The following is a 66,483-nucleotide window of genomic DNA, read 5'->3' on the forward strand; positions in this document are numbered from 1 at the left end:
CTGTAGTGTCATGAGTACATCCACACAGAATGCAAATATTACATGGTGATGATCAAGCAATGTCATTAGTTTCCGAAACAACTAAGCAATTAAGTAGCCTACGATATGTTTCATCAAAAATAAAAGCATCAATGTGCAGTATGAATGAGGCATCACCCAATTAATGTTTTATTCACGACACATTGTCACTTCTTCTTGACACTTCCGGTTCAGACAACACAATTGTAGCCGTGGTTTTACTCGCGCAATTCGCAACCGTGAGTTCCGATCACATGATAGGCCACTTGTTAATGCGTCGCTGTTCCAGCAGAGATATCTAGCATGCAAGATATCTGCAGTGGACCTGCCAGTCACTTCCAAATCATGTAGGAAATGTGTTGTGACAACTAGAGAGAGCAGAGACCTGCTACAGCACTGGATCCCTAACACTGGGCCGGGTGCCCATTTTTGTGGGTCGCGGACACATTTGTATGGGTCCCTTCATTGTTTTGTTTCCTACATTTAGTTTTTAATTATTATTTGAAAGATTTTTCTTTCGCTCGTCTATATTGCTCTGTCGGCAAATCAGGCTAATTTATTGTTTTATACGGTCATGGAGAGGTTGTCTGGTTATTACTAGCCTCGATACCCAGGCTTTCATTTCGTCTGCGCGAAAAATTAAAGCCTGGATTTACTCATGGGCTGCACTGGTCTAAAAGTGGGAGTCAACCCTTCCGCGTAGGCGTCGCTCCAAATTACGTGACGTCAGGGCTCTGAGCGGTGTGCACACCTCAAAATAACACCGTGAGGAAATCATTACCAGTGGAACTTCAAACGAGGCTATGTGAGGAAAATGAGGAGAATGGCTGAATAACCCACCACACCGTCTAAGATAAAAACCAACGTGTGCCAACTCTGTGGAAATAACTTTGACAGTCCGTTAGAGTGGTATACTCCAGCAACCAGTGGTTTCTGCTTCTGGTCGACACAATACCAGTGCTGCACTGGGGGGGGGGGGAGGAGAGACCGGGGCTGACGGACAGATCGGTGAACCAATCAGGGTGCGCGTTTTTCTGAGGCGTTTTTCTGAGGCCCTCCCATCTAGGCCAGAAATGTCTAGCGTTAGCTCAGGCTAGGTTATTACTGCTTTCGTTTTTTTCACCGTCTTTTATTGTTTTTATTTTACTTTTTACTTTTTCATTGTGCTACGTGCTGCTGTGAAATATGTGCTTCTTGAAGATGACCTCTAAAAAAAACAAATCTGCACTTTGTTTTCTGTTCCACTCTCGAGTCTGTAGCAAAGGTGCTTGAATAGCAGAACCACGATGATAACTATAGTCAGCTTTAATTCTATAATGCAGCATTTTTCTAAATGTCGTCCTTAAATGGCAATGCAGTAAAAATGTGAAAACATACACACGTGAGGGGGGATTGAGAGAGAGAGTGGGGGGGGGGGGGGGGGGGGGGAGTAATGCTTAATTTACACAATAATTGTGACATTCCTACAAGCTGCAGGTGAGACTAAAATAAGCAAGCAGAACATTTCCTTCCATTTTTGCAAACATCTATTTTACAACAACAAATACAAATACCTCAGCTAACCAGCTGCAGTTTACACACGCACACACACACACACACACACACACACACACACTGTACACACACAGCAGATCTACAGGCTCACAGCGCGGCACAAACTACATTTCTTTCTTAATTTGACTTATTCGTGAAATTACTTTTTCTTTTTAAATAATAATATTCAAAACTAGATGTAGGAAACAAAAAATAAAGGGACCCATATAAATGTGTCCATGAAAATGTGTCCTTGATCTGCTATTTTCGGCTAATCTTCCTCAGAATAGGCATGTTAGGGTTCAACTGGTTAAATGGGGGAAACATTTTCTTACCAGAAAACTATTTAGCAGCTCCCCTAGTAACACTGAGGACCCCCTAGGAGTCCTTGACACCCTGTTGAAGACCCTTACTCTATAGTACGATGGTGTTGCTTGCGGACAAAGCGTTTCTGTTTATGTGGCTGACGCGGCAAGTTGCAGGGTGGGTGGAGCTTCATTTCCATACACCAGCTGTCTAAAAACCAGGAAGAGACTCCTGCCGTTCGCAGCATTTTGACGCCCCCCTTGTGTATACTGTATCTGGGTGTACTGTAACCGTGCATTACATGGAATCTTCTCTAGGATGTACAGTAAAGTTGAAGTACTGTTACTCCCTCTAACATTTCCTCGTATTTCTAGTTTGTGCATATTTTTCAAGTGCACACTGCATAGCCTACTGCAGCCTGCAGGCCTTGTTGACTATAGATTTAGAAGACATTTTGAAGCTTTTGCTACTGAAATAATCGATTATTTATTTGGTGAATCATTTAACATGCATCTTAATGCCAAAGCTTGCCAGACCTTGGTCTGGCAGTGGTGGAGTGGGTGGGACTTAGCAAAAGGTTGATAGAAAATGAGTAACTTTTTTGTTAACTTTAAGGTTAACGGGAGAATGAGAAAATAAGTGAACCGATCTGTCTTCCGTCTCCTCCTCCTGTCAGAAATCTACCGCATCGTATCGCAGAAGCAGATCGCCGAGCGGTCCGCCCACGACGAATCCCCAGGAAACAACGTGGTTGACATCAACGTTCCCCCCACCACCGACGGACAGAGAGGCAACAAACTGGCATGCTGCCAGAACCTGTAACACATGGCAACCTACCCACCCCCCCCCCCCCCCCTTACACACACACCTGGCTCGAATATTCATTGCAATTCCTTTTCAGTTGCACAGAGCGTTTCTTTTCTGTCAGAAAAGGTGATAACTCAACAGACTCAACAGACCGACCGCTAAACACTTTCCATGGTATTTTGTTTGTCTTTATATAGGCAAAAAGGTTCAGAACATATCAAAAGCAAATGGTATCAACGACATGTTGTGATGCAACGTGTTGTGAGCTTCTACCCAGGGCCAGGGGTCATTGTATGCTGGCTTTGGTGGACATGCTAACGCCATGCACTAGCTCTGGTCCATAGCTCTAATGCCTTCATTAGAGCTATGGGACTGTTCTCTTCCTATGCTCGCATAGATGAAGTAAATATCTGCAATATCGGTAGAGGGTGCAGTGGAGTAACTAAACGTATTGGGAAAACAATCCCTTTCTGGCCAAAAAGTACCTTTTATACATGTGGTGGGGGGCTCAGAGTGTGTCCACTAAGGAAAGTAGCTTTCTAATTACACATTAAGCCGCCTTTGTATTGTTGAGTATAGGTAAAACGTTTTGAATATTTCCGCTACAGGGGAGAGGCTAGTCTGCATTTCATGCGAGGGAAACAAAGAGTGGCAGAGTCTTAATGCAATGGCAGCAAAGGATAGCATTAGGGCTATGGACCAGAGCTATAGCCATGGACATACAAACACAGAAAACACAAAGAGCTAGCCCTGAATGACCATAGGTCTATAAGGGTCCATTTGGTACACTTAGTTAATAATGGGGTCCTTGCAAATAAAACGTTTGAGAACCACTAGTAGGCCTACTAGTTGGACTCCTATATTCACTATTATTTACTATTGTCATATAAGTTTCATACATATTCTGAAGAAAACCTGGAGAGTTGACATTCAGTAATTGTGAATTATGATCAAAATAAGAGCAGTTTAATGGTGTGTAAAACAGAAAGTTATTGATGACCCCTGCTTCTACGTTCTACATATGTCACCTCTTGTTTTTTTTATGGAAAACACATGGTTTACAGGTGTGAAAAAAAAGGTGAATGTTAGTTTTTTTATTTTTTTGCTGTTCCACAGAAAACTGGTCTGTCATCAATGCCGTTAGAGGGCACTATCCCACTGCATCACAGTTTAAAATCCCATAGACTCTATGGGATTTTCAATTTAAAAAATACATAACCGTGATGCCTATAACTCTATGCCTAAGTCATCCTAGATTTACTCACATGGATATGAGGCATCAACTGACGGTGAAAAGGTACTAATTTGTCCAAAGAGTAAAAAAAAAAAAAAAGAGATATACCTGACTGAATCGCCCGGCTGATTTGTTTATCTTTGGAACACAGTTTGCTTACTTCATTTTGTGTAAAATATATTCTGTTTTTCTTTTCTTTTTTTGATAGCTTGTCTTGCTCACTTACTTTATATATTAATGCCATAAAATTACATTTTCCAATATTACGTTACTGAATCGACACGTGTTTGTATAGCGTTTGTAACGTGTGTGTGTGTGTGTGTGTGTGTGTGTGTGTGTGTGTGTGTGTGTGTGTGTGTGTGTGTGTGTGTGTGGTGTCATAAATTATTTGATCTGCTGTGTATCAACTCAAACTGCCCTAATCTCAAAAGACAGATTCTGGTCAGCACTACTGCCCCAAACATGTTGTTAGTAGGAATAAACGCATCAGAAGCCTCCGGGAGGAAGTGGACTAAGAAAGGAAGCATCTTCCAAAAACCCTAATGGTCTCGGATATTTCATAAAAGCAAAGGTTTAAGCCTCAAATCTGCGATTTCTTCAACTGGAATGTAGAACAGAGGTTTAGAACAATGTGATCAATATGATCAAAACATCATAATTCTACATATTGCGCTAAAGGTTTCACAAATCACAGCTTGGGCCAATTGGGACTTGGCCTAACAAACGTTTTCAGTCATAATATTTTATTTTACTTTAGACCATATCCCTGGCACAAAATATTCTCAGATGGGGAGTCCAGCAGTCCGCGACCAAATACTTATTATTTAGGGGTCCTTTACTTTTGAGAATCACAAAAAATATATATTTTGAATATATTTTTTATCCCACGATTTTGTAACCCATTTTTCACCCCTGTGTCAATCATCTAATGTGATCCTGGGCTCTACACATCCTCCGCCAACCTGGGGAGAGCAACGGACTTAACTCATGCTTCCTTCATGCTTGAGTGTCCACTGTGCCTGACAGGGGGGAGTTTCCCTGGTTGGACGTAGCGCGTGGAAGGAACTCGTTATTCCAACGAGTTCCTTTTCCCCTCCATCAGGCGCCCCGGCTGGCCAGGGGGAGGCAGTTTAGAGACCTGGATTACTGCATGTTTTTGTGAGGGTACCTACCCTAGGGGACACGGGGAGAACATGCAAACTCCACACAGAAAGGCCCTTTCGCCAACCCCGCCTTCGGGTATGGGCACTGATGACGCGGAGGAGGAAACACGCCGCCAGCACCCACAGCGCCCCGAGCGGGAATCGAACACAGGACATTCTAGCTGTGAGGCGACAGCACTACCAACTGTGCCACCGTGCCCCTAAATCACAAATTTTGCATCAATGACATACAAAATGGTAGCTGATGTAAATGTCTGTCTGCAACACAGATGTGGAAATGTTCATTTTCCTCCATAATATAATTTGAGAAGTGAAACTTTCACATTCTAGACTGTAGAGGCATAAAGTGAAATGTTTCACACCATGATTTTGTTTTAATCTTGATGATTATAGCATACAGGCCTACATGAAAATCCATATTTCAAAATAGTTGAATATGACATGACTTACGAGACTTGATAAGACACTGGACTTAAAACTATAGCCCATTCGCACCCGCTTTGCGGTGAGATCAAAGCGTGTCGCCAGACTCGCCACTAATACTAGATTACTCTGGGTACGGTAGCCTACGGTACGGTGGTGCCGACGGCCCATCGTGCTTTCCAGTTCTTGGGCCTCACAACCCAGCCTGAAACCATCTCACTGCACAGTAAGACAAGATAATAGTGCAATTTAATGGAGCATCTGTATCTGTAGTGGACCCAGCTGGCCAGTAAGGTTTGACTGATGATGTTTAACCAATGTTTTCTCATAGTACCGGTACTCAAATTAGAACTAGGACAGAGAAAAACATAAGATGCATCATAATTCAGACAATAAACATCTTAAAATGTGAGCATAGGCCTACAAACTGTTCCCTTAAACCACAATTATGCTCAACTGGCCCAATAATGTCAATGTCAACAGAAAGGCAATCAATGGTGCATTCACTGCAGACAACCTAGGACTGTCAGAACACACACCCTGTGAAACAGCTACAAGAGCAGTATCACCATCTCAGTGATAATGTAGGTGTGTTCAACGTAGGTTCAGGTGTAGAGACCACCATCTGCTTATCATGGCCACTCCCCGTTCTCAATCGCTTCCCTATCTATAGTGAATTGCTGTCTATTGATCATGTATGCCCTCTTTTCTTGGCTCAAATTATGCCCATCTCATTACAGCCACAGGGCTAGTTCTAATAGCCCCCCCCCCCCCCCTGGTGGTGGCCCATATTGGCCTTACACACCAGGCTAGGATGGGCTCAGGGTCAGCCATTTAATCCAAACCCATCATCAAAACCCTCCTGGAATCAAGGCCCTCCATTCCTCTTGATGAATACTGGCTGCTGGCCAGCTAATCAGCTGTGCTTGCAGGAACAGAACCCGTGGAGGAACTAAGGAAATCAATGTTCTGTGGCACAGTGAAACCGCCCTGATCTGAATAAGTACAGCAGCTGGGATGATCTCATGGAGGAAACAAACAATATGCTTCATGGGGCGGCACATCACAACTCAAACTCGGAAAACTATCTCAGAAAAAATGTCCTTCTGTGTTATTCTAGGAAACAAACAAACAGTATACACACAGTACTGATTGAAGTGGACAAGGTACTGTATTCTGAACTCAAAACCCCTTGCACACATTTCCTGACCAGAAGAGCCATCTACCAGGAGATTTTACAGCACAGCACTGTGTGCTTTATGGAGATTTCCTTTTCCAGCAGCACTTGGCACCTGCCCACAGTGCCAAGACTACTAGTAATTACTATGCCTAACTGACCAGCCAAATGGCCAGACCTGGCTGAACCCCACAGATAATCTAGTTTGTATTGTCAAGAGGATGATGGGGAGGGGGACACAATACTCAACCCCATGCCACCCACCATTGATTAAGTAATGTGTAAACAAACAAAAAACGTAGCCCAGACCAAAGTATTGAGTCCATGAATTAAGATACTTTTCAGATAGTTGACATTCCTGTATACAATTTTTTTTTTTTTGCAATATTCTAATATTTGCAGATGCATTTTCATGGCATAGTTTTAAAATGCATGTTTGAAATATTTCACCATATACAATCTAGAATATAAAGTTTCACTTTTCAAATACACAGATGACATTAACTCTAAAGGAAAGGACAACACTCATTTTCTAATGTTTTCTGTTGTCTTTTATTCTGCTAATGTCTTTAGAAGGCTTATGGGTTAACTTATTATGCTTTTAGCCTTATACTGACTGGCTGCAATGATTTTAGACCATTGAACTCAAGTTCTAAACATAAAACAGATCGAGAAATCCAGGAGTCCCTTATCGCCACTGCCACCATGTCCAAAACAGATGCTATTCAGGGAGGAAGAAATAAAGCACCTGTATCCCGATGGATTGTGTAGTTATTTAGTCACAAGCTCTTAATTAATCATTTTAATTAGTTAAATAATTTATAAAAACCCACAAACACACCACTTCAACTTTCAAAAGGTAAAATAATTTAGCCCATCTACAAGCTTGTAGATTGGCTATTTGCGCTATTGAGTGACAGTGTTGTATGCAAAGTAGGGCATTAATTTACAGAGAGAAATATCAAACAAAATGATGTTTTATTGCACAATGACCTAACTCTCACTGGAGTGCAACCAGAAGATTCAAATTCCACCCAATAATAATTGATCTTCATCAGGTCATGTGGATGTCATGTAGATCGAAAAATGTCAGAATTCTCATTAAAGAACGTCTTTCTTATACCTGTGGCGTGCGGGCTCCATCCAATATCTACTGAAGTTTCTTTAGCCCAGCAACCAGCCTGTCGATGTGCGTATTCTACGTCCGCTCATATTTAACTTTAAAAAAAAAAAATTGGGTCATTTTATCGTCTACTACGCAAGCTTTTGTGAGCACCCCAGACAGTATTTAACTTTTTTATTCAGTATTTCGATATTTGATATTAATGTTATTAGACAAGCCCCCTTCCTATACAAAGTAACCCCTGTAACTTAAAACTCCATTTTAACTATGTTAGCCTGAGTAAATTAAATATCCCTTTAAGCCCCCTCAATTCATCCACGGGTAAACACAACAGTGCATTACACGCCTTCTTTTGCAGTGGTGGAAAAAGTATATGGCCTACTTAAATTAGTACACTTACTTTTAACCGATCTACAAGCTCACGTTTCGATGGGCTATTTCCACTATATCCGCAGAACTGTGTTTGATGTATTGTGTTGCTATTAGCAGTTGCTATGAAGATCTGTTTTCCATGGTACACACCGTGGCTGTCAGGTAGAACCTCATAATTATGTCCAAAACTGTTACTTGTCAGGAAATGTAAGTAAGTAAGGAATCAGTGCTATAGCATTTGGAGATTGTGGAATAATTGTCTGGCGACGTGAGCCTACTGTATATACGCACGAGTGCGTATATACGCACACAGTTGTTGTGAGCTTGTAGATCTATTTAGAAACATTTATAACATTTTAGCAACAGAAATCAACAAATATTCTACTTTCAGATGGGGGTCCATGTTCAAATACATTACTTTTGGAGGTCCTTGACATGAAAAAGTTTTACAACCACTGATATACATGATTAGTGAATCATTGTTTAACTGTTTACAACAGCAATGAGAAAATGTTACCTAAGGAGTTCTCATTTGGTAATTGGGTTGAGGTTATACTATGTATATATATTATATATAAGAGACCATGGGTCTTTACTTGTCAGGAGAGGATAAAAACTGACTAGTTTTACTTTTCGTACTTCTCATTTCATCGTGATGCTAGTTGTTCAAAAACAACAGACAGAGTTTGGAGGCTGTGTGCGTGTGAGAGTGTGCGTGTGTTTGTATTACTATACTTGTGAGATGTCATGTATTCCCAGTTCAAATCTGCTGCCGAGCTAATCAAAATGAAGCCATGGGAAAATGAACCGGAACAGAAAATGTCCTATGACACATTTTCCTGGAAGGGACTACTGTCAAAGACACTTCAATTATTTTAGTCCTTGAAATTAAAACGTTATAGAACCATCCAATGTAGAGGTTACTGTAGGTTTAGGGGTTAGGGTTGGAGTTACGCCTTATTCATACCACGTACAATTCAGACTTAAGGTTTATGGTCAAGAATGGAAAGGTAAAAATGCATCAAATTGGTCTCGTAAAGTGTTGACGTCCTCACAAGTATAGCAAACATGTTTGTGTGTGTGTGTGTGTGTGTGTGTGGGGGGGGGGGGGGGGGGGGGGGTTAGTGAATAATTCAGATAGTGTAGTAGCATGCTTGAATCCATTATATTCAACTACATTACATCGGTGGCATACTGTCACACATGTACTGTACTGTCACGAGTCCCATGTCCCAGCAGCTGGCAGTCTAGTCAGGTGTCACAACGCCAGTGCATGCAGTATCAGTCTGGAATGAGTTCCTCCCAAAAACAAAAAAGCACGTTGAGGGTCCTTGTCCATGGCTTTCCCAGTTAAGGTAGTTCACATCAGGTGCCTCAGTCAGGACGGGAACCCCTTTTGGGGTTCTTGTTGCTATTTACAGTATATAGCAACATTCGGCCTCAGTCCTAAATGGGTTAAAAGGGGTAGTTCACCCCTAAAATACCCCTTTTCAATTAATCACACGACAAGGCCTTGAATTCATGGAGATTTTCTTTTTTTCCCCTTTTTGGCTGCAATCCTGGTCAAATATTGCAATATTTGTTGTTAACTGTGGAGGAAGGATCGTGCAGCCTTCTCCAGGACAACCAAAAAAGTCTAAATTAATCACACAAGATGGACCACCAGCTGCCCCTGAGGGAGTACAACCGAAAAGGTCTAAATTCAAGATGCACAATCGGCAGCACCTGAGCATCACAAATAAAACCTTGCTCAAGAAACTTGTCCAGTTTCCAGTTAACTAAAATGGCACAAAGCTGCTACTTTTGAATTTGAATCCTCAAAAGTAATATTTTTGGACATAGGTTTCCACCAGGCAAAGCCGATATATAGTTAAAATCTAAAAGGACGGATGCTTTCGCAGTTTTAATGAGTTAATTAGGTAATGTAATGTATGGGGAACAATTCTAGATTATATTTAAGTGACTTATTATTAATATATGTTTTATACATTTTGACTAAATTGTTAATGATCAATTTTAAATATAGCGTTGCTCTCGTTAACCTTGACCTCTTATGTATTGACTTCAATTCAACAACGGAATATTGGCTCAGGAATGCGAAAAAAGGAAAAAAAAACTAAGAATCTCCATGAAGCCAAGGCTTCACACGGTGAGTTGATAGGGAGGGAAACAGAAACCTAAACAGAGGGAGAGAAAAAATCCACTCTCCCCCTCTATGAAATGCAAAAGTCTTATTTTCTTCATAATATAATACACGGTGGATTTTCAGAGAGCGCTCTGGGTGTCTTTTAGGCTGTGGGGAGGGGGGCTACGCTCATACGATGGTCTCGTCAGTCATTTTCTTGGAGGACTTGGTGGGCGTGGCGTCGCGCTGTGCAGAGTGCGGCCCTTTAAGGTCGGGCATGAGCAGCCGTACCTTCTGATTGGTCCTCCTCCACTCCGAGTACAGCTGACAGTGATAGCGGAACGACACCTAAGAAAGAGAGAGGGAGAGAGACATCAAAACAAACCTGATGTTGAGATATTTGATAGTGAGGTGCATATCTGTCGGGCAGAAACTTTGTTCCTCCACATTTCTATATACAGTATATATTATATATATAGTTTTTATTTATTTATCTCTATCACTTGCAGTGTTACAGAAAACCAGTGATGTGAATGTTTCAGAACCACAGCTCTAGGAGGAAAAGTGGAGACAGCTATCTTTGGCAGGCAGATAAGTGTAAGACACCATCACGGCCCACCAAAAATACATTTCAGTCGACTAAATCAACTGTAGTCGACTAATGTCTTATGATATTTAGTCAACTAAAACCAAAAGATTTCAAAAGGACTAAAATATGACTAAATGGAATTGTATTCAAAAGACTGTGACAAAAACTAACATAAGAATGTGTTCTGTCAAGATTAACTGGGTCGAGGTGTAGAAATAACATGGAGCGTGTACTCGCCAGCGTCCAGAGGATGTATATGGTGAACAGGGCGATGGTCAGGGCGATGAGGCCCACCGCCTCCAGGCGGCTCTTCAGCTGCAGGTGGTCCTGAGCCCCGCGCAGACACAGCCAGCCGGAGATGGCCGCCAGCGGCGTGATGAGCAGGAAGCACGCCATGTCGCACAGCAACGTGCGCTTCTCGCTGCGCGGCCCCGGGTCCTTCAGCCACTGAGAACGATGATGATGACAACATTTATTATAAGGAGTAGTTCACCCCAAAACATTACTTATTTTCTATCAATTACACACACTGATGAAGGCTGGCTAGCCGAAACGTCTGTCTCTCAGTTATGTAGTAAATAAATAGAATTGAAAATGTACTCTTGCTACTGTGTGCTTTCCTATCAATTTCACATCTTGAATTCATGGAGATTTATTTTTGTTATGTCGCATTCCTAAATAATTTAATGTCTCCAGTAGGAGACACTGCAAGTCTCTCCTAACGGTCATCAAATTATTGCCTTAGGAATATGCCAAAAACAAACAATTTAGGTATTTATTTAGCAGACATTCATATCCAGAGCGACTTACAATAAGCAAGGTAACAATTCTAATCTGCATCAAATGCAGAGCGACAGTGTAGTGCCTCAGTAAACTAGGATCATAGGTAAACCAAGAACCTAGCATCAATTAATTAAATAAAATGAATTAAATACAAGTCAGTCTTCCATCTGGAGAGGGAAGGCTGAATTTAGCTTAGGGTTAGGGACAGGGTTAGTCCTGCTGGAACTGTTGCCACCGTGATCCGACTTTGGATAAGCGGTTAAAGATGGATTGATGGATGGATGGTAATAAATGTAACAGGCCTTAAACATTATCTCTAACCTGTGTGAGGGGCTGCGGCCGCCGTTCGATGGTGAACTGCGTGTGGCAGAGCTCACAGTAGCTGGTGTTGGAGGAGGACAGCCACCTCTCCAGGCAGCTGCGGTGCACCTGGCCCAGGGTGCCCGTGCACCCGCAGGGTGAGAGCAGGCTCTCCCCGCCGCCGCTCCCCTCATGGCAGATCCGACACATGCCCACATCACTATAGGACAAAACACAGAAGCAAAGAAATATTACACAGGTTACATTTGTCAAAGGAAAAACTCAACAGAATGTACAGTATCCAAATGTGAATCCAGCCTGCAACAGATGTGGCCAGTCACCGGCCACTCTAGCTCATATGTTCTGGCATTGCACTAAACTAACATCATATTGGCAAAGTATATTTAAATCACTGTCAGACATTGTTGAAAGACCTTTTGACCCGGATCCACTGACAGCAGTTATGGGAGTCAGTGGGCCCGGGGTCAAACTGTCTACTTTCCAATATAACATGGTAAAATATGTGACTCTACTGGCTCGCAGACTGATACTGTTGAATTGGAAACAAGCACAGGTTCCGACTCACACTTCGCTTATGAGAGATGTTATGCACTACTTACAATTGGAAAAGATTAAGTTTGAATTGAGAGTGAGTGAAGATAGATTCTACCAGACATGGCAACCCTTCATTGAATATTTCAATAGGTGCACGCTAACCCCTCCTACACAATAGATAGCACAATAGGAAAAGGAGAAAAAAAAGGGAACAGAGTGTTTTTTCTTTATTTTATTTTTTCTCATTTAAAAAAGAATGTCTGTAATTCACTTAATTTACAACAACATGTTGGAAAAAGTTTGAGAGCAAGAGTGTCTGTCCTGTTTTGTTTTGTTTGTCTGTTCACACTTTTGTTTAACTGTTTTTTCATGTTTATCACATTTATATGTCTTTTTTATTATGTATTGTATGTGGAACATTTACATTGCCTGTTATTTTTTTCATTTTTATAACTGAACTACTCATTATCATTGTCGATAATATTCCGATGTCATACAAAAAATGCCTAATAAAAACAGTATTAAAAAAAAAAAACACAGAAGCAAAACGTCACAATGAATCTGTTGATTGGACCAGTCGTTTGGGCTCGAGACCAAAAGAGAAAGTGTGTCTCTCCTCGTGACGCAAACTGGTGAATATCTATCATTTAAATGTCATATACTGTAGATAACATAGTCCGGAAAATCTACTTCAGTACTGGTGTTCTATACCGTAATAGAAACTGTTTTACTTTTACAGTAAGAAAGAAACTAGTTCAACAACTCATAAATAAACTTAAAATATATAAAATATAAAAACAAATTGAACAAATCAATGTTCGTTCTCACCTGTGTAAGCTCACGGCTTTGACGATGGTGGACAGCGGTCGGCCATCTTTGGCCGTCACCTTGGCCGTCACGTAGTGTGTGGAGGTGTTGGAGTGGGGGTCAGAGTGCTTGGAGGACAGCTGGCTCTCTGTGTCACCAGAGTAGTCACACAGAGAGCCAGGCAGGTGACAACAGCCTGATGTCGACATCACCACCGCTGTAGGGTGACAAGAAACAAGGGCTGTGTCACGGTAATGACATTTCACTTGACCAGTGTCAATTTTGTCGACTAAAACTATGGTGAAAGACGTTAAACGTTCATCCACCACCTTTTTTCACTGAAGACTAAATAAAAGCTAAGCTATGATCGACGACTGACGGCGAGCCGGTCATTGTTGAGAAATAAACGCTGACAGGATGATTAGATACCGAAGCGATACCTGAAGGGATTTTATGGCACACACAGACAAATATAAAACAGGCATCAAGGCCCCAAAGCAACGATGGAGGGCTCGTCCGAAGACGATCTAGAGAGACGGCCTGCCAACATACATTTTAAATTGACTAAATCAACTGTAAATTGACTAAATCAACTGTAGATTTAGTCAACTAAAATCTTAAAATATTTAGTCAACTAAAACTTAGCCTGGGGTCCTTTGCTTTCTATGGCATAGGCATCTCCGGCAGGATCTCCGGCAGGATCCGCCGGGAGAATCTAGACAAAGCTGCGCGACTAATTAATTAGAGCGAAAGAGAGGGAGAGGAGTGTGTGTGTGTACGTGTGTGCGTCAATTTAACAAAGGTGCAGACTAACAGAAATCAGCAGAGAGTGATCGACGTTTGCGCTACTCTATGCCGAATTGAAGTGGACTCGGTCTCGGTCCCACACTTTTTTTCCCCCCTGGAAATAAAATAGTCTGGGTTTCCGAGGCTAACTAAAACTAGACTAAAATGAATACATCAGTCAGTAATACATACACAAATTGCAAAACCTGATGACAATGAATGACTATCAAAATAGTTGTACAACAAACTATTGTACAACAAAGTAGAATACAGGGTTAAGTAGTTATTCAGGCCAATCGATAAATTCAATTCTAAAATTAGAATGTTGTGTGTAGACTGTAGATTTCTTGATATGCAATAAATAAAACAAAATATTATTAAATTAAATTAGATTGGCTATGTATGCTCATTTTCCAACAGATTAATTAATACAGACAAATGGAAACAACGATTATGCAAATAATGGAGATTATCTGAAATAATTGACATTAGTCGATTATTTGATAATTGTGTAAGGCGTACACAGGTGATGAGACTGAGATCACCGGCCAAGAGGGGTGGGGGAAGTCCGCTCACTGAGGGTCCGCTTGAAACCCTGGTCTGTTGATCTTCCTCTGTTCTCTCTGCGCCTTTCTCCCCTGTCTTCTTACTGGACTGTGTCTGGTGACACGCACACGCACACGCACACACACACACACACACACACACACACACACACACACACACACACACACACACACACACACACACACACACACACACACACGACAATATTTATTTACTAAATACTAAATAAATAAGTATAATGGCATGATGTCATGGTTGCAAGAAGATTAAAAGAGGCTTCCTATGTCACATTCATTATGTGATAATACATTAATATGACACACGCAGGCACACACAGGCCGCTGAAGAAGTTCCACGCAGCCCACCTGGGAACACTAGTGAGCCCTTGAGCAAGGCAATCCTCTGTGAAATTCAGGACAGTTTGTCAGATGCACACTAAATGTAAATGAGTAAAGGCTTCTTACTGAGTAACTGGAATTTAACTCACACACACCAACATAACTTAAAATCTAACATAAATAACATACTTTCATAATTAATACATTATTAAGAAAAGCAAACATGTACAGTACATAGAATTCAGAGAGACAGTGTAGTGCCTCAGTAAACTGGAATCACAGGAAAACCAAGGATAAAAGTCAGAGTGGGCACCTATATTTTGTTAATGATTTTATTTTTATTTTTTTCAGATTCAGATTCAGGTCACACAATTGGCAGGTGCCTTGCGATAGGTGCTGCCGTGCTGGGTAATTAATCACACCACCTGCCAATTGTGTGACCCAAACTTTTGTGTTTCCCTGGTCAATTGGTGATGACGTCGGCGGTAAACAGGACGTATTCAGTCCAGCGATTATTCCGGCCCCCCTCGGAGAGAAAGACGTCCGTGTGCATCTCGTGAAAAAGTGGAGATAATTGACTAAATACACGTTTTGTGCCAGAACTTTCACATGGATATAAAACCAGAGGACCATATTTCACTCCACATCATTGGAATTATTTAATGGGTGAGTACAAACGGAGCATTTATCACATTAAGGCCGCCAATTTACAACCCGAAAAGAATTTAAGCAGACTGTTCTATGGCTCTGTATGTGAAATACTGTACATACTGTAACAACAAGAGCCATTCTAGGGCTACTACGGACGGCTGCAATTCGAAACTGGCCCCCGTAAAATCTGACCCCCCCCCCCCACACACACACACACACACACACCCCTTTCCCCCCCTCACTGTATATGTTTCTTTTCCCTTTATACCTCATTTATGATGAATTCCCGTTCTGTTCTTTGGCTTTATAGAAGTGTATATTTGTACGTCTCTAAATGTTTTGATGAATTGATGAATCTTGTAAACAAGTGTAATGCTTTGTTGGGTCGTCCACTCACAGTTAACAGTCTTTGTATTGAGTTGTGCTTGAATTGTACTGTAATTCTGCAAACTGTTAATACATATTTCAATCAATGCAACACTGTGCAGACTCACCGGGAGATCAGTCCTCTTGGCCGGCCGGGAGGAGCTCCTCTCCTCCCCGTTCTCCTCTCCGCGTTAGCCCGCTATAGCATCAGCTATCCCGTTAGCATGACATTGAACATGGTCTTCAACCCCAAATCCATCCCGAGATCACTGATTCCAATGCAGTGCACGCGATCTAGCGCACGGCCCCCGGTACCGAGCCTGCCGTCTCCATGACAACCAGATGTTTGATTGTTTGTTTACACCGATGGGTTTGTTTTGAGGCTTGATGGAGTTGATGGTTTGAACACAACAACAGCTGATGTTGTTGTGATGGTTGGTGCTGATCTGTGTCTGTGACTGTGACCAAGCTAGTTGTGTTAGCAATGTCCTGTCAGCTGATCACGGCATGGTCACGTGACCAGATCCCCACTTTGCCTAGAAAGCGCCGATCTACAAGCTGATGCAGTTCATTATTATTATTGATGTTATATGTATATATTATAATAATAATAATAATAATAATAATAATTATTATTATTAGTAGTAGTAGGCCTATATCATTTATATATAAATATATCTTTATGTTCTAATTTTCAATACAGCAATGCATTGATATTAAAAAGAAAATGTAGGATCGATACTCTGAGCTTCTATATAGCAGCATTGTTGGAAAGGCCAACACATATTAGGCTGCCTTGCCAGCCGGTATAGGCACGTGCAGAGGGCCTTTGATTTTCTTTTGAGAGTTAATTTACAGACGTCTGTGATGTTAATTATAATTTAGACAGTAGGTTCAGCTTGTTCTGCAGAGAGTTCAGTTTTCCTTTGACAGAACAACACCTCTTTGACTGTGCTGTGCCGCGTCAGGTCAATGACGATTTGTAAATTCATTTATTTCCATTTCTTGGTACATGTTTCAGTTTATGGTCAACTACGATATATTGTTTGTATTATATGTAGAGATTTGTTATGGATGTTTACCTGTAATGTTTAGAAAGGGATTTAGCTGGATGTTCTGTAACCACATATTGATTGCACAGACCACACACACACAACTGTTTATCACATTATGCAAGCAAGTCTTGTGATGAGTGAGTGTGTCTGCACTGTGGACAGCTGAATGTCCCTCTTTGAATTACTCCAGTATCCCTTTATACACCCACTGCAGTAGTTGTATCCGCAGGGAAAAAATCACTGGATCTTAGATCCAGACAGATAGAACAGCAGAACTGATCCTGATCCAGTTGAACTGCTTGTTACACCATTTTACAGCCGACTGGTGTGTGTGTGTGTGTGTGTGTGTGTGTGTGTGTGTGTGTGTGTGTGTGTGTGTGTGTGTGTGTGTGTGTGTGTGTGTGTGTGTGTGTGTGTGTGTGTGTGTGTGTGTGTGTGCGCACGCCACGCAGTTTGTTAAAAGAGGCAGTGTCTAGTAGTTCAATGTGATTCATCAAGGTATTCACTTGTTGAAATATCACAGAGTAGTAGTTTTAATAGGATCAATTTAGAAGTATCAATTCAATGGAGAAATACAGAATTTGAAGTTTAGTTAAGTAAAATTGTATTGTTACAAAAGTCTGTTTGCCTGTATGTATAGTGGAGCTAATACAATGTTGAATAAAAAATACCCCCAAATTGTATTAAGTACAGGGGGCTATTTGAATTAATGTACTGAGTTAGTTTGGTTCCATTTGTCTCAGACCCTGTGATTTGTACTGCGTTTACAAAACTCCTCCTTTGATTTGGTCCTGTAGTGAATTAAAATACTTAAAGTAAAGTTAATATGTAAAACTTGTATAACTTTTTGCCACAGATTTTTGGAGAGCCTGTATGCACCGTGCACCAGAAAACAGCAGAAGGCGCAATTTCATTCAGTTCAGTACCATGACAGATCATCAGATTTTACAGAGCACTTCACAGGGTACTCCACTGGACTTTAAGTCCTTAATAAAACTTATTGTTTCCATTCACTCATCCATTCATCCTCCATCCTCCAAGAATCTAAGAGGGTATATTGCATTTGTTGCACTAATGCACTTGCAAAACTTGGAAACCAGACTTAGGCCTATGTCTATAGTTTAGTAACATTTAAGAATATTTTTTGTATTTTGTATTGTTATTGTCTCCACCAGGCCGAACGCATGGGGAGAGAGTATGTTTTGCACTCCGTCCGTCCGTCTGTGTGTCCGTGTGTCCGTTACCAGCTAACTCCCTGGATGCCAACAATGAACCTCTGCCCCAAATATTCCACAACGGCCTGTTATAGCGCCACCATGAGGACGATGTGGGCAAAACACATTTCTGTTGATTTTTCGTACACATTCCTCCATTTCAACCATACATCACGCAATTCGGTATACACTTCTCCATAGTCATATGATCAACACGGATCTGCACCATTTCCCATATTCCATCCTGATTGGCTAAGATTGGCTTCCAAAGCACACATGATGGTCCCGTTTCAAACAAAATGCCACAAATCACACACACATTTCTGTGAAATTATACACACACATTTCCACTAGGCCGCAGTTCCATGCACATGAAATGAACCACACTGCTGGTTCATTAGCTGGCCCACCTGAAATGGGACAGCTAATTGGTCAAAGTCCAATGGGTGTCATGAGACTGAGACTTGAGCGATCCACGTGTGTGTGTGTGTGTGTGTGTGTGTGGGGGGGGGTCATGAGATATGTGTCAGTCGACTCTTGACACACATAGGCACACAGATATGCTTATGGGCACCGCACACAGTCACACGTGCATGCACACGCACGCACTCGCGCCTCCAAACTCATGTGGAAAGGATTGCTCAAGCTAATAACACACAAACCCATGCAGAAAGTATGCCATGTGCTGAAAAAAAGGTAGTTCATAAGATATGATGATACAAAATTGGAATCATCTGCTTCTGGTCAGACTGGATCAAATGTAATTCATTTTTATATGTTTGATATTAAGTTTGATTATGTCACAATTTAACAATTTAATCAATGAATTGTAAAAGATCACATTAAATTACATTTTGAATTTTCCAATAATTATGGGAACATTTTTGATAAATATTGACACATGTTTTAGAGATTTGACATGACTTGAGATTGAGGGTTAGGTTAGACATTTGTTCCTAGAATGTGTCCTTGCCCTAAAGCTGCACTGACCTATTTTCCTTTCCTCTTCTACCTTGGATTTGAACCCGGTTCCCTGTGCAAGTGCTGACCATTGAGCTAATAGAGCTTGCCTGCTTGCCCACAAGCTAAATTGAATCTTCACCATCAGGTCAGATCCTGTGTCTACTGTCTAGGTGAGACATGACCTTTGACACAATCTAAATGTCTCAATAGAAGAGCATGAGACAAAATGCAACTACCCCAATTATAAGTTATATTGTATTAATATACTGTACCATACATATTGAATAGGTTATATTGTATTAACATACTCTACCATACAGATTGAATAGGTTATATTGTATTAACATACTGTACCATACAGATTGAATAAGTTATATTGTATTAACATACTCTACCATACAGATTGTATAAGTGATATTATATTGGGCATACTCTACCATACAGATTTGACAACATTACATTTCATTCATTAACACCCCAGGACCATTAAATCAGAACGCCAAACGATTTGCAGCAACGGAGCACATTTCAAGGTGCACCCATAGACTGTAAAAAATATGGACAAAGCGTTCCACGGGTCTAACATGAACGTAAAATGAAGCCTGTAATAATATGGTAATTCCTGATGTAAGTCGCCATCTTTCTAGATCCGTTTTGGACCAGCTGGCCATTGGCTGGCTCCGTTTTGGACCAGCTGGCCATTGGCTGCCCAGACAACGAGGCGGGACTTCCCCCCTTCTTCTCCGTTGGTTTTTATTTTGACTCGAGTGGGAGGGGAATCCCGATCATAGACTGTAATGGTAGCCACGCCCCTCAGAACATACGCGATGGTTTTTTTTCTTTATGGTCATTTTTTTAATTAATGGGACCATAATTTTCCAAAAATAATATTATGACATTAGAAATTAGACTTTAAACTAGTGACTGGAAGAAGAAAGTATTCATGACCATGTTTATTAAGGTAATACAGTCTAGGTGAAGTTGGGCCAAAATACATGGGCCTCTATGGAGCTATGGGGCTTTTTGGGTCCAGTCCAGCGCCACAACAGGCCATTATATGAACTACCGATTTCAAATGAGGCTTCACGAAATATCTGGCTGACTGCCCCCCTGGGTGCACCAGGCGGCAGGCGCCATCTTGGATGTAGCTAGAAGTAGCTAGATGTATGATTAATTCTAACGCGACTAGCAACGGGACTGCGATGGGCCGTCAAAAACATAATATTTGGTTAGAATTGGACTTAGATCAAGAGTTATTCACGTTCTAAGCTTTTCGATCTCATCCACTAAAATGGGAGACAAAATGGGAGACATTTTGGATGATGTCCCAACCGGAAATGACATCGAATGTTGCCCAACAGGCACTCCCAGCCTGTGGAGCGATGCGCTCGGTTATGATATCAAAGTTCCGTCCTGTGATTAATCTCCGTCCTGAGCGCTGAGCGTCACTATTTGATAGAACGGAGACCTCCGTTTATGAAGGTTATAGCCTACATAGTGCCACTTTAAACCCGGACGGACGTTCGGACGACAGACAGACAGACAGACAGACAGACAGACAGACAACATAACTTATTCTCATATGGTTGCTCCACTTATATCACCTGACCAGACATTTAATATAGGAATTCAAAGCAGTGAGTCAGTTAATGTGTATTTATTTATGTATATGTATATTTATGTATTCAGATATTTTCCCACTTAAACCCTCAATGCTTAGTAAACTTGACCTTTTGCTCTATATACTCTATACTACTACCAACACACCCTGTTGTTGTTTCAAGCATTATGTTATACTTTAGCTATTGAAAGATAGCAGATCTGCTATTTATGTACTTAATACATTACATCAATTAATACATTGACCCAAAACACAACAAAACTAGGTATTTCCTTGCTTACGGTAATGAAAGTATTCCATAAGTGCCGTGCTGATCAACTCACAATGATCAAATAGAATACATTTTCGGGTACTGCATCGTCTATTTCTCACTTCAAATGTTTTCAAAAACATTTATGAGAGCAATGTTTAGCTGTAAATGACCTTATGTGTGTGTTTACATGCCTGTCATGTTGGATATATACAGCAGTAAATCAAGTGGTCAGCAGGTGCTCTGAGGCTTTGATTAGGCAGCGATCTGATATAGAGCGGAGCGGTCTGTTATCAAGAAATAACACACCGCTGAATTCAGCGATTGACAATGACCAATCAGAATCAAGCATTCAATAATAAATTGTATTAACATACTCTGTCTACCATGCAGATTGTATAAGTTAAAGTTAAAGTTATATTGTATTAACATACTCTACCATACAAATGTAATTTTATTCATAAAACAAAACTGTTACAAAGTGATGCCTTAAGTTGGTGTAATGCATTTTAAACATTTTGGGATGAAACAGTCTTGATTTGGTGCAGCATATGTTGCATTTCAAATTGTTGTTGTTGTTTTGGGGGGAATGTTGTTTTGGTGGAGCATTGTGTACAATATTTTCCTTTGCGATGTAGCGAAGTACAAGCTCACAAATTAGAATTTAGTGAGCCTACCTGGAATTGCACTTGTCCTTGAAGGGGTTCCAGGTGGTCCCTAGCCAAATTGTTGGTAGTTAGGAACCAAATGAGAGAATGGACTCTTACGGGCTATAACTTTGAAAGTGTATACAAATGGAACCAGATGGACCCATTTGTGGTTCCATTTGTAGACTCTGATCATTAACACAGACAGTACGGTGTAGATTATGGGTACCCGAGGTCAAAATCCCTGCTACTAGAGGTAGGAATGAACTAGTTCAATGGGGATATAGCATGGAGTGCAGCAGCTTTCACCACACATGAGGCAAGAGCTATTTTAGTTCAGTTTTGGACTTAACCCCACAGATATTGATTAGTACTTATATTGATCCATCCATGTCGGAATAATGTCGGAAATGCTACTGCATGTAGAGCTGTAGAAAAGCCGATAAGAAACTGCTTTTCTTTCCAACACAAATAGTCATGAACTGTTTGGGGGCCCTGAATAAACTTAATTGTTCACTTTTGACTAAAGAGAGCACTGTAGTGTAAAACCAGTATGCTTTTGCAAACTGTTGGTGTAATGTAGAGGAACAAGGAATGTAGTTATCTTTTGCTCTAGTGCTAAAATTCTATATTTTCAAGAATGTATTTGTGATATCCGAGGAGCTAATCTCTTTAAAAAAGGCTGCAGCTGTCACATCCAAAGTCCACTAAATAGACATTGCATTATCTACTATGTAATATAGTAGCCTTGGTTCATTTACGAACTTTACTTTTGAAATAATTACATAATTTGAACATATACTGTATGTCACTCTTAACTTTTAGATATTGTGTTCTACAAACAAATATTGGGCTGGCATATCAGTCCTGGGAACATACATAGACATAATGCAGCCTGACAGCATGTTGCGGGTTCGTATACCTATCCCGACAATTAACAAAGTAACTAAGTACATTTACTTACATTTTGATGTATTTGTACTTTACTTGAGTATTTAAAATTTCCAATACTTTTACTTGTACTCCACTACATGACGGGTGTCCCTGTTGGCATAACTCATTTTCAGATGGGGTCCTTAGCCAAATCTCATTTTGGGGGTCCTCGGCACAAAGATATTTTTGAGAAGTACTGATTAGGCATTTGTAGAATTGGCCTCAGGTCTTAATGGGTTAAAGGCGTTGGAGGGACATGTGTGCCATTTGATGGTCCTACATTGGGGAAGAAATGGTCCTGCGTGCACAATGCACATGACTCCCAACTCCCTCGAAACCGTGCTCTCAATTACCCACATGTGAGTGTCCATTCAGACTCAATTCAATAATCCTTGCACACACACACACACACACACACACACACACACACACACACACACACACACACATGAACACAAACTGACACACACACACACACACACACACACACACACACACACACACACACACACACACACACACACACACACACACACACACACACACACACACACACATTTGAATTATTTTATTTGGATCTGCACAAGAGGCGTAATACAATACACCCAAACACTGATCAGAATTAGGTTATACATTATATGGTCCAACCAGATAATGTCTGACAGACAGACAGACAAGCTAGGTTGGAACCCGTCTTCATGGGTCACAAACCAATTTGTATCGGTCACGACTCAAGTAAAAATCCCATCTGGTGTTCCCTGGCCAGACAGCAGCGCTGCTCGTCGGAAGTCTCCTCCGCACAATGAAAAATACTACTGTCTTGAAGGTAGAATCCTGAAGAGACGCGTCCGGTGTCCTGTTATGTGAAGAGTATAGAGATCTAACGGTTTGATGAGGTCAGATCAACATATGGAATGAATTATGTATTGGCCATATATGGAGCGTGTCTTGAGTGTACAGGATTTGATGAGGTCAGATCAACATATGGAATGAATTCTGTATTGACCATAGTCCATATATCGAGCATGTCACAAGGCGTGAGTCGCGTGACGGACGGTCATGAGCGACCTACTGTCACAATTAAAAAGCCATGTTTTCATGTTCTTGAGCCAGTGTGCCATATAGCTTTTATTTCACATCAGGATATGCAATGATCATAAGACTCAATATCAGAGTTCAGTTTGAATGCAAAGGTGCCATTAAGTGCCAAAGTTGGCACACGTGCGACGTGCGTGCCTAAGGTTGCCTACCCTAGTCCCAAACTAGTAACCTATATAAATCTGACGACATACAGACAGACCGTATAGGACGGTTGTACGTTAACGGGTTCGTTCGTCCATTCACGACCCGGTTCATTCAATATTATCATGTGAACAGAGCGTGATGGGGGGCGGGGGCCGGCGTGACGTCAGCGGGGCGGCTCGACCAATAGGGAGGCGTGTTTGACAGCCCCTATGCTTGTACAGTATACGTACAGCTTCCCATTTTCTGTCTCACAGACTCACACTGGCTGCGGCGGCGATCATAGTTACACACAGACACACACTGACACTAGTGGAATAATACACTGCTAGACAAGCACGCGGAGCAAATCGTTGATTCTAAATATTTGACTGCTGTTTGAGTGGAAGAAAACGGATCGCGAGAGAGAGAGAGAGAGAGAGGGAAGGAGAGGTTTCTTCGGGGCCCTATTGGTTCGTCTCGGCACAATCGACGCTGCATTCCGACTCATCGGCACGATCTACCAATTTATTGACTGATCGATTGGCGATCGAAAGATCTGTCAGATCGAGGGGTCGGTGCGTGGTCCCCCGTCTGTCTCCTGTGTGTGTCGAAGGGACATGCTAGTGCAGAATGAGCCAGAGGGAAACACTGGTGCATCTGTTCGCAGGAGGGTGAGTGGAGCTGTCACATATTTGGTTTGTAGTAGCCCTGAAACATGTACGATTGTACGAGCGTCTGCGTCATGTGAAGTTGTGAACCATTATGATCTACACCTGCTAGGCTATAGCCTTCTGTTATGAACAAAGTGTGTGTGTGTGTGTGTGTGTGTGTGTGTGTGTGTGTGTGTGTGTGTGTGTGTGTGTGTGTGTGTGTGTGTGTGTGTGTGTGTGTGTGTTTGTGTGCGCGCGCGCGTGCGTGCGTGTATGTATGTAGACTTATTTAAGCCTACTGTAGGCATGCATGTAATTAATTGGTTCTTAACTATAGGCTATATCAGCCATTTAGCTGGATAATCTGAATTGGGCTGAAGTAAAAGTGAAGCAGTCGATAGAGTTTACACAGTCTAGTGGTTACTGGTTAGTTAATGTGTAGCATCATTTTACATGCTTCATGGTGATGGAAGTGCTATATTTCTGTTAAAATGTAAGTGTTAACTAGCTCCATATATTGTGATGGTAATCATTACTATATACATGTGAAGGAATCCCACATTAACACGTAAATGTTAAACATGCAAACACATGTACAATAAATTCTGTTAAAAAATAGCAGATCTACAAGCTTGTAGATCTGCTATTTTTGAATAGCTGAAGTATATAATTAGTTAAAGAGTGGTTAAACTGTTAAAATATATATTTGTTGGAGACCCCCCTCAAGGACCCTTGTGGGTCCCTGGCCTGAACCCCACTTTGAGAATCATTGCGATAGAGTGTTTGTTAGGTCTCCCTGTCTCTCCAGCTCTTTAATAAACATGAACATTAATTTTCAGCTCACAGGGCACAGGATAAACAAGTGAAATAGGACGTTATGACACAATACATGAGCAGACAAATTGGAAATGGAACACCCAGAAACATATTATCTACAGCCAGTATGTAGAACTAATTGCAGCGCACAACTTTGAAGTGAAAGTTATGGTATGAACCAGTTAGACTACTAATGGGTTTGTCTTTGTCTACCGGTTTCTCTCAGTCTTATCAGCCACTAGTCAGTCTTGCTTTCCTCGACATAGCCTCCCGTATTCAATTTCAAACACATTTATCTGAGCAAATACCAATTCAGTGTTTTCTGACTCTCCGTATAATCCTAGCAGGTACAACAGGGCACATTTCTGTAAAGAAGTCCTTTATTTCCTTTCCTCAATACAAATTCCGATACACGCCGGCCGCAAAGTGTGTATAATTGAGTACAGAGTACTGATCTGATACTAATGTTTTAAAAATAAATGTATTATTATTATTGTTACACACACACACACACACACACACACACACACACACACACACACACACACAGTACACACACACATGGGTGGCAGGCGGCATAGTTAGCTGAAAGTAGACCAAAGGTCGCGCCTGCCTGTCAGAAGGCAGCTGAACTATGCAGAGATCAACTGTGGCACACACACACACACACACACACACACACACACACACACACACACACACACACCGCATGTATATCCATTGAACTTGATACTGCATGGCTAGGTGGCTAACCGCATGAACCCTAGCACCCTTAGGCCTGACTCACACGGTCACAACAGATTGTTGTATAGCTGATGCATGAGACATATGTGACTGATGCAAGCTCAAAATGCATTTCCAATGGGAGTCACATGGTTTGACACAACATTTTTGTTGTGTGAGGGGGCAGTCGAAACACAGCCGAAAGCCATACAACACAAATGTTGTGTCAAACCATGTGACTTCCATTGGAAATGCATTGGGGCAAGATGTAAACAAACCCTTTGTATACATCTAGCTTGCATCAATGTTGTATGCTAGATGCGAAGGTGTGAGTCACAGCCGAAATCCGTACAACAACAATGTTGTGTCAGCCATGACACTTACCCTTTGTTTACATCTAGCATCCAACAATGTTGTATGCTAAATGCGAAGGTGTGAGTGAGGCCTTATTCTTGAAAATATCCAATCGAAGCGCTGTGAGCTTGTAGATTGATGTTCGGTGAAGAGAATAGGGTTTGAAGGATCTTTTTTTTCAAATGGTAAAGTCACTTCATTTGAAGTGGTAGGGTAACTAAGTGATATTCCTTATTTGTTAGCTTGAACTAAGTGTCCAATAACTACATATTACAATCAGTAATCATTGTATAGAGTGTTTGTTCAATAACATAGATTCCAATTCCAATTCTGTCTGCTCATTTCTGTTGTCGTCACTTCCAGGCACTATCCTGTATCCTGCGTGAGTTCTCTATCCTGTTATCTCCACCTGGGTCCATAAACTTGGATTAGAGATTAAGCCGGGATTTAACACATATCCTGGCTTAATATATCCTGGATCAGCGATTAACCGGTTTCATGAAAGCTGGTTAATCTTGCCAGATTAATTTAACCAGTTAACCTGGATATGTTGAGGCTTGATTCGGTTTCATGAAAGTGATGCTACATTAGTTACCATGAACTAATGCTTTGGATTTAGCCTTCTCCGGACCAGGCTAACAGCCAGGTTTAACCTAATCCTGATGTCTTTACTGTTCATTAAACGCCCAATGCATTCTCAATGGCAATAGCACAAACTTTGGCATGCTACTAGTCCTACATACTTACACCTAGAAACCCCACTCAAACCTATTTAGGTTCATCTTACGGTGGACATGTTTGCCTGAAAAGGAATCTTTGAAATGTTTAATAGTTTTAGAAATATAGTGCTTTCAAATTTGAGACATTTATAGGCAGATAGTGGCATGTCAAAAAATCACTTTCACCTAGAAACTCCATTCACACTTTGTAAAATTCAGTTTACTGTGGAGACAGATGCTGGAACTTTTTACTTTGAAATGTTTTGTAGTTTCTGAGTTATTTAACTTAAGCAGTCAAACTGATCACAAACCAATGATGTTTTCCAGACTTATTCAATTATTATGGGTTTATGTTGCCTTATTTGTATCGGTCTGCATTAAAGGACTAATTTAAGCACTATATAAAATCAAATAAACAAAATATATATAGGCTGCACAACATCATGACAGCTTGTGAGCTTGTAGATCAGCTGCTTTTGGTGAATGTTCCCCAGAATAGGTCTGATGTCGTGCAAGTGCACGGTTAAGAAGAATTATTATATTATATTATATTATATTATATTATATTATATTATATTATATTATATTATATTATATTATATTATATTATATTATATTATATTATATTTTTCTTTTGTAAAAGTGAAAACCACTAAATATTACCATTACTCGTTGTTTTACAACATATTACCATTGTAACGTTTCACTATTGAACCCATTACCCACAGTTCACCAGTCTGGCCCCTGTCTGGACAACAACCCCCTTCCCCAAAGGTAGCTCCCTCAGAGGAGGGAGTTATGGCCAAATATCACAATGCGACAATATCATTATGCTTACAATATTAAGAATTCTGTTTTAAGTTAATAGTAGTGGTAAAATGTAAACTATATTTTTGGGGTAGTTAATCATTCAGTCTATCCACTATTGAGAGTATGTTCTCTCTTTAATTACAGCAGCAGTATTTATTTTATTTATTTAAGTCCTTGTATCAGTAAGTCTTGAATAGATTAGTAAAGATACTGAGATATACAAAAGGGGGCAGTAATGCAACTATTAAGGATGCAAACTGCCATAATACCGCATGAAGAAGAAGGATCAGTAAATCTGTGTTCTACAGAATGGGTCTAGAGACAAAAAGTCAGGCTATCTATTCAGCCAAGCTTGCTGATCCCGGCTCGCCAAATCCGCCAATTCTGAGCCTCGCTTGGCTTTAGTTGAACGGAATAAACCAGGCTGTAAAGACCAGGATTGAAAAAGCCTGGTTTTGGCCTAAATCCTGGATTAGTTAATCCAAGTTTCGTGAAACAGGCCCCTGCTGTCTACTGAATAGCTGGAGAGACAATGGGAGTCTCGTCTTACTGAACATATCAGAATCTGTAGTTAATGAATGCTTAATGTCGGCAGTGTGCTCGTACACTAAACTAAACCGGCACACAACAGGTTAATGCTGCCTGAGGTCAGGGACTTATCATCACAATCTTCCAGTTCACCTGGTTTGGCCCTCCATACACGTGGCCTTTACTCTTATGTGTGTGTGTGTGTGTGTGTGTGTGTAGGTGCGTGTGTGCGCACGCACACGATACAGTTCGCACTTCCCAGCATTCGCAGACAGCGGCACTCTCACAGTTTCTGCATGGCGCGTGCGTGCATACATGCGTGCGTGCGTACTGCGTGCGTGTATGCGCACGCACACGATACAGTTCGCACTTCGCAGCATTCGCAGACAGCGGCACTCTCACAGATTGGCGATTGTTGTTGTTGTGACAGAAACGGTCAAAGGGGTCATATGCTAATGGAAGTGTGTCATTGTCCCTACATGCGCCACAGCTTGGTCACATTGAGTCGGTGGCATGTGTGAAATCAAGAATGTGATTACGTTTAAGGTCAGAGCCTAGGCAATAGATCTGATGCAGGATATAAGTAGGGCCGTCACGATTACAAGTTTAAGTTGACGATTGTCAAACAAATAATTGCGATTAACTACATTTTTTGCATTGAACATTGGAACGTTACCATTTTTATTTCCGTTTGCCTTTTTGGCTTGGTAATCAAACATTGCACAGGGCAGATATGACAAAGAACTTAAATATACAAATAAATCACTGATACATTTAATATTAATTAATAAATCACACCTGTGTGAACCGAGTGGTGCAACTCCCCCCTCCCCCCCCCTCCTCCTCCTCCTCTCTCTCTCTCTCTCTCTCTCTCTCTCTCTCTCTCTCTCTCTCTCTCTCTCTCTCATTAGCAGGCAACAGTGCAGCACCGTCTCTCTCTCTCTCTCTGTTTCTGCATGGCACAACAGCGCCCCTACTGGTACTCATTATACTGGTGCTCATTAACCAACACACAGGCGGACACATAGGTTAACCACACATAGACACGGACATTGCTGTTCCTTGAAGTGGTTGCACCACTCAAAAATATATACTAAATGACTGAAATAGTTAATCTACAAGCTTACAACAGCATGTATTTCCCAGCAAGGTTGTATTTCCCAGCAGTGTGATAATAGGCATGCGTGCGTGTAAAACAAGTGTTTTCATCTTTTCCCTCCCCACTCCTGTGTTCCAGATGTGGGGGTACGGTGGGAGCCATCCTGACCTGTCCTCTGGAGGTGGTGAAGACCAGGCTGCAGTCGTCCACGGTCAACCTGCTCTACTTCTCTGAGGTTCACCTCAGCACCGTCAACGGGGCCGGTGTGGCCCGCATGGCCACGCCCGGGCCCCTGCACTGCCTCAAGTGAGTATGCATGCACTGAGGTGGAAAGTGACTATAAGTACATTTACTCAAGTACTGTACTGTAATTTTTATTTTATTTTTTACTTTACTGCTGTATTTCCAATTGTCAGTACTTTTACCTTTACTAACTAGTTACTAGTTACTTTGTGGATTTAGATTATTATTACGAGACATACATTAACTTCAGCCCTATATCAATTTGAAAATAGCCGATCTACAAGGTTACAACAATGTGTCGTGATGCGACGCATTGTGTTTGTAGCACGTTGCATTTAAACACACAAAAATGATATGAAGCATATACAAAAGGAACAGGAAAGGACATCATAAAAGGAGTCAGGTCAGGGGGATAACGTCTCTTAAATAGTGTACTACACTATTTAAAAGGAGTCAGGTCAGGGCGATAACGGCTCTTAAATAGTGTACTACACTATTTAAAAGGAGTCAGGTCAGGGCGATAACGGCTCTTAAATAGTGTACTACACTATTTACGTTTTTAGCTTTCTGTTAATAGAGAGGCCATATCGAGTAAGTAATATTACTTTATTGATCAGCCCAGGAAGTAAGTAATTATTTTGCCATTGATTAGTCCAGGAAGATTCTTTGTCGGTACAGTAGGAAAGCTACTCAGTACTAACCTTTGCACCCTGCCACAGATTACTGTGTGAGGTGGAGTGTAATGACGCATAGTGTATTTTATTATTTAATGATCTGCTACAGTAATATAGTGTAATGACGCATAGTGTATTTTATTATTTAATTATCTGCTACAGTAATATAGTGTTGTTTCACCATCTGATCCTGTCTACATGACATGTGTAAGAATACTACATTATTATTGTTGTTGCTGCACCATACTGTTTGGGACATTTCCATTGCCCAACTGATGCCAGGTTTTTGAGTCGTAGACCACCGATTATAATTTACAAATGATGTATGTAGCAGACGATCGGCTCTTTAACCAGTGTAAGCAAGGTAAAACATTAATAGAATGCAGCGAGGTAGTGTAGTACCTCAGTAATCTAGGATCACAGGTAAACCAATGTCTGCGGCCAAGTATACATATAATTTTTGGGGGTCCTTGGCACGAAAATGTTTGAGAACTACTGATTTAGAAGGCATTTGTAGAATCAGCCTCCGGTCTTAATGGGTTAATAACAGCATAGTGTTTAATTTCACTATGTGACCGCGTCAATCATTGTTGTGATAAGTACACAATACTGTGTTATGAAGGTTAATGGGTTACGATGCACGATGCAAATGTTACGATGTTACATGTTACGATGTTACGGCTTATTTATACTTAGTTGTGTGCCCGTGTCGCACGGCAAAAATGGCAGATCTAATCAGATCCCTGTGAAAGATTTGTTTCATATAAAGAGGTGTTGCTTTCTATTGCAGTGGTTCTCATTTTCACCACAAGGACCCCCAAATTGATACGTATATTTGGCAGCGGACGTCCGTTTGAAAATATTTTGCGCCAGGGACCCCAGAAAAAGATCTTTCAAAATATAAAAAAATAGCCAAAGTTGTGACCTTGTAGATCGGCAATTTGTGATGCTATATTAACTGACTGGGGACCACCTGGAACCCCTTCAATGACCGGTGGGGGTCCCAAAAGGGACCCGGTCACAGCCTCCTGAGAAACCAGTTAAGAAACCAGTTACATCGCGAAAAATGGGACAAGGGCGCCCGGTCTAGGGCCAGGGGGGACATCGCCGTGTCGAACGAGAAGGGACAGGTCCGGGGCAAGCGTGCAGGCTAAAGATCAAGGCTGACATTAGCCTAGACGATTTTAATTCTCCGGTGCAGGGGTCGTGAATTCGGGTTCTTCAAAATAAAAAAGTCCGGCTGAAATGATGTGGCAGAATCTAAACGCAGCAAGAATCAATTCTGGCAGTACATGTTTAAATTAGTTAGAACAATAGCAATAAAATAGCCACAGATATAGAATCTATAGTCCCTTTCCTTGTGCGTGTAGTGTCATGTGCAGGCGAGAAATCATTTAGCAGCAGACATTATCAGTGTAAACAACACTGGCTCTGTCTGACTCATCACATGCACTACAGTAAGTAGGACACTTACATCTACATCAGTGGTTTTCAAACATTTTAATCTCAAATTAATAATTTATTTGAACACATGATAAAAAATCTGACCCGTCTGAAGTGAGTGTTGCAGGCATGACATTTCAGTTGGAGCATGTGAACAAATGTCTGTTATTTGTATGCAGCTGTGACTCTGTCTCCAAGACAAATTTCTCCCAAGGGAGACAAATAAAGATAACCTTGAACCTTGAACCTTGAGCATGAGAATGTTGTACGTCACATGGGCAGCACAGTATATTGACTGCTTCGCGAAAGCGGCATGTGGCACCATTGTGCGACATAGGCATAAATTCTATAATCATAATTCTATAAAACAGACATAGATTCCTTCCAGTATTTCTACAGTTCAAGGAACTCCAGTCCTTGAAAAAAAACGTGTTAAGACGAAGATTATAGAGTGACTTTGGTCTTTACAACTCCTCAAGAGAAACATTAACAGGGGCTTTGCTACACGTGAGGCCTTAACAGAGATATGAGATAATTATGTGGTCTGACCTTAATAGTGTCACTTTCTTTCCACATGCCATGGACGCACATTCTTTCCACAGTCCATGTCACGTTTTAGCATGACTGCAATAGGCACTATGCACAGCAGCCATAATGGAAAGACATTGGGCCTTGTCCTTATACTTCCTTCACAGGTGTTACACAGGTGCTAATGAAGGCTCTGTTCCTGCTAATGAAGGCTCTATTCCATTTAGTGTAGCACAGTGGTTCTCAAACTTAAACATAAAAAACATAATCAAGCACCCCAATAAACTTTAAGAGTACTTAAATGGTACCAAATTAACCGTTGATGTGTCCATTTGGTTCCATTTGGACACTCTCAGAGTTACTCACTCGTAAGGGGCCATTTGAACCCCTCCTCAAGGACCCTCAAGGGTCCCTGCAGGACCACACTTTGAGACCCACTGGTGTTTCCAATATGCATAATATTGATCAGCACCCTGACTCTGTTTGACCAGAATGCAACAGAGCATTAAAGTATAAGTGGAAACTCTTGTGAAGGCACTAAGAGAGAGGCTCACTTTCTCTCCGATATGGCTGCTGTGCAAAGACCCCACTCAATCCCAGTACAGCCTCCTTGGGTCATATATATATAAATATATATCATGGGTCCGGGACCCCTAGGGGGGCTTCAGAGTTGGGGGTAGAAGAGGAAAGTTACATAGTGCAGCTTTAAGTACAGCACTCACATAAATGTACTTAGTTACTTTCCACCCCTGCATGTGAAGATAGTAAAAGCAAGATTGACCTCGTGTACATATAGACCAGTGGTTCTCAACCTTTTCAGGCCTTTTCAGGTATATAACTTATACAATTGGGTTGGTTGTATTTTGTTTCCCTGAAGTTAGACCTGATGGTCAAGATTAAATTCTCCCCTGAGCAAGCAGGCAGGCTCTAGTAGCTCTGCTCAATGGTAAAACAAATACTCAAATATGGGGTAGAAGAGGAAAAGTAGGTCTTAATTTGGTTAAAACAATGTACTTCAGTACTAAAGCAATTGTACTTTGTTACTGTTCACCACTTGTTGTTGGACTATTATGAGAGTACATGCCTGCTACAATGACACAGCAAGGCTACAGTGACTGTTCCACACACATCCCATAATAGGCTGTTCATGTCAGGCTGACCTACTACCGCATTCAGCATTCTAGTCCTCCCACTCAGGATAGATATAAAACAGATCATATGACTCGGTTGGTTCCAGGAATGCACGGTATGAGACAGTTGAAAATATAGGGCTGAGTGATCAGGGCTGTCACAATTACACATTTAAATTGGCGATTAATTGTCACACACATAATTGAGATGAACAATTTTTTTTTTGTTGCATTGAACATTGATTTGCATTTCTCTTTGCCTTTTAGGCTCCGTAATGACAATTTGCACAGGGCAGATATGACAAATAACTTTAATATACAAAGAAATCAATCGATGGACATTTTTCAACATGGAAACGATTATGCAAAAATAATTGTCATCTGAAATTGTTTCGTGCCAAGGACCCCCATATTGATATATATTTGGCCACGGACCCCCGTTTGAAAAGGTTTTGTGTCTGGGACCCCAGATTTTACAAACACTTTCAAGACTTTTCAAAAGTATTCGCTCAATAGCAATACCCTAAAATCTAAAATTACACTTTTTTATCGTTTAAAAAATTACAAATACCGTTATTTCCGGACTATAAGCCGCGGCTTTTTACCCATGATTTGAACCCTGCGGCTTATACAACGGTGCGGCTAATCTATGGATTTTTACAGCTAACGCAGAGCCATCTAAGGCTCTGAGCTAACGTAAGGGCCACTAGGGGGCCACTAGGGGGCCACCTGCGGCTTATAGTCCGGTGCGGCTTGTATACGGGATTTTACCTAAATTTGGCTGGTGCGGCTTATATTCAGGTGTGCCTTATAGTCCGGAAATTACGGTAGACTTAAGTCTACATGGTCAACTATTGCAGGACAATGAGTTTTTGCACACTCATTATACCCTACAACAACATAGTTTACTGTAAACACACTTGCACACCACAGAGGTTATACAGGTAAAGCAATGGGGAGAGGATTTGCTGAAAAAAGAAGTTATTTTATTGTCTACTCAGGCTTTTGTGAACACCCCAGACAGTTTTACAGTTGCTTGATTCAGTATTTAGATATTAGATTTATTTAATCCAACACACCCCCTTTCTATACAAACCCATTGTAACTTTAACCATGATGAATTCATCGAAAACACTCATCCTTGGTACTGGAGACTGAGGGGGCTGTATGGCATTTATTTGTAATAATGTTTTTTGGGGGGGAAAATAGACCCTTGTGACATGCAGGATTCACATTACCAGTAAAATTATCAATACTGCAATGTAGAAATACTCTGTTACAAGTGAAAGTCTGTTATTTTTATATAGTAAAAAAAAAGGTATTGGCATCAAAATGTAATTAAATTAGTTAAGTAGTATTACTTAAAGTAGCCTACTAATATGCCGTTTTCAAATGTCTAAAATGTCACAACTCACATGGCGAGGCATTGTGAGCTAGTAGATCTCGCTACTTCTGTGCGACACTCTTGTATGACGGAGGGCATTCATTTCACGAATTTGAACATTTGAAATATGGAGATACAAGGAGAAAGATACAAGGTTAACCAGGGAGACCAAATACAATCACTCCAATTGTATAGGTGTATACAAGATATAAGTTATATTTTATTAGCATACTCTACCATACATATTGGACAACATTACATTTGACAAACAAAGGTTACATACGTACAATAGCATATCTACAAGCTCAAGCTTTTAGATTGGCTATTGTCTCTACTCTTATAATGGTCTTGTACAACGAAGTAGGGCATTAATTCACCAATGAGTTGAAACTTATATGTGACACATATCTGTGAGTGATATTATTAACCCGGCCAACAAATGTTACAGCACAAAGACATACTGACAGGTCAATGGAAGACTACATGATGCATCTCGTAGGTCGCATGGAAAGCCCCGAATGCTCAGGTTACACTATACCAGTGGTGTAAAGCACTTACTGGTGTAAGCATTTACTCAAGTACTGTACTTAGGTGACATTTTTAGGTATTTCTTTCCTTTTTTCCTTCCAAATTTTAAATATGTTTGCTTCTACTATATACTACTATTGCGTTTTTGCTTCCTTCTTCTACAAAATTACTTAAATATCAAAAAGGTGGGCATAATAAGCTTCGGCTTCAGCCCTTTCCTTTTCGGTTAATTGTATCATGTAATCCTTTTCTCTGTATATGATAATGCTGGGATAAACCATGACGAGAGAAATAAACTAACTAACTACTCGACTCCACTACAATTATTTGAAAACGTATTCTACAAGCTCACATTGTGAGCTTGTAGATCGGCTATTTTATACATTTGAAAACTTCCGAAATGGGACATTCTGCATAATGTACTTTTTACTCAAGTAAATGTTGAATTCCTGCACTTTTACTAGGATCAGATATAATTATTACACCGGATGGGATCTTCTTGGAGGCAACGTTGGAAGCAGACAGTGTTCTAAACATAGCAAGCGTTTATCATTATATAACTTATTCTCAGCCTTCTTAAATCATTCTAGTGTGATATGCATTGGTCACTGTGGCCGCTCATTTGATACCGTTTATTAACTTTGGGAACCCAGGCCAATCTACACTGTACATTTAAAGATGGAGTGCCGTGATGTTTTCCCACCGTAAAACATGATCACCAGGTATTATTATATCATTTTTCAAAAAAGTGTACAGTATTTGTTGAAATGTCATCATTGAACATAACCACACAAAGGTGAAGTTTTGTCACCTCATAAACACATGAAAAGCTGGAAAAAAGTACAACAATCACAGCACTCCATCTTTGAAATTGAATTGAACTGGTCTGGTATATAGGCTCTATGCACACAGAATACGGTTGCAAGCACACAGTGGATTATTTAAGTAAAACGTGAGCCCAGGCAGCACTTCAGCCGTTCCTGTGATATCTTCCGTGGCTTTGAGCAGCTGGTGGGCAGTGCCATCAAAGTGTTTGAGCAGCTGGTGGGCAGTGCCATCAAAGTGCAGCTTCAAAGAGATTGTCCGGTTTTCCAGACATGTAGTAGATGTACATTAGGTTAGTAACGATACATTTTTAACAGCGATCATACGATACAAGGTTGACGATACATGGACGATATTGGTTCATTCATGGCGATACAATATGATGCGATTCGATTTTTTAAAATCGATACAGTAACTAGCAAAGAAATTTAATCTGTGTGAAACATGTGGATAGTGCAGGTTTATTCATTTATTTAATATACTAATTTAATAAATGTTGCTGTTTATATATCGATATACGGTACTTCATCTTGAAATGAAAATAGATTTTCCGATGCAGTTAGTATATCGTTACACCTGTAACTATCTATCCCATTGGTTAGTGCCTAGTGCCTATACCTTAGTGAGCTGCTTCGAGAGAGAGAGAGAGAGACTGCACTAAACAATTATTGCCAATTTATATGAGTTCTTTGTACGTTTAAGCGATGCTCTGATGAATGTGTATATGTTTATGTCACTGCAGGTTGATCATGGAGAGAGAGGGGCCTCGATCACTCTTCAGAGGGTTGGGACCCACCCTTGTGGGCGTGGCGCCTTCCAGGTATGTTATGGTTAAATATGTAAATAAAATAAATAGTAAATGATGCATTTATTATATAGTGCTTTTAACCATACAAGGCACCAAACTGCACATCAGGAGCAATTAGGGGTTCATAGGTGGACTTCCCACCGGATGTGGGAAAACGTTTGTGGGCCGTTGAATAAAGCTTGTTTTGACCAGGTTTACAATCTGGGAAAGGAATCCTAGTTAAAGGCATTTGAAATAATGTAAACAACTTGATGTGGACGGGTAAGCTAGGCCATCTTGTTTCCAGTTCATTTTCTGTTTACTCAATCACCTAGCAATCCAATGTAGCATATGATTGCGAGATCATATACATTATGTGATCATAAACCACTATAATAACTATAAAGACCATTTAACAAAGATTTGCATCATTGGCTAGATTTACATCATAGCAGATCTAAACGTATGCTCGCAGTGCGGCACAAAGTGCTATCTGAAAATCTCATTTTGACTAATTTTTTATTTTTTTTAAACATAAATCTTCTCTTCTGGAGGTCCTAAGAAACACTTTCAGGTCCGACCGTGGCCAAATTCATAATCAATTTGGGGCCCCTTGGCATGAGTAACATTGAGGAACAGTTCACAAGGTTTAATGGTTTGGACGTGGACGAGGTGGTTTCCCACGATGCATTTTGTCTATGGTCACCATTACATGAACCTGATTCATATTTTTTGAAGTTCACAATGAATATCATAAACACAGTGAAAATCCCATGGTCTCACAGCCCAAATGTCACTTTCTCACAGGCAAAATGTCATGCACGTTTTCACATAAAAAGATTTGACTGCAGCGACGTCACTGGAGTCAACTGGTAGATTCTTGTAGATTTAATGGAACATTAAATAATAAATATACAATAAACAAAACCTCCCCTCCATGTACGACAAACCTCTTTGACAGACCTACACACTCAATCACTTCTAAAATAGACTTTTTGTCGTTGCCTTCGTCTTGTGTGCAGTGCCAAGCCAGTAAATAATAATACGAAGAAGAATGATAAGCCGTCAAGAGACTTGTGCAATGGAATTCATATCTCTGGACTGTATGGATTTGAGCAGGTATTCTGCGGAATATAGTGGGCTCTGGTGTGCCCTCTAAATAGCCGACCTACAAGCTCACAACGCATTGCAGCGCTACGCGTTGTGAGTTTGTAGATATGCTATTTTCCGGTGCGCACCCAAGTATAACTCAGGCTTTGGTCTCTTGCCTAAAACAACACCAGTGGTCAGACAGACTAGAACTATATTACATTGGGCGTGTTGTTGTTGCAGTGTGTGTGTGTGTGTGTGTGTGTGTGTGTGTGTGTGTGTGTGTGTGTGTGTGTGTGTGTGTGTGTGTGTGTCCAGTGCGACTCCAGGCTGAGTCATAGGTCGAGCATTGTTACGCAAGGTGATTGTTACAGCTGTGCTTCCAGCTCTGCCGCCGCATGCTTCCCATTGTGTGTTGTCGGAATCAGGAATGCAATAGTTTGGAAAAAATGTGTTGACTTGTGTCCCGCTTTTCCTGCTGCTAAAGTCACGTTCACATGAGAATTGTTGATGTTGTTCAGTAGGGCTGTCACGATTACACATTTAAGTTGGCGATTATAGGCTTCGTTATACAAAAGTGCACAGGGCAGATTTGACAAATAACTGAAATATACCAAGAAGATACTGTCATTTCTATACATTATATACTTTAAAACACACCATTATGTCAAAATAATTACGATTATCTCACATAATTGCGATTAGACGATTTGGGAACATTTGTTTTTTGTATGTTTGTGTACGTTTTCCAGAAAACATTTTGAGGCAATTTTAGAATCGGTCTCAAGGTCTAAGGATTAATGTAAAATAACTCATTTTTACCCGGACAAGTGACTATTGTGCCCTGACAAGCGAATGGCAAATTTACCTCTGAGGGGCCTCAAAAAGTTGATGTCAACCCCTGCAGCATTAGACCACAGAACCCCACCCATTGATACAGCCCGGACCCGACATTGTGCATGAAATGCATGTTTGTAAATGTACATTCACGTGCACACGGAGCAGCTTGCACCAGTGTCATCGCTCGGAGCTGGACATTACATACGAGAGAATGACTTAATATTCACTACATGCAGATGTGCAATATGGCACTAGGTGCATGATGCCTAGCTCTCTGCTTGAACACACACACACTCTGGGACATCCACCGCTGGTGTTAATTAATTCCTCACGGAAGTCTAAATCTTCCTCTAAATCTGGCCATTTTGGGTTGCATGATGTAGTCACACATGCACTTGTACACGTGCACGCACGCACACACACACACACACACACACACACACACACACACACACACACACACACACACACACACACACACACACACACACACACACACACACACACACGATTGTTAAATAATGTATATCGCTTCTTGTGTTGTGTTGTCGCAGGGCCATCTACTTTGCAGCCTATTCCATGGCCAAGGAGAAGCTGAATGGAGTGCTGGATCCTGACTCTACGCAGGTGCACATGCTGTCTGCTGGACTGGCAGGTAACCATCATGTCTAGACAGTCCGTCTATGGCCCGATTCATACTTATGTGTTGTGTGCTGGATTCCCACCAGGATCCATGGATAATATATTGTCCCTTATTTGAATTTCATCCCCTAAGCCGTGGTTGACTTGTCCTACTGTCAAACCAAAGGCGTGACATTCATTCAAGTCCCCGGCGTAAACGTGACTGGCTGGCTTGTGATGTTTCACACTGAAGAGCGCTGGAGCTTGGCTTTTCTTTGTGGTTAAACAAAAAGTGCCACATAAAGCGCTACAGTCACCTGTCCCCTCCGAGAACACACCCTCACAAAGGGCTACAGTCACCTGTCCCCTCCGAGAACACACCCTCACAAAGGGCTACAGTCACCTGTCCCCTCCGAGAACACACCCCGCTGACCCAGATACGTGTCTTGTCATCGTCCTCTACCAGGGCTGTTGGTCTCACCTCGCACAGGGCGGCCCCGTTTAACCCATGAACTCAATTCTGCAGCAGTTAAGATATTGTTTTCAACTGCCTGCTCGGTACTGGCTCTACTTGACTCTACTTGATTTACCTTGTTCTCCACACACACACTTGTAGATAGTCAGTTTATTGCGATTTGTCTTCCAAGTTACTTTGCTGTTATTATACCAGTAAGATGGCGTGAGGGCGAGAAGTGCACACATCCACCTGGTGACGGCAGATTGCTGGGCGAGTGCTGGTGCTTTGGAATGGGGGGTCAGATCAACATTATGGAATGAATTCTGTACTGGCCATATATGGAGTGTGTCTTGAGTGTACAGAGTTTGATGAGGTCAGATCAACATATGGAATGTCATAACAGGTCAGATCCATATATCGAGATCTAGGGGTGGCAGCGGGGCCAGTGTCTTGAGTGTACAGCGTTTGATGAGGGCCCAGGTAGGGCCGGCCCTTAATTTTCGGGCCTGTTGGGTGCGGCTGCACTAATGACTTCCGGGCGGGCCCGTCTAGAGTTTGAATGGACAGGTATCAGTCAAAATTAAAGGGAGACATCGAAGAGGAAGGCCGGGTGGGGAAGGATCAACATATGGAATGTGAGAGCAGATCAGCTCCATATATGGAGATATGGGTTTGAGGTCAGATGTAGAGTTGCTGGGGGGCTCCATATATCTAGTAGGTGATGATCCAGTCTTCTCCATGTATGGCTATCCAGGGTTTGAGGAGGTCAGTGTGTGGTCTTCACTCAACAGTAAAATAAACCCCAAAATAATAGAATATGCGCCACCCCTTATCACTAAACGTATTACTATTTCAAAACATTTTAAAATAGTTCAACTAGCCAATCTACATCGAGACGTTGTGAGCTTGTGTGTGTGAGCTTGCGGGCTCGCACACGCCTCACAGTGCGAGGCGTGCAAATCAGTATATATCTGTAGAACCGTGTCAAACTAAATGTAATGCCTCAACTCCAACAAGGACCTAGTCTATTCTTTGAGAATACCGACCCATAATGACTGAAACGACATGACCAAAATAGAGCCTGGGGTTAACGTGGTTATGAGCATACAGCTATATATACAGTAGCCTATATATGTTAGCAGTTCATGACATGGCATTCTCAGCATGCACGTAGTGCAAATACAGTAGGTGAGATAGTTATGGGTCCTGGCACAGTGACCCAGCCCATATTGTCCCGGCCTGCTCTCATGAACCTCCCCACATGTGTGGAACTATGTAACGCACGCACACACACACACACACACACACACACACACACACACACACACACACACACACACATACACTGGAAAACCAGTTATTCTTGTCTAGAAATTTTGATTCCTTTTTTAAAACTAATTTAGGTAATTCTGCTGTTCTCCTGTTCTCTAGTGCCTGTGTAAATTTATTAAATATATTTATTTATGTTGGCTTTGTGTTTGCGAAAATCACAAACGGATCACAAAGAGCTAAACAGTGGCCAGTTACAGTACTAATAAACAGTAAAGTTAAAATGGTGCAACCGTGGCTCAAAACTGGGAGGATCAAGATGAGGGGAGAATGTTTTAACCAGCAGCACGTAGAGCACCAGTTCAAATGGAACTTACCACCAGTAAATATGATGAGTGGGTGTGGTACGGTACTACTACTAGTATGTAGAATCATGCGTGCAGAAAACCCATCTAAAATGGCATACAACCGAACACACGTAGCCTATTGAAAAGAGTTGATTTCTTAATACTGAGACAAACTGAATCAGTTTTATTAAGCCTGCGATTAATTACAGCTGTGACCAATTAAAGCCAGCGGCATGCCTTGCGCTGCATCGTGCGTGTGTGTGTGTGTTAATAAAGTGCCAGTTTTATCAATACCATTTTGTACAGCTAGCATAACTTTGGCTGACAGATGTGAAAAATATATATTCTTGTATATTCTTTTTATTAATAATTTTCATCCCACGATTTTGCAACCCATTTTTTTCCACCCAGTGTCAATTATCTAATGTAATCCTGGGCGCTACACTTCCTCTGCCAACCTGGGGGGGCAGCGGACTGACCTCATGCTTCCCCGCTGCTGTATCTTAACACACAAAAAAAGATTCCTCAAACACACATTTCGCTGGCTGAGAATGTAGGTCAAACTGCAGTGGAAAAAAACGTAGAATAGAATGAAGGCTTAGGTGTGTGTGTGTGTGTGTGTGTGTGTGTGTGTGTGTGTGTGTGTGTGTGTGTGTGTGTGTGTGTGTGTGTGTGTGTGTGTGTGCGCGTGTGTGTGGTGTGTGGTGTGTGTGTGTGTGTTTGTGTGTGTGTGTGTGTGTGTGTGGGCACACCACACAGCCCTGTCTGTCGGCCCTCCTGCATGTATTATGCAACCACTGTTCTGTCTAAGAAGCTTGGGTTCAGGCCCAGAAAGCCAATGTATAACTACAGTGTACAGTATATATACCGGTGTGTATATATATATATATATATATATATATATTATATGTTCAAAAATAGCTGATGCACAAGCTTGTAGTGCGGCACAAAGTGACTCGCTTTGGGCTTGTATATCTGCTATTTTTGAATAGCCAATACAAAACTCTAAAATTACACAAGATGCTTAATGGGTTCTTGCTTAAATGTAAGTCGCTCTGGATTAAGAGCGTCTGCTAAATGCCTAAATTGTAAATTGTAAATTGTTAAAGTAGCAACTGTAAACATACTCGTTATGCAGCATGTCCCCTTTCAGAATAATTTAAACCTGGTTGAATAGCGTTGCACCTTGAATATATAATATTACAGTACACAGCCACTTTTTTACTTGTAAAACTATGATGAGACAATAAAGTTGATTCGGCGGTTCCCTGCACAAGTGCTGACATTTTAACCATTGAGCTAATGGAGGGATCAATTTCATCTTGACCATCAGTAAAAATTACCATACAGATTGTATAAATTATATTGAATTAGCATACTGTAACATACAGATTGTATAAGTTATATTGAATTAGCATACGGTACCATACCGATTGTATAAGTTATATTGTATCAACAGTATAAGTTATATTGTATCAACATACTCTACCATCCACATTGGACATATTCATTTAAAAAGTGACATAGTGCCGCTTTAGCTACAGTACTTGAGTAAATGTACTTCCCACTAGCATGCATGCACCCGCTGCTCTTGTGTAAAATCATTACTTCTATACTGTAGCCCAGTGGTTCCCAAACTTTTCAAGTCAAGGCTATTTTCACTACTTCTTAATTAGCCTATATATTTTAATTTATTTATGGCCATTTATCATTTTATTTTTTAAATGTAGTCGAGTCGTGACTCGTGAAAATTGGTCCGTGATCCACAAATGAGTCCCAGAGTCCCGACCCAGTGTTTGGGAACCATTGAGTCTGTATTCAACTCTCAGAGGAGCATAAGGGCCAGACAGACAGACAGACAGACATACAGCAGGCCTGTTTGCAACTTTGCATTAGAGGTCATGTTTATGAGAATAGCACCAAGCCTTAAACTAGGCCATGCTCTGCTTTTAACTCCAGGCGACTTATCTTTGCAAAAAGGATCACATTTCAAGAGGCCCGGGCCCACACACACACACTCACGTTTTAACGTGCCAGCAGCCGCTTTCTACCGGTGTTGCCAGGTCTTTGCGAGAGAAGCGAGCGGTGCCAGGTCTATACGAAAACAAGCCCCCCCAAAAAGGAGCAACCATTTTGTTTACCTCTATTTTACATGAAAATGTAAGGTTTAAACAACATTAAAACTGATTTAGATTTATTTCGCCTCCTGTTCTCCCCTTCCACATCTTTTCAAAGTAAGCTCTTATTTTGAAGACAAAAAACTCACTGGTCGTGAACCAGAAGTAAAAACAGCTGTGTAATGTGTCCTGTGATCTTATTTTAATTCACCCGAAACATACATTTTGTAACCGCTACCAGCGACGCATTGCTTACAGTATGATCCGTGAATAACGCTGGTTTTGATCAAAAACATAATCTGGGATAAATGGATTTTACAAATTCAGTTGTGGATGGAGGCAGACCTTTTAAATTACGGTTCATGTCCTGTTTATCAATGCCTATAGCAACCCAGATGTATTCATAATATGGTGGTGAAGAGCACATCTAACTTAAAGGAGAATTCCATGCTAGAATGCTTTCTTATCTTTCTTACCTTTCTTTGTAGTCGTTGCGTCCCCACCAAAGAGGTCCAGGTGTTTTTTTGTGCAAAGACTCCTTATTGGCTATTTCCCCTACCATAAGCCCTCAATGAATTGCATTGAATTGAATGGGAATTGAATGGGGATATGGGGTGTTATGCTAATTCGCTTATTTCCATCGAAAGAAGTAGTAAAGTGTGCCGCTTGGGATATTATTTACATTATGAAGAGAGGATATATACAACAAAATTATAATTTTGAGCGATGGAAATAAGCGAATTAGCACAACACCCCATAGCCCCATTCAATTCCCATTCAATTCAATGCAATTCATTTAGGGCTTATGGTAGGGGAAACAGCCAATAAGGAGCTTTTGCACAAAATAACACCTGGACCTCTTTGGTGGGGACGTAACAACTACAAAGAAAGGTAAGAAAGCCTTTTAGTATGGAATTCTCCTTTAATCAATAAAAAACCTAAAAAGTCGTCCTTGACAGTCAGGTCCATCGGGAAAAAAGTCTTAAAAGTCGTTCTTGGCAGTAAATTAGTTAGGGAAGGAAGCCTAAATAAGCAACTACACTTTAGAAACAAGCCTCCCACAAAACTCTGAACAGGCAATTACAAACATTTATTTACACAAGTTACTTTATAGAAAAACAAGGCCAAAGTTTCTTATAATTAGCACACATGGCAACACTGCTTGCTACATTGATTAGAGCGTGGGCACATATACGCATGAAGTAGCAGCAAGAAGACAACTAGTCCAAGCATCTCTTCCTGGTTTTTAAACAGCTGGTGAATGTCAACTTGCAGCATCGGCAAAACGTTTACGTTTTTTAAAGTTCTTACTCAACTTACTGTATTTATTTAAGCAACCGTTTCATTAAATTAGGCTCTTCTGTTCTTTTAGTCATTTAGAAGCTGTGTTTGGATTTGGGTCAGGCTCTTTGACCCACATGTTTACAGTGGACTGGGGAGAGGGGAATGGGGTAAAAAACGTGAGATGGCACTGACATTTACAAGTTTGTATTTTATTTTACATATTTATTATTTTCATTTTTTGTTATATAGCAGATATACAAGTGTGTCATTTCGTGCTGCGCTGTGAGCTTTTGTAGAATTTTCCTTTTTTTTTGAGGTGTGGGAGTTTTGGTTGTGACTGCTGCTTGTGTGACTATGGTACAGTGTCTAATTTTAGGGCTTTTTAGGGGTAAAGGGGTAAACCCTCCCTGCCCGGTGGAGGCGGAGCTGGCTCCCTCATGAGTACACTGCCATAGACGCTTACTTCCTCACTTCCTCTTCCTCTCTTCCGCAGTGGTGGAAAGAGCGCTCAAATGTTTATCAATACTGGAATATAGAAATACTGTAATCTAATAAGTAAAAGTCCAGAATTCAAAATGTACTTGAGTAAAAGTGCGAAAGTATTGGTATCAAAATGTACTTTAAGTACCAAAAGTACTAATTATACAGAAGGTCCCATTTCAAGTTTTTTGCTACCTGTATCTACAGTGTACAGCCTACGACAGTGCATTATTCAAAGGCTGAAATAGTTTAATCAACAGACACAGGTCATAATAAGACAAATACCTGTAGGAACTCTTACCAAAACGTTTGACTCTATCAACAAATAGGGCTGTCACGATAACAAATTTAAGTTGATGATTAATTGTCACACAAATGATTGTGTTTAACGATTTAATTGTGTTTTTGGCATTGAACATTGGAACATATGAATAAAGAATACATTTCTGTTTGCCTGGTAATAAAAAAATGCACAGGGCAGATATGACGAATAACTGAAATATCCAAAGAAAGTTTGTGGAAATAGCTGATCGGTTTCACTTTCATTTGGTTGGTTTCATTTTATACTCTCAAGAGTCTATATACAGTATCCATTTAGTTACCAACTCTCATCCTTTAGCTGGGGACCACTTAGAATACCCTCAAGGACCACTGGCTGAAAACCAATGGTTTAGAGTTTACACACCGCTTTTCATCTGCTGTGGCAGTGGAACACCACAAAATCCTGAATGTACAAATGCACCAAAAAAAGCTCCATTTGTACATTCGCAGAATCCAATGAACACTTGTGATTTTTACTGTATACTAATTGATTTTAGCCCACAGAGGAGGTGACACAATTTAAGGAGCTAGATTTGAGCTGTCCTCATTTAGAGATCAGTGTTTTAGTCTACTCATTAAAATAAGTTCAGTCAGACAACTCACGAATAGATTAAACAATATTTATTGCAGAATGAGTAACGAGTGTACATATGATATTTGACTTGGCGTTCGGCTCTGCTGGATTTCTCCCTGCTCGGCACGATTAAGCAACAACATAAAACATAAAGAGCAGGGAGATAGATATACAATAACCCCCCCATGGGGAGCATAGATAGCAGAGCCCACCGGTGGTGCTGGGGTGGTGGTGGGAGAAAACATCACATACAACCGGGAACCATGAGCAGAGGAAGGCAGGAAGAGCATGGAGTCTAGTGAGCTTAAGTAGCCTGCCCAATTAGACAGCTGACTGCCGCATCGGCGAATGACGTGTGAGACTTGCACACACGTATACTCCCACATAGTAATGCAGCATGTTAACCCCTTGAGCATAGTATGGGCCTTTGAGCATGGCAAGAACCTCCCTTGAGGTTGACTGACTGAACTGACTCCGCGGGCTGCGTTTGATTTGACTGAAGAGATTAATTGTATATTGCTTGGTTGAGGAAAATCATATCTAGCATTTGATAATCAGTGATGGATTTAAGTTTTATATACATGCACATTGCCATTGACTGAACTACCTCTTTAATCTGAAATGTTTAAATATGAACAATTAATTATATGAATCCTATTTAGTAACGTTAATTAATTAACGTTGGTTATGACTATGGAAGGGTTTGTCTGCCATAGTCAATAAACTTTCTTAAAGTTTGACATGTTCGCATGACCTCATCTATCATTGGGTGTCATTAAAAAATAAAGTTCCATGAGCCAATAAAGAAACAGCAGCCTACTGTTGTGTTATATAACGCTTGAAGTTAAAGACACCACATATCCATACTGCAGTCAGCTTACTGTAACTCCAGGGAGACACCTACTGGTGTAGAATAGAATGCAGCGAGGTGGCATTTCACAAGATCAGTGTGGTACTTATGCTGTTTAGAATATAATCTATTCTATTTACAATATTGCCATGTCATATACTGTTTGCAATCATGAAGTATTCATGTACATATCACTTGTTGGGTGAAGTGCTGCCTTCCTATTAGGTCTGTTATATGTAGATGATAAGAGTGTAGTTGGCTTTGACTCTATCTTTGCTCTCTGTGTCTGACCCTTTGAACTCCATTTCCCAGGGTTCACTGCCATCACAGCAACCAATCCCATCTGGCTGATCAAGACCCGCCTACAGCTGGACGCCAGGTGAGAACCATGTGGGCTACAACCCTGACACCCATATTACGGCTGACCGTAGATATAAATAGGTGCACATCTCATTGGCCATGTGGGGCCACACATGAACCCCACCCACATAGTAATATACTATTTTAGTCGACTAACATTTTGTTGACCAAAGGTCATTTGGAGCAGCCTTGATGTTGTCGTAATGGCTGATTTTATACATGGTTGCAGGCTGAAAATAGACAATATTTTTACATGCTCACATCGATGTGAGATTGTAGATATGCTATCTTCAGAGCGCAACACCAGAGCGCAACCAAACATAAGTTTAGTTTATTAGTTTTTGTCTGTGAAAAGTCGACGAACAATATTGCTACTGAAGTTTCTGACATTTTTGAGACCCAGAGCATGGGGTCCTATTCCACCTCCACCCTGCCACCGGGTACGCACACATAAATAAACGTAAATACCTTCGGATACGTCCTTCTGCGCTCTTTGACGGCTTTTTTTCGTTTGAGGGCTTCTGAATGTGTTTTTTTTAAATACCGCTGCGAATATCTCCTGTGGCGCGGAAGCCGTTAAGTATTTTTAATCTTTGTTTGACCGATTTGGTCGCTTTGATTCTTCTTTTCCTTCCTTGTTTATCGACACCTCATTGTACCGCCATACTGGCTAGCTAGTGGCGCTATAGCTATGACAGAGCAGATCAGAGGCAGGAACGTAGCCGGCACAAGCCAACCGCACATCGGGAGGCGGTACAATAAACGGTAAATAAACAAGAAGAATCCAAGCTTCCAAATCGGTCAAACAAAGATTAAAAATACTTAACGGCTTCCGCGACACAAGAGAATTCGCAGCGGTATGTATAGGTACTTATAGTTCACAAATTCAGAATAACTCAAACAAAAAGAAGCCGTCAAACGGCGCAGACACGACGTTAACGACGATATTTATGTCCGCGTTCTATCATTTCAATACGAAAATATAGATACGCACAGTGACATCCAAATTTCAGAAAAGCTTTACGGAGGGTTCCGAGAGGGGCTAGTAACATATGTGTGACATGGGTTTAGGAAACCTACAAGGTGCACACTCTTGTGAGATCTAGCGACAGACGTGACATTCATGTGGAGCGACCACAGCTTCTTAGCAGCAAAGCATTTGTGCATCATTTCACAATGTTGGAAATATAATATGTGGGATTGTTTATCTTGGGAAAATGCCATAGATCGTCGACCACGTTCACATAGCTACAATCATATATATATATATATATATATATATACACAGTATGAGAAAGGCTAGATGGCTCAACCGCGCTGCTCGCCAATGGAGAGCGACGTCGCTACGTGCATCTTACTTCGGGGCAGCATAACATTGTGTCTATGGGGCATGTACTTTTACTCAATTTTCAACTGATTTTCAAACGGTTTGGTTTGTTATAAACGTCAAAGACTTGTATGCTTTTATATGATGTTCATATAAAAAAACATTAAGCAGATAAGCATCCTGAATCATAGCCACGTTGATAACGTTCGTAATAAACCAACCTGTTTGTAAATCCGTCAAGATTTGAGGGAGTTTGAGGGAGACTGCCTTGAGCCATCTAGCCTTTATATATATGTGACACGTGACTGGGGGGCGTCGCCATTTACTCGAACCCGCTGAAGGAACCATGCAAACATGCAACATAACAGGCTTGATATCACATGCATGAGCCTGACACCTGCTGGTGAAAAATGGTCCTGCAGCTTGGAATCTGTGTGCAGAATAGACCAATTATTTGTTTACAAACATTGAGACTGGTTGCTCGGATGACTGTTTCAATGCAATCAATTCTCCAAACCTTCTGGATTGGGGGGCGCTGGTTTCAGTCCATTCAATCTCCTATTGTGTGTTGGCTAGTGAGGTTCACTGCACCCTATAGGTAGACATTTATACTTCATTGCGCAACAGTATTGCGCGCAGAGAACAGCTGATGTATAAGCTCACATCGCGTTGCGGATGCGACTGTTGCGAGCTTAGTGGTCTGCGTGCGTGACACCATCGCGGGACAGAGCATAAATTATACTTGATGAGCTGGAGCTCCGCGTGCAGCTGTGCATAAACAGGCTCTGCTGCCGTGATCTTATGACAGCGACTGGAGGTGTGGTTTTGAGGACAACTGCTTTGAATTGCTATTATTGTTCACACACAACAGAAACAAAAGGATTATATATTTCTGGGGCGAGAGATCACAATAATAAAAAAAATCTAATCATTCTTCCTCCACACTGGGGGAAACCAGCATCTGAAAGTTTGATGGTGCATTTATTTTTTACATGTGAGTGCAGTTAGAACTTTTCCATTGCATCTTATGAGAGGTGGGGATCATATGGTGCCGAAGAACACAGTCAATGGAACTTGCAATAGCCTTGTATATACTAATACAATAACTAAAATGTATTTTTGCAGCAAATTCTGATTTTGAACACACCATTTAGTTTTAATCCTATTTAGTAATCTAACATTGTTTAGTGTTAGTCTAGTCTAAAAATCATAGTCTTTTGTCTTAGTCTTAGTCAACAAAATATTAACACTCTCCCGGGACCCCACTTTGAGAACCAGCTCACCCAGACCGCCAACACCGCTAAACCTAATCACGTCCTTCCTTCACTCCCACAGGAAGCGCGGCGAGCGGCGCATGAACGCGCTGGAGTGCGTGCAACGGGTGTACCAGACGGACGGTGTGCGGGGCTTCTACCGGGGCATGTCGGCGTCGTACGCCGGCATCTCCGAGACGGTCATCCACTTCGTCATCTACGAGAGCATCAAGCGGCGGCTGCGGGAGGCGAAGGCCCGCACTGCCATGGTGGAACAGGAGGACGAGGGGGTCAAGGATGCCTCGGACTTCGTGGGCATGATGCTGGCCGCCGCCACCTCCAAGACCTGCGCTACCTCCATAGCCTACCCACACGGTATGTCTACCTCCATAGCCTACCCACACAGTATGTCTGCCCTGCGCTACCTCCATAGCCTACCCACACGGTATGTCTACCTCCATAGCCTACCCACACAGTATGTCTGCCCTGCGCTACCTCCATAGCCTACCCACACGGTATGTCTACCTCCATAGCCTACCCACACGGTAGGTCTACCTCCATAGCCTACCCACACAGTATGTATACCTCCATAGCCTACCCACACAGTATGTCTGCTCTGCGCTACCTCCATAGCCTACCCACATAGTATGTCTGCCCTGCGCTACCTCCATAGCCTACCCACATAGTATGTCTGCCCTGCGCTACCTCCATAGCCTACCCACATAGTATGTCTGCCCTGCGCTACCCACATAGTATGTCTGCCCTGCGCTACCTCCATAGTCTACCCACATAGTATGTCTGCCCTGCGCTACCTCCATAGCCTACCCACACAGTATGTATACCTCCATAGTCTACCCACATAGTATGTCTGCCCTGCGCTACCCACATAGTATGTCTGCCCTGCACTACCTCCATAGTCTACCCACATAGTATGTCTGCCCTGCGCTACCCACATAGTATGTCTGCTCTGCGCTACCTCCATAGCCTACCCACATAGTATGTCTGCCCTGCGCTACCTCCATAGTCTACCCACATAGTATGTCTGCCCTGCGCTACCTCCATAGCCTACCCACACAGTATGTATACCTCCATAGCCTACCCACATAGTATGTCTGCCCTGCGCTACCCACATAGTATGTCTACCCTGCGCTACCTCCATAGCCTACCCACGCGGTTTATTATTGTGTGCATATATATATATTAAAAATGTGGAATTAACAATGAAAACATAACTCGGGTAACTCGCGAACGGGAGGGAAAGTGTTCTACAGTCAATTAACTTGTGTAACTCGTGTTCAGGGTGTTAACTGAACACTAAGACTGAAGTGCTGTAACATTCAGGCTATGAACAGGATAAAACATGTAATAACTATTGTTCTCCTCCCCCCTTGGCAGAGGTGATCCGCACGCGTCTACGAGAGGAGGGCAGCCGCTACCGCTCCTTCTGGCAGACCTTGCTGACCGTGCCGCGGGAGGAGGGCTACCGTGCGCTGTACCGCGGCCTCACCACACACCTGGTCCGGCAGATCCCCAACACCGCCATCATGATGTCCACGTACGAACTGGTGGTTTACCTGCTTCAACGCTAGAACCCGTACGAACTGGTAGTCAACCTGCTTCACCGCTAGATCCTGTGCTTTTCAGCTATGGAGCTCCCCCAGTTAAATGATTGATAGAAGAACCAAGCGGACCCTTATGGGGTCTGTAACGATGAGAACGTGCAAACGGAACTGAGCGGTTCGGTTCCTTTTGCACACTCTCAACAGTTATTGGTGGGGGGTTCTACCTGTTTCCCTGCTAGGCCGCCTGGATGCATGCCACCCCCTCCCCCTGCACTTCCTGCTTTGGAAAGCAAAGCAGGAAGTAGCTAAAGGACTGGCGGACGGCTCCAACGGGGAGGAAGAGGACGCTTGCAAATGAAGACCAAAGGAACTCAAGACTGAAAAAAATAACTGTACAGGACTAGAAAATAACACAAGAAAACAAACATATTAAGACTTCTTGATGGGAGAAGTTGGTGTGGCTCTGACAGAGACATTAAATCGTTCGCCATTTTCCAAAAGAGAGAGAGAGAGCAGAAGGAAACGTTTTTAAAACAGATGTACGTTTGAAAACAAAGAACAATGCAGTGGCCTTAAAAAATATATATATAATAATAATAATAATAATAATAACGGAGTCCGATAACTAGAGCCCGCCTCGCTCTGTTGTGACTCGCTGCTCGTACATAGACCATAATGCCTAGCGGTGTTTGTATTTGAATCACTTAAATCCCAGCATCCGTAATGTGACAATTGGCTATGTTTGGCGAAAACTTTCCCCACAATAACATAAAACAGAAACAATACACTAGCACGGCACCCTGAGGGACACCACTCAACCGTATGGGTTTCCAGTGGTCAAGTCATCTCATCACTGACGGTGTTTACTATCTGTGTTTTGCAGTAGGCCTAAACCTTTCTTAGGAAAGCTGACCGATATGTCCAGCATGCCTGAAATGCAACGAGAGCAGTCGTGGAAAAACTACTCAATGTTTTTACTTAAGTAAAAGTATCAATACTGCAATTTATCAATACTCTGTTACAAGTGAAAGGCTTACTTTTGAAAGAATTTAAAGTACTAAAAGTATTGACATCAAAATGTACTTAATGTACCAAAAGTGAAAGTACTCATTGTGCAGAATCTCCCATTTCAAGTTTTCAAATGTATCTTTATCGTGACACATTGTGATCTTGTAGATCGTTTGTAGACTCAACGCCGGTACTTGAGTCAAAAGCATAGATACTCCTGGTCAAATATAACTCAAAGTCGGGTCGTAAAGAACGATGAATTAATGTGTATTGGCTTGTCTGACACCTTGATGAGACTGAGAGAGCAACTGCAGTTACTGCACGTAGACTAGACTACAGCCAGAATGGCCATTGGTGTTGAGAGGCGAGCATTCAGCACCAGTCGGGGAAAATAAATAAATAGACCAGTCATCCCCCAATTGTGCAGGGACATTCAGACCCTTCTGACCCCCCCTCCGACACCTATGTGTACGCTAATCCAAAAATACAAATACTCAAAGTAAAGTACAGTAGGCTACTCAAGTAGTTCAAATGTACTTAGTTACTGTCCACCACTTTGGCCAGAGCGTAACGGGAGATGGTGTTGAGTAATGCGATCCTCTCAGGAATGTAGATGAATGTAGACCCAGGTGATGAGGAAGGAAAGCCAGAGCTGGTTATTTTAAGAAGTTTCATGTGAGAGGAAAATGCCAAGAGTTCAGAGCAGGGCACCCCCCGGAGTCCGTTTTTGCACATTTTTTACTTTTATGTCTGTTTTTTTCTTTTTTTTTCTCTGAACCTCAACCGCTGCTATCGCAAAACCAAGAATGACTATAACCCGCTCTCACGAAAACGGTTTATCTTTTTCATTGTCATGCAATGATGCATAAATGGCTTTATTTTATAACTGCTGTCATTTTTTTCCTAAAAGTGGCTTCCAAGTTGTTCTCAATGGTTCTCAAACTTGACATTTTATTTCAAGGACCCCCATAACTCTGAGAGTGTACAGTGTCTCAGAGTTAACCTGTAAGGGTCCATTTGGTTCTGTTTGTATGCTCTCAGAGTTGCAGAACCCTGTGGGTCCCTGGACTGCAGTTTGAGAACCACGTACCATGCACTTTGAAGGCCTTTTAAGGCATGTGTGGGTTCTTAGCATATTCCTGTACGGACAATTTAAAAACCTGTATAGAATATAAATTGTATTGTATGATAAAAAGGTATTTTGCATTTTGCAACATGTCTGACAGTGGATATATTGTACAGATAATAGAGTACTCGATTATTTGTGAAGGATGTTAATATGCGTGTGTGTGTATATAATACAATGATGCAATATGTTTTCGTTTTTTTATGATTATAGTGTTTTTTAATTTGCAAATTGTTTCGTGTTCGTGTTCAGTTATACCTCCGACATGGTGTGTTAACTGTTGACATGATCTTTTATTTTTAGCCCCGTTAATGAGAACATGGTTCTAAAACCCAGTACGTGATCTTCCCGACGTCCAAACTCTTGTTTGGAAAGAGAGATGAGAAAACAACATTTTTATGTCATTCAGAACTTCTCGTAGCATTGCTGCCTTCCAAATTGTAAGGAATTCCAACGTGGAAGCAAAATATCCAATAACAGTCTACAGGCATTATGCAATATCTGAACCTGAGCATTCCTTTTTCGGAAATGTTTTGCCTCCCGTATGACGTGAACATAGGGTGTGTGCGTTTTCTTCTTCTTTTCTTTTCTTTTAGTTATCTTTTTTTACACTTTAATGCTAGCACAGGTGCTGGAGGACTGTTTTCATCTATTCAGAATTTCATTTTCTGTTTGTTTTTTTTGCAAAAGGTTTAAGTCATACTGTGTAACATCCATTGTTGTAGTCTTTTTGGCAAAACACCCCTGGTAGCTCCGTTGTCTGAACTGCCATTCCCAGAATTCAATTAGAAACAAAACCCCAAGGAAGCTCTTAGAAGGAAGTGAAGTGGTCACGTGACTGGGCTGCGCCATGACACTTTCATGGACACTTTCATGGGAGCCAAACTCACACCAGTAGTGCAATGAATACATGGCAGTGAATTGAGCCGGCTGAACCAGCTCATAACAAACATTATACATGAACGATTGTGAGCTTTGTCATATAATTGGTTCAGGAATATGAAAGAAGACATAAGTGATATCACACGTTTTTTCCGAGTGGTTGTTTTTCGACTTTCGACTAATTTTATTGAGGTATTTATAGAAGAGCACTGCCTGGGCTGCTCTCTGCTCTTTGAAAAAGAAAATCACATTAAGTAGTATGCACATAAAAAAATAAGACAGCCTAAAATAACGTGTTATATTTATTATTTTATTTTCCAGAAGCGATCACTTTACAAAAGGTCTCAGTCATTCATAAATAATGTTTGTTCATGAGCTGGTCACTGAGCTCTCATTGACTCCAGTGCATTCTGCCGAACTTCCGGGTGTAGTTTGGCTCCCGTGAAAGTGTCCATGAAAGTGTCATGGGGCAGCCCAGTCACGTGACCACTTCACTTCCTTCTAAGAGCTTCCTTGCAAAACCCACGGAAGTGCTGCAGGATCCTCGTGCGGAGGATATTTTATTTTCAGTACTGTATGCATTCAAAATACATAATACATTTCAGTTACCGGCATAATTTTGGTGCAAGTGTCGTCCGGGAAAGACACTAAAAACGCTGTTTAGAGATGACGTCAACACATTTATGTTGAATGGTTAAAAAAAAAATACCAGTATAAAAATGTACCAGTGAAAGATTATATCAAAATCACAGTATATGATCGTCTTATCACCATGGATGTTTACATTGTGAGTCAACCATTTAAATCCACAACTTCAAGGTCGGAGTTCAAGAAATTGAATCATATTGACTTATAGCACAGTCTGATATAAACCAGAAGTTCAAAGTTATGAAACTATATCTTACACAAGTATCAATATGTTGATGAACGGCTGTTCTTCGGTACTTCATGGGCTACTTATTAATATCTATATTTTATACATGATAAGCACATTGACATTTGTCTGTGGCTGATATTGAGCCTGCAAAACATTTTGACTGCAGTGCAGTGACGTTTATATATAATTGATATTGTCTTTATAAGTAAAGATAATAGACCACACATATCTCCATAGGCTCACAGTGTGAATACCTGTTCTCTCAACCATTGAAGCGATGTTTCAAAAATACCGAAAATAGCAGATCTACAGTATAAGCTCAAGATATGACACATTGGAGGTTATTGAGCGACAATGTTCGCAATAAAATAATAACCTTTTAAATGAATTTGCTAATGACATGCCCAAAATAGAGACAAGATAGTTAAAATATTGTAGATCAATTATGTATCGTCAAGTAATGTAATATGTCACTTGGCGATTCATTGTTGATCTACAAGCTCATAATGCATTGCATTGAGAGCCAAACATATTCTATTCGGCAGCCTATAATTTGCTGCCAAACAAAGTGAAACAAAAAAGAGAACAGCAATGCAATATCCTTTTGTACTCTGTTAATTTCTGTTCTGACATTTATGCGTTATAAAGTCGATTTCCGACCTTGTGTTGTAAATCTAAATAGTTTATTGATTTGTGGCCTCAGTGGAAAAAACCCATTAGTTTAAAAAATAAATAAATAAAAAAGCTGACTCGTGACGATATACATGTTCTTCCTGCTTTGAATTTGTTTTTTCTTTCTCTTTTTCAATCTCTATAGCTCTGACTCCAGGTCAGATTTGTTTTTACCATGTCGTGAGCAAGAATATTGAACTGGAGCAGATGCAAACATTTCAGAGAGACATTTCCAATGTGAATGTTTAGTCGGGAGTATAATTACGTACGTTATACTCGACTGAAAATAGCAGATATAAGCTGATTACATATGGTAATGTAGATGTGCTGTTTTCACTATTTTAGTAGTTATTTCAGAGTATATTTTTATACTCTATATAATATCATTCAGTCTGCCTTCATGGACAGGTTGTCTACTGCTCTTAAACCTGTTTGCCTAGCGGTTGTATCGTATTTTTGTTTGTTTTTCTTTTGTACAAAACTCAATAAAACAATTTACAAGAATATTATGCGTGTTATATGTAAAGATAGCCTATATCATCATTGTGGGGCAGAAACCTTGCCGTGGCATCCGGGTGCCGTGATACACAGAGGGGAATGTTCAGTTAACTGAATTGGACTGCTTTTGGTGTTACAATTCACCTTGCCCATTTTGGCGAACTGAAAGAGCTCTAGCACTGTGCACTAAACACTCAAACACCAACTTTATAGGCCTACACTTGATGCAGATCTAATATGTAATAGGGCTTGTAGGCCATCACAATCACAATGGCGCCGGTAGGCGTGACAGCCTACCATGATGTCAGCCTTGCATTCCCTATTGTTTAAAAAAAACTCACACCTGTGTGAACCGAGTGGTGCAACTCCCCTCCCCTCCCACCCCCCCCCCCCCCCCCTCCTCTCTCTCTCTCTCTCTCTCTCTCTCTCTCTCTCAGGCACAGCACTACCCCTCTCTCTGTTTCTGGCGCCCCCTACTGGTATTAATAAGTCACATACTCGTGCTCATGATACAATACATACATAGGTGTGTGTACACTGACATTGCTGGTTGTAGGAGTGGTTGCACCACTCAAAAATACGTACTAGTAGTCAGAGCAAAACAACAGAAATGTGCAACAGCAGGAGAGTGTAGTGCAGCATTATCTCCACATGGTGGAGACAAATACCCAACTAAGAAGGGGAGGGCGCGGAAGACAGGACCGTTCTTATCTGATATACTTCATTATGTCCACAAGACCACCACAACTGTAAAAATAGCAAAATAAATAATAATACAAAATTTGCAGATCTACAAGCTCAAAACGGATCTGCTATTGTTGATGCTTTTGCACATGTATAGCCTATATAGTATACTATACAAGGCATTGATTTACAAAAAAAACACAAAAAAAGTTAAAACTTAAAAGATTGATTGATTGATTGATTGATTGATTGATTGATTGATTGATTGATTGATTGATTGATTGATTGATTGATTGATTGATTGATTGATTGATTTAATTTAACAGTTTGCATGGTCAGACAGGAAGTAGGCTCTCAGACTCAGGCCTACGGAAAGCCATAATCTCCAATAAATCCATTCCTATGTACCAAGATCACTCGATGCAGATTGCAGATAGTGCACACAACATAAACATCTGGCAACCCGTTCCCCCATCCTCCACCAATCAGCGCGCTCCGTGCGCTCAGTCAATGGAGAGGCTGCGATGCAGTTCTCCTCCACAAAGAAGCCAAACGCATCTGTCTTAAATGTTTCTTTATCTTAAAACAACCGGCACGTTTTATTTGTATTTGTATTACTAGTCATAACTGCATAAGACCTTTATGGGGACAAACTGGGACGTGGTGCGGTGATGGCGTCGCTTTTGGGGACAACACAACAGGACAAGCGTGCAGGTCATTGTGTTGGATCTATTATGAACGGTGAGTGCTGTGTTGTCCGTGTTTGTTTACATTGAGCGAGCCTAGTGTGTCGCATGCCAGGCTACCTGATCTCCCTGCGCTGGTTCGATGGAGACGGGGAAAATTAATGTTTTAAATGCAACGTTTTTCTTCCATATAGCCTACCATCAGCACCTTCTGTAGTTTGGTTCAATCACATGCTATATCAGTGCCAAACTGCCAGTGGTTCTCAAAGTCAGGTCCGGGGACCCCCCAAGGGCCAGGGGGTCCTTTAGGTTCCAGGGGTCCCCAGCAGAATCAGTTGAACCACTTTAAACCTGTTATTGGCTTGGCTATTTATGTTTATGAGCTTGTAGATCTGCTTTTAGCTCTGCTAGATCTATTTTCAAAAAGTCTTGAATAAAATCTTGTACAGATCCTGAAAGATGAAAAAGATGAAAATAATTAATTAAAAATAATACATACACATGCATACATACATACATTTAGGTATGTGGTCTAGTCTAACTTGGACTCAGGGGGGTGGACGCCTCTGCCTTGCATAGTCCCCATTGAATAGGCATGTTGCCCTTCACTGGTAACCCTATTTGGTATTCCTTTTAAATATATGAAGGTATTGTGGGTTGGGATTTTACCAAAAAGCCCCCCTTTTAAATACATACATACATATATCCCAGAAGTTGAAGCAGTTTTTAAGGACCCACTTTTAGGCCCGTGCAACAGAGCATGCTTTTGCCTATTTTTAAACTCTACCCATTTTAACCAAATACATACATACATACATACAGATACATACTTACATGTATACATAGTACATACATACATACATACATACATACATACATACATACATACATACATACATACATACATACATACATACATACATACATACATACATACATTAATAATAATAATATAACAAAATAAACATTATATTCAGATCAGGGCCAAATAGATTAATTTGGGGGTTCTTGGCACTTTTGAGAACGACTCCTATAGACCTGCGCTTCACTTTTCTGTCTCATGATTTAGTAAGCCTAATGATTCTAAATGGAGTTTATCTTCATGTGTTTAGCAATACTTTGTTGCTCCGCTCACTGTGCAGTATTGCCCATTGGCCAGATGGTTGGCTGATAAACGTGTGTGTGCGTGTGCGTGTGCGCATGCGTGTGTGTGCGCGCGCGTGTGTTCGTGTGTGCTTGAGAGACTGACTGAGAGTCGACACAGCTAATGGCTGGGTTTCCCAAAGGAAATGTGCATAGTGAGTATGCATGTGGTTCACCCCCTTTCACTGTGAACATAGCTATTCCGTGCATAGATGTGCCACCAAGGGGGGCAGTCAGCCAGATATTTCGTGAAGCCTCATTTGAAATCGGTAGTTCATATAATGGCCTGTTGTGGCGCTGGACTGGACCCAAAAAGCCCCATAGCTCCATAGAGGCCCATGTATTTTGGCCCAACTTCACCTAGACTGTATTACCTTAATAAACATGGTCATGAATACTTTCTTCTTCCAGTCACTAGTTTAAAGTCTCATTTCTAATGTCATAATATTCTTTTTGGAAAATTATGGTCCCATTAATTAAAAAAATGACCATAAAGTCGCGTATGTTCTGAGGGGCGTGGCTACCGTTACAGTCTATGATCGGGATTCCCCTCCCACTCAAGAGTCTTCTCCTCCCACTCGAGTCAAAATAAAAACCAACGGAGAAGAAGGGGGGAAGTCCCGCCTCGTTGTCTGGGCAGCCAATGACCAGCTGGTACAAAACGGAGCCAGCCAATGGCCAGCTGGTACCAAAAGATGGCGACTTACATCAGGAATTAGCATATCATTACAGGCTTCATTTTACGTTCATGTTAGACCCGGGGAACGCTTTGTCCATATTTTTTACAGTCTATGTGTGCCACGCAATGATAGGCCTGAAGCCTATGGTAGGCCTGAGGCCTACTGTATATTGGTAGGCCTGAGGCCTGACCGGTCAATAAATAATGCTGAATTAACTAGCTTATATTGGTAACTTTGACTGCACAATAGCCTCCCATTTAACCTCCTTGCCTAGGCCTATATTTATTAACCCACAATCAAATGTTATTCAATTTAATTCACTTGCACAATGGGACAGTAGTGTTTTCATATAGGCCTACATTTACCTTGCCCACATCACTTCACCTCTGAAATTTAATTTAATAATATTTGGACTGCTGGACAGCTGACAGTAGGCTCTCTTCACTCTTCAAATATATATATGGCAATTTCATTTATTTGATGCTGAAGTAGGCTTAAACATGTTTGTTTAATTTCAAAGTTTTTATATTTAAATGAGATGAAGAAAGTGACCACTCACATCACACATTTCTCTGTGAATGGTTTTACTACTGCCAAATGTCGACAGGTGTATGTAGGCTTTAGGGAAACAGGTTTGCTTCTAAATGTAATAATGCAGAAGGCCTTACGTTCGCAATGAGGACAGGTATGGCTGCATGTGCTCTAGTCTAGGTTGTCTATGTTGTTGTGTTTGACAGTGTTTCCCAAAAAACGACATAGTGGCTGATTGATCCAATTAGGCCGCACACAGGCTTCCGTTTGCGGCCTAGAGGGGTGTGTTCAAGCTACGTGCAACACAACATTTCTTTGGGAAACCCATCCATTGACATGACACCGTATGTGCTGTGTGTTGGCTCTGTTGACATGATACCTGTATATGTGCTGTGTGTTGGCTCTGTTGACATGCCACCTGTATATGTGCTGTGTGTTGGCTCTGTCTTGCTGTGCGTGTGTGCACGTGTGTTTGCGTGCGTGAGTAGACTTTCTGGATAGAACCCTGTTACTGAACAAACACAACAGAGTATAGGCCTATGAGCAGAGCGGGGTGGGAGCGGCACGGGGAGCGGAGCGGGACGATTTTTAACTGTTCTTAAAATGGTTCAGAGCGGCTTTGGAGTGAGGACCGTCCTCCGCTCCAAGCCACTCCGGTCAGGGCTGCGTACCACATGTTTTAGCATGCCCGGTCGCAAGGACAGACACAAAGACACGTTTTTGCTGCTGACCGGACAGGTCTGAGCGGAGCGAGAGTTGCGCAAATCAAGGTCCCACCTGCCAACGAGGAGCCCCCACCGAGAGGACGCAGAGCCTTCGTCCTACTCCTCCAGGCTCCCACCCAACACTCCCTGCTGACATACTCAGCAGTCGAGTGTCCCGGCTGCGGTGCATTCGAACCCACAACCTCTGTCATGGGCAGGCACTTTACCACTGTGCCACCGAGCGCCATTTGAAAACCTTGCCACAAAACAAAAAAAAACCTTGTCATCACTCAGTGTCACCAATGTCATCATTACATTACATCATCCAGAGTCACTGAATTGCTCACCTTTCTTTACTAAACCTATCCTCTATGCTTTGTTGTACGGCGCATGTGATGCAGCAAAACAAAAATATTTGCGATGGAAAGAAACACGGTTGTGATATTTAGTGTGTGTGTTTTAGTGGGGAAGAGGATGGAGGGATGAAGAAAGACGGGCAAGGTGAGAAAGGAATATCAGTGTGGGAGGAGAGAGAGAGAGAGAGAGAGAGAGAGAGATCTCACCATGTGACTGTGTATAAGTGTGTGTGCGTGCGTGCGTGCATGTCTGTGTGTGAAGGGCGAGGTCAAGGTCCTTGGGGAAGGAAGGGACCAGGTGCCACTTACAGCCTCTTTGCATTCGAGGTTCCCTACCGTTATGAGCCAGAATGGGGTCCCAATAATTATGGTTTCGTTGTGTGTGTGTGTGTGTGTGTGTGTGTGTGTGTGTGTGTGTGTGTGTGTGTGTGTGTGTGTGTGTGTGTGTGTGTGTGTGTGTGTGTGTGTGTGTGTGTGTGTGTGTGTGTGTGTGTGTGTGTGTGTGTGTGTGTGTGTGTGCGTGTGTGCAGAATAGGTGGGTAGCTGATGGATGTCCCATCAGGAGGAGGCACCATAGGAGGAGGGGGGGGACTCGCTCCTCGCTGCCTGTAGAAAGCCACTCTGGAGCGAAGGAGCCATGTTATGTCCTGCTGGCGCATTCATGTTGGCTCTGGGTATAATATTAATGCTGGAATATCCCACATTATGAGTACTGAATTTTAACCAGATTATCTGCGTCCTTAGGTAGAAGCTGTTCAGAAGGCGTGCTCAGCCAGAAGTTGGTCTCTGTGCCAAACACGTTGATATTCTTATTGACCTTATTCTTTTCCCCACAGCCCCCACATACAAACATCTTTGTCCCAATGATGGTGGCAGCCGCAGAGTGACAGTATGAAGCAGGCGGCAGAGTGCCTCTGGTGTTAAATGAAAGTCCAGTTGCCTCTTGCCTGACAGGCTGGTGCTGGTTTGTCTGAGTCAGGATTTCCCTACAAGCTCACAAATAGGCATCAAGCCTGTGACTCTCGAAGTGTGCAAGCTTGTAGATATTAGGCCGTGTCATGCAACTAAATCAATCTTCAAGCATTACGGCTTTGTGATGTCTCCTTGTGGCAGTACAACAAAACGATGAAACAGGAGCTGTAGTGCTTGTAGTGTGTGTGTGTGTGTGTGTTCTCTGGTGTACTTGTAATACTATGTGGACGCCTAACGTCCCCATAAGTATAATAATAATAATAAAACTTTATTTGTATAGCACCTTTCATGACATGAAATGCAGCTCAAAGTGCTTTACAGAACAATGGAGAATAAAAGAAAAGCAAGGCAATGACATTAAAAAACAAGCAGTAATGCAGTACAGTGAGGACATGAAAAATAAAAAATATAAGATCAATTAAAGGCAATGTTGTAGAAGTGGGTCTTGAGCTGAGCTTTAAAAATGTCTACAGAGGCTGCCTGACGAAGGTACAGTGGGAGCTTGTTCCATGCCGACGGCCCGTAGAAGCAAAAAGCTGCTTCCCCGTATTTTTTAGTTGCCATTTTTTGGGGCAAAGCGAGCAGGCCGGCGGTGGAAGACCTTAAGGGGCGGTTTGGGACATATTTAGGCAGGCAGTCATGTAGGTAGGAAGGTGCGAGACCATTGAGAGCTTTATAGACAAGTAAAATAATTTTAAAATCAATCCTAAAAACAACCGGAAGCCAGTGCAGCGATGCCAAAACTGGAGTAATATGTTCTCTCATCTTAGTTCTAGTTAAAACTCTGGCTGCTGCATTTTGGACAAGTTGTAATCTGTCAGTTGTTTTCTTAGGCAGTCCTGAAAAAAGTGCATTGCAGTAATCAAGCCGAGAAAAAACAAAGGCGTGGATAAGTATAGAACATACAAATGTGTGTGTTTGTGTATGTGCGTGTTCTCTGGTGTACGTGATATTTTGTGAATTACTATACTTGTGAGGGCCAAACGTCCCCACAAGTATAGTAACAGGAACGTGTGCAGGTTCGTCTGGCTGTGAGGTCATCGTTCCTGAACAGCCGTCTGATGGCTTTTCCATTTGCTTGAAGTCATCTGTGGAAGAAAAAGTACTCAGGCAGTTTACTTAAGTAAAAGTAGCAATGCCACGATGTAGACATGTTTTGTTACAGGTAAAAGGCCTGTATTTATTATTTGGCTTGAAGAAATGTACAACCTATCAACATCAAAATACTTACAGTACCAGCATAAAAGTACTCAAATTTCCTCAGATGTGTCAAACTCTTGACAAATTCTCTCTCAAAAATGCTCAAAGTGCGTTGTGAGCTTGTAGATAGGCTATTTTTGAGTAGTGGACGTTGGTAATGTGCGTTATGTAATAATAATTTAAATCTGCAAAGTAACTAGTAACTAAATCTGTCAAATTGCCTATAGTGGAGTTAAACGTAGTGGAGTAGAAGTGTGCACAACATGGAAACATTCAAGAAAAGTACCTCAAAATTGTTCACAGGTCACAGTACTTGAGTGTACTGTACTTGTTGTACTGTTAGTTTCCGCCAGTGGTGTAAGAAGTACTCGCACCTTTTCACTTTTGAATTGTCAATAGGCCTACTGCAATGTACTCTGTTACAAGTACTCTGTTACAAGTCCGGAATTCAACGTTTACTTGAGTAGAAGTACAAACATTTACTTATTTTAAGTACCAAAAGTAAAAGTGCTCATTATATAGAATATCCAAGTTTTGGAATGTATACAAATCTCTTGAAAATAGCAGACCTACAAGCTCACATTGCATCACAATGCGACACATTGTGAGCTTGTTTCAAATGACCAAAATGTATATAGGGAATAGGGTTGTGTTTTGTTATAATAATCAAAATCTACAAAGTAACTAGTATCTAAAGTTTTCAAATAAATGTAGTGGAGTAAAAGTACAATATTTGGATCCAAGATGTAGTGGAGTAGAATAAATTGGAATACTCAAGTCGGGTACAAATACCTAAAAAATACAGTACTTAAGTAAATGCACTTAGTTACTTTCCACCACTGGCACTTGTGTACATGTACTTAGATAGTTTCCACCAGTGGATGAAGTCATGGGGTCTGACCTCATAGTCCGGCAGCCGACAGGCTTCTTTTGTTTAAAGTGGGAAATTTGGTATATATAGTCCTTTTTATTGGCCTAAAATATTATCTATATTTATACATTCATGAATCCACTTGCTTATGTAACCATACCATACCATTAACATCCTATATATGGCATCCTATATAAGGCAAGATTTAGGGTTTTTTCATGATTCTGACTCAATTTCGAGCATTAATTTTGCACAACAAAGCACCCCGTGTGTGTGTGTGTGTGTGTGTGTGTGTGTGTGTTTATGTTTATGTTTATTAAAGGATCCCCATTAGAGACACATGAAAGAGCCTCTAGTCTTCCTGGGGTCCTGAATAACACAAATACAATACAGATGTACAAGTAAAAATTCACATTAAAACAGGAAAAACTAAATTAAAAATACAAAAACAAATTCACATGATAAAAACTATTAATAAACTCAAATACTCAAATCAGTTATATAGACAAATTGGCAAGGTATTGTTTGACATTTCTTTTGAAAGTAGTTTTGTTATTTATTGTCGATAAGATGTTTTTCGGCAGAGCATTCCAGAGAATTATTGCCCTATATATACCAGTGTTTTTGAGACAGTTTGATTTTGGTGTTATTCTTATTCTTATGTTTCCAGAGGCTGCTCCTCTGGTGTTGTGACCATGTTCAGCAGTCATTTTTAACTGGTGAGCCAGGCTGTATGGCTTACCGGTGGTGATGATATTTCGCAGTAGCATTAGGAGACTCACCTCTAATTTCTTTTCCACCATAAGCCATGCAAGATGTTCATGCATATAATCAATACTAGTCCTGTATGAGGAGCCTAATGCCAGACGAGCCGCTTTGTTCTGAGCAACTTGTAACTTTTTCAAATCAGATTTAGTAGCTGCTGACCAGATAACAGTGCAGTATTCTACGTGTGACAAAACCAAAGAATGGATAACCGATTTCATTATGGAAGGAGAAATGAAAGCAGAACATTTTCTAGCCATACCAATTCCCCTTCCCATTTTGATTACAATATTATTTATATGTTTTGACCAAGATAAAGAGCTATCTATAGTTACTCCCAGAAGTTTTATTGTGTTCACCTGTTCAATTTGTGTGTTGCCAATTGACAATTTTAACTGAGGATTCTTGCCCAACATATATCTAGATCCAAGCACAATGGCCTTTGTCTTTGAAATATTTAGCACAAGCTTGTTACACTCGATCCACTCATAAGTGTCTGCTAGAGCTCTGCTTAATGTGTCAGTAACAACTTGCTCAGATGTGTCTGCGCTATATAATGTTGTGTCATCAGCATACATAATTGTATTAACATTCTTTACACAAAGTGGTAAATCATTCGTGAAAATGGAGTATAACAGAGGCCCCAGGCAGCTCCCTTGTGGAACTCCACAGTTAATGGGGTTCCAGTTTGAAAAGCTGCCATTAAAGAAGACCCTCTGTTGCCTCCCTGAGAGATAATGACCAAACCAAGACAATGCATTAGAGGTGAAACCGTAACACTGTAGCTTATCTACAAGCAAAGAATGATCAATTACATCAAATGCTGCACTGAAGTCCAGCATAACAGCACCTACTAATTTCTTATTGTCCATGGAAGATAACCAATCGTCATTCATTTGTAAAAGT

The 66,483-nt window shown here is 41.3% G+C and overlaps 3 protein-coding genes across 7 annotated transcripts in view; 2 read left to right on the forward strand and 1 right to left on the reverse strand.

Annotated features, from left to right (window-relative positions):
- Positions 1–4,164, forward strand: part of LOC310870638 (ras-related protein Rab-11B-like) — a 13,303-nt gene extending 9,139 nt beyond the window's left edge. The window contains exons 5-6 of one of the 2 annotated variants that reach the window (XR_014570252.1): positions 2,534–3,545; positions 3,588–4,164. Coding sequence is in view for 1 of the 2 variants with exons in the window: in XM_083781902.1 (XP_083638028.1) it covers positions 2,534–2,679 (146 nt within the window). In the remaining variant the exon portion in view is untranslated. Of the gene's footprint in view, positions 1–2,533 lie in introns of both variants that reach the window. The other variant, XM_083781902.1, reaches the window with a different exon arrangement.
- Positions 4,165–7,422: 3,258 nt separating this feature from the next.
- Positions 7,423–16,476, reverse strand: LOC310870877 (E3 ubiquitin-protein ligase MARCHF2-like). 4 transcript variants are annotated; one of them, XM_083782228.1, is made up of 7 exons: positions 16,152–16,476; positions 15,004–15,070; positions 14,624–14,761; positions 13,337–13,532; positions 11,975–12,173; positions 11,108–11,317; positions 7,423–10,629 (listed from the first exon to the last, which is right to left on the reverse strand). In XM_083782228.1, exons 4-7 carry the CDS (start codon positions 13,522–13,524, stop codon positions 10,471–10,473), a joined length of 756 nt encoding a protein of 251 aa, XP_083638354.1. In that variant the 5' UTR covers positions 13,525–13,532; positions 14,624–14,761; positions 15,004–15,070; positions 16,152–16,476; the 3' UTR covers positions 7,423–10,470. The 4 variants fall into 4 exon arrangements, with proteins under 4 accessions (XP_083638354.1, XP_083638355.1, XP_083638353.1 ...); XM_083782229.1 differs by lacking the exon at positions 15,004–15,070 and having other exon boundaries at positions 14,678–14,761; XM_083782227.1 differs by lacking the exon at positions 15,004–15,070.
- Positions 16,477–24,228: 7,752 nt separating this feature from the next.
- On the forward strand, positions 24,229–56,514 carry LOC310870876 (solute carrier family 25 member 36-A-like). Its single transcript, XM_083782226.1, has 7 exons — positions 24,229–24,601; positions 29,768–29,935; positions 37,127–37,204; positions 39,655–39,755; positions 47,733–47,799; positions 50,443–50,735; positions 51,756–56,514. The coding sequence occupies exons 1-7, from the start codon at positions 24,561–24,563 to the stop codon at positions 51,947–51,949; spliced, it is 942 nt and encodes a 313-aa protein (XP_083638352.1). The 5' UTR covers positions 24,229–24,560; the 3' UTR covers positions 51,950–56,514.
- The last annotated feature ends 9,969 nt before the right edge of the window (positions 56,515–66,483 follow it).

The sequence above is a fragment of the Protomyctophum parallelum genome (assembly GCF_964188405.1).
Source record: "Protomyctophum parallelum genome assembly, chromosome: 14".
NCBI lineage: Eukaryota > Metazoa > Chordata > Actinopteri > Myctophiformes > Myctophidae > Protomyctophum > Protomyctophum parallelum.

Excerpts from the sequence above, each read along its gene's own strand:
- LOC310870877 (XM_083782230.1), bottom strand. The coding sequence starts at position 13,524 with ATGTCGACATCAGGCTGTTGTCACCTGCCTGGCTCTCTGTGTGACTAC. Across the intron at positions 12,174-13,336 it reads AAAGCCGTGAGCTTACACAG|TGATGTGGGCATGTGTCGGA; the intron begins GTGAGAACGAAC and ends TTTGTCCTATAG. Across the intron at positions 11,318-11,974 it reads GGCCGCAGCCCCTCACACAG|TGGCTGAAGGACCCGGGGCC; the intron begins GTTAGAGATAAT and ends CATCGTTCTCAG.
- LOC310870876 (XM_083782226.1), top strand. The coding sequence starts at position 24,561 with ATGAGCCAGAGGGAAACACTGGTGCATCTGTTCGCAGGAGG. Across the intron at positions 29,936-37,126 it reads GGGCCCCTGCACTGCCTCAA|GTTGATCATGGAGAGAGAGG; the intron begins GTGAGTATGCAT and ends ATGTCACTGCAG. Across the intron at positions 47,800-50,442 it reads CGCCTACAGCTGGACGCCAG|GAAGCGCGGCGAGCGGCGCA; the intron begins GTGAGAACCATG and ends TCACTCCCACAG.